A 60948-nucleotide genomic window follows, 5' to 3' on the forward strand; every position below is an offset into this window, starting at 1 on the left:
ATAAATTTAGACATTTTATAGCTAACTGAAAATTCAACAGGAATCAACATCATAATGTAATAAAAAACAAAAAAAACTAACATAATGTTTAATCACAATAATGGAAATAGTGTCCAAAACAAGGAAGGCAAAAGTCCCACTGTACTATTCTGTGCAAATTGAATATCAGGATGATTATATTCAAGTACCATATTTTAAGGAAAACCCTCAGAAACTGGAGATTATCCAGATGATGATGACCTGGACAGCAAAAGGTCTTAGAAACATGCTATGTGAAGCCCTGTAGCCATCATTCATGTCAAAGGAAAGACACTTAATGATGAGATCCTTTGAAGGCATTCTCCAAAATATCATCATTTCACATTACATTAGGATTTGGGGGCCAGTTTTTCCACTGTCTAACTTCTGCCAATCAAAGCATGCCCCTTTCCATATTGCCAATATACCACTCTAAGCTCTATTAATATTGGTTCCCCAATTCCAGTCCATCTAACCACATTAGTTAATTAGATCCATGTGTAGTTATCCTGTCTTGTCCTCCCCAAATACTCAGTTGGGTGAGGTAAAGCCAAGATGGTGGAGTGAAGCCAGCAGTTTTGCTGAGCTCTCCCAACACACCCCCTCTACTAACAACTTTTAAAAACACACACACCCCACACCAAATTCTGAGCAGGAAAACCAACAAAAAGTCATAGTGAGTCATTTTTTCCAGTCCAGAGCATCCTAAGAAGATGGAAAGAGAAGTCTACTGGCATTAGGGTGAAGACTGGCTGGGAGTATGACATGGTGGAAGTGGCACTAGCTGTGGGTTGTAGAGGAGGGGCAGCAGTGCCAAGGGATTGTAAGGGGACTAAACATTTAGTCAGAGATTCCAGGGGACTCTTGTACTAGCACCAGGTGCAGGTGCAGGCTCCATTTGGCTTCTGTGTCACTTAGTGTCCAGTTCTGGGTCATAATTCAAGGGTAAAGAGGAGAGGTCACAGTCATGAGGGGAAAAGGGCCCTAGCTGTGTAAGGACTAGAGAACAGAGCAGAAGGACAGTGATCAGACCTCTCTTCAAATCACTCCATGTTGGAAGTTCCTAAAAACTACAGGCATTCACTGGGTTGTGAAAATAGCAGAGGATATAACAGATAAAAGCTCAGGCCAGACATCTACCCAACCCCAAGAGCAAGCAGAACCCAACTCTAACACAGAATCCAAAATCAAGAAATAGGCTGGAAGAAGGAGCAAACAACAACAACAACAAAAGAACCTGACCATAAAAATCTATTATGATGACAGGGAAGCTCAAGACATAAACACAGAAGAAGACCTTGAGTTGAAAACATGAAAGCAAAGCCTCAAAGGAAAAATGCTAATTGCACACAAGCCCAACAAGCATTCCTAGAAAAGCTAAAGAAACCAATTTTTAAAAAGGAAAAAAGATTTGTAAAATCAAGTAAGAATAGCAGAGAAAAAATTGGAAAAAGAAAGGAGAGCAATTCAAAAAAAATATGAGTTAGCAGCCTTTTTTTTTTTTTTTAGAAAAAGGCACAAAAAGAAATAACTCATTAAGTTGAAGAAAATAACTCCTTAAAAATCAGAAGTGGTCAAATGGTAATAATGCAACAAAATCTAACAGAAGAAAATAACTCCTAAAAATTAAAATTGGGCAAGTGGAAGCAAATGAATCCATGAGACATCAAGAAACAATGAAACAAAATTTTAAAACTGAAAAAAAAAAAACAGAAGAAAATGTGAAACATCTCACAGGAAAAACAACTGACCTGTAAAATAGATTAAGGAGAGATAATTTAAGAATTATTGAATTACCTGAAAGCTATGATAAGAAAAAAAAGGAGCCTAGATATTATATTTTAAGAAATTATAAAGGAAAACTGCCCAGATAGCCTAGAACCAGAAAAAAGAGTAGAAAGTGAAAGAATCCACTGATCACCTCCTGAAATGCACAAATAAAAATTCTCAAGAATGTTCAAATTCCAGAGCTTCCAGATCAAGGAGGAAATACTGAAAGCAGCCAGAAAGAAATAATTCAAAAACTGTGGAGCCACAATCAGGATCAAGACTTAGTAGTTACCACTAAAGGAGAGCTTGGAATATGATATTCCAGGAGGCGAAGGAGCTAGTATTACAACCAAGAATAACCTACCCAGCAAAACTGAGTATAATCCTACAAGCAATACAAAATGGACCTTTTTTGGGAATAGAAATAGAGGACTAGCAGGCATTCCTGATGAAAAGACCAAAGCTGAATAGAAATTTTGACAAACACAAAACTCAAGAGAAGTATAAAAAGGTAAAGAAGAGTGAGATCTCATCAGGGGTCAAATTGTTTATATTCCTATAGCAGAAGATAATTCGTGTAACCCCTAAGAATTTTATCATTATTAAGGCAGTTTAGAATCTATTTAGACAGAGGGCATGAGCGTGAGTCTATTATGTTGGAATTATCTCAAAAAAAGAATGGAAGGGTGAGAAAGAGGGATGCACTGGGAGAAAGAGAAAGGGAGTAGACAAATAGGGGAAATTATCTCAAAGAGAGAGGCACACAAGGAAGAATTTTTATAATGGAGGAGGAAATGGGGGGAGGTGGAGGAGAAGACAGGCAGTCCTTGAATCTGTCTCTCATCTGAATTGCTTCAAGGAGTTTCTATGTATGGAGGAATTCATCTTACCCAACAAGGAAGTAAAAAGGGAGGGAGCTAAGAGAAAGGTGGAGGGAGGAGGGAGTGATAAGATGGATGTTAGATTAAGAGAGGCAGTAGTCAGAAGCAAAACAGACTTTTGAGGAGGGGACAGAGTGAAAAAAGAGGATACAGGAGAATGAGATGGAAGGAAATACACAGTTAGCAATCATAACTCTGAATGTGAATTGAATGAGTTCACCTATAAAATGGAAGCATTTAGAAGAATGAATTAAAAATCAGAATCCGATAATATGCTGTTTACAAGAGAGACACTTGAAGTAGAAAAACACACAGGGTTAAAATAAGGGACTGGAGAAGAATCTATTATTCTTCAACTGAATTTTTTTAAAAAGCAGAGGTATTATTACGCCTCTCAGAACCAGATAAATTTAAGCACAAAAGAAACAAGAAAAGTTAAGGAGATGAATAGAATTTTAGAAAAGTTAGATATAGCTCTGGAGTGGATAAAATAAGAATATAGGCATATACCTATTTCTCAGCTATACATGGAACCTTCACAAAAACTGACCCTATCTTAGAGCATTAAAAACCTCAGAAACAAACATGGAAAAGCAGAAATTAAAATTATATTCAATAAAGAGCCTTGAAGCATAGATTAAAAATTAATTGGAAACTAAATAATCTAATCCTTAAAAATGAGTGGTTCAAAGAACAAATCATAGAAGCGATCATCTAACTAAAGATAATGACAATAATGCGTCAACAAATCAAAATTTCTGAGATATGGCCAAAGCAGTACTTAGGGGGAAATTTGTATCTCTAAATGCTCACTTCAATAAAAAAGTAAAGATGTCCAAATGAATCATATCAATTGGGCATGTAACTTTAAAAAAAACCTAGAAAAAAATAAATTAGAAATACTCATTAAACACCAAAATAGAAATCTGAAGATCAAAGGAGAGATTAATAAAATTAAAAGTTAAAAAATTGAATTAATAAATAAAAGTAGAAGCCAATTTTATTGGGGGGGAGGAACAATATGATAAATAAACCATTGGCTAATTTGATTTTTAAAAAGAAATCTTCTTTCTTTTTAAATTAAACCAAATTACCAATATCAAACATGAAAAAGGTGAATACACAACCAATGGAGATAAAAATAAAGCAATTATTAGGAGTTATTTTGCCCAACTATATGCCAACAAAACTGACAGTCTAAATGAAAAAGGATTGCTGTTCAGTCATTTCAATCATGTCCGACTCTTTGTGACCCCATTTGGGATTTTCTTGGCAAAGATTCTGAAGTAGATTACCATTTCCTTCTCCAGCTCATCTTACAGATGAAGAAATTGAAGCAAATAGGATGAAGTGACTTGGCCCAGGGTCACACAGCTAGTAAGTGTCTGAGGCTGGATTTGGACTCATGAAGATGAGTCTTCCTGACTCCAGGCCCAGCACTCTATCCACTGCACCACCTAGCTACCCCATAAAGATATTAAAGTGTATAAAAATATAAATTGCCCAGTTTAACAGAAGAAATAGAATATTTAACTCTACCTTAGAAAAAGAAATCAACAAGTTATAAATGAACCACCTAAGATATTCTTATTTCTATTCTGATCAATATTATTTCTCTTCAGACACACTCCAAACTGGCTTGCCTCTTTCCTATGCCCTTCTGAACTTCCATTCTATTCTCAGACTGCTCTATAACCTTACATTTTTCCTCCAAAGCTCTTTTCACCTCTTAGCTTTAAGCACAAAATACTTTCCTAAGGATGCCAAAACTCTCTCCAGCTCAAAGAAACTGCCTGATTCAAAGGCCAAGAAGGGAATGTACAAAACCAGAGATTCCACTGAAAGGCATATATTCAGGATGCCAAAGACAGAAATAAATATCTAATAGTTACTAAGGTATTCATAGCCTCATTTCTGTAGTAGTAAAGAACTGGAAATAATGGAGGTACCCAGTGAATGGGGAATGGCTAAATAAGTGAATACAGTTAATCCCTTCCATATTTTTACTTTCCCCATTGAGGTTTCAATATATCATGGGTCAGCATGAGAAATTAAATAGGAATTTGGGGGGAGTTTGATGGAAACTGCAGATGATACGTGAAGGCCTGTAGACAACAGAAAGTTTGGAAACTTAGAAATGCATAAAATATATGGATAGTATTGTAAAATATCAATATATTTATATTTAATTATTAAGATTTCTTCTCTGATAAGGAGGGCCAAACATTTTACATGGATTTTCCAGATCAAGGGGGCACCACACCCCTAGCCCCCGTAATGTGAAAGGTTTAACTATATAATGGAATATTATTATACAAAAAGAAACAATAATCATGAAGAATTCAACGCAATATGGGAAGACTTATATGTTCTGATGTAGAGGGTAGTATAATTAGGCAAATGATACAAAATGACATATACAAAAGCATAAGGAATGATAAAACAAAATTAAACACTGGATAATTACAATGACAAATAAATAAGAGATTTGAAAAGCATATACACCCCCTTCCTTTCATTAAAAAGGTGAGGGACTATGGATGTGGAATGTTACATATGCTTTCAGACATCATCATTGTGCTGATTCATTTTGCCAAACTGTTTTTTGCTCAGTTTTTTATCTATTAAAAGGGAAGATTGAGTGGATAGGAGAGGGTGAAGGGATATATTTATAAATGAATGCAATATAATGTATAAATTAACAAGTCAGGGATTTTATGTTCCTTGCTCCTCCTGACCATTATATCTTCCAGACCAATATCTTACCACCATCTCTTCAATAAAGGTAACTTAGGCAAATAGAGGTTGAGTGACTTACCCAGGGTCACAATAGATAGTGTCTTCGATGCTCCCTCGGCCCCTTTCCCTCCCCTCTCCTCTGACCATTCCTCCTTCTGCCTTCACTGTCTGTAGCACCAGTGTTCACTCAGCCTCCCTTATCAAAACCTTTCTCTGATTCTCCTCTTCACTTTCATCTCTCAAATCTATTCAATTACCAAACTCTATTGATCTTGTCTCCTTTTTAATTCCCATCACAGTACAGGCCCTCATTATCACAGCCCTGGACAATGGCAGGGACTCGCTAATATTTCTCTCCACTCTCCAAGCCATCTTTCACGGTGTCCTAAGATTCATCTCTATCATGCTTACATCTGATTATGTCACTCCTCTGCTGGAAACACTTTAATGTTTCTTATAGGCAATAATTCAAACTCTTTAGCCTGGTTATCTAGATAAGATACTGTGAAAGGAAAAGAAGGATGTTTTTAGAGCCAGACAGTCTGGCAGTTTGGATCCCAGGTCAGCAGGTACCTCCATGAACATAGGAAAGTCTCCAGGCTTCAATTTTTTCATAGGTAAAATGAGGGAGGCCAACCTAGATGATCTAGGATCCCTGATTCTTCTAAATCTAGGGGCCTACATTCTATAATCCATCAAAATGCTCTCCATTGGGAAATCACTTCTAATGTCTCTGCGTGACAGGGTCAGGAGGAGTGGTTGGTATTATAACTGGCATTTATATACCACTTTTAGTTGGCAAAATACTTTACATGCACTATTTCAATAGATCTTCACAACAGCCCTGAAAAGTAGGTACCATTATTCTTATTTTCTGATAAACTCGCTCAAAAAAAGTCATTATGCCACCCTCTTCATCAATGTCCTTGTCATATGCTTATCTCTACAACATGCTGTCATCTTCCTTAATTTAGTAGTGGACACATGGGACAGCCTAACATCCTTGCCTCAAGTCTCTTCACCCCCTTCATCTTCCACTCTATTACACTCACTTCAGAACTTCCCATCATTTGAAATAGCAACATATCCAAGATCTTGAACTCAAATTCCCTCTTCTGATCCAGTTCTTGTTGTCACCTGTTACCTGACTTGTCCTGAACCTGATCTTCACATGATTCCATTTATTGATCCTTCTCTGTTCTCCCAGTCTATTACTACTGTTTCATCCCTCCTCTCCCTACCCAGTCTTGACAAGAAAGTCAAGCCTCTCAACTTTCACCTTTGTACCTGCTAATCTGAAATAATGCTAAAGGAAATCCATAAATTGCTGGGTGGGTCCTAAACATATTTATGGTTCCTAAATGCAACTGGGTGCTCAGTGCTACAGGGCATTCACTTTATACACATTTCATTGAAAACATAGCATATGCCATAATCGTTCTCGATTCTCCTTAAACCAATTCCAACCCATTGTGCTCTACAGACCCTGACTACTTTGCTTAAAAGATTAATGCCAACTGAAGCAAGTTACCTCTTATTACACCTTGGCAACTTTTTCTTCAACAATCCTTTCCTCTTTTCTAAGGAATTGGCCTTCCTTATCTTCAGAGGTAACTTTTTGCACCTTTATCCATTGCCTCTTCCCCTTGCTTCTTATTCATCCTTTCCATTTATCATCAGACTTTCTTTCCCCTTCTACAGGCTCCTTCCCTTCTTCCTACAGACATGTTCTGATCTCCCTTACATATTAAAAACACAAAAACTTCTTGTCCTCAGACTGTCAATCCTTCACCTGCCCCTCAGTGCCAAACTTTAACTTAGGGTCTCCATTTATTAACCACTTCCTTGACTTCTCTGCTGCATTTGGCCCTGTTAAGCATCCTATCTTTCCTAACATTCTTTCTTCCTTTGTATCTAATAATCAAGTACTCTCCTTTACTGGTTTATTCCATAGAAACCACTTTCTCCTGCAACCTTCAGTTTTTCTCTAACCCTCTCACTTGGCAGCCTTACCTACTACCATTGCTGCAGTTATCACTACTATCAAGATGTATTCTAAATCTACCTTCAGCCACAAAGCTCATCTTTCCAAATGCTAGCTTGATACCTTTATCAGGTTGTCATTATTTTAAACTCGGCACAAGATTAAACTAACTCTGCCCCAACCTTTGCCCAGTTGTAAAACCCAGCTCATATGTCACCCTCCAAGAAGCTTTCTTCCCCTTAGATCTCCTCCCCCATCACTTTTTTTTGGGGGGGGGAGTCCATGCCTGGTTTCATTGGTATGCATTTGGGGTAGAAATCCTTTACCAATACAAACCTATAATTGTTTCACAACTTAAGAGTCTTAAGAGAATTGCCTGGGTTAGGGAAAGGAGGGAGGGATTAAGAGGACATATATTCTTAAGGGGTCATAGAGGCAATATAAGAGATAGAACTTGATCACAGACCTTCATGACTGAGGCTGCCTCTTACACCACCCTTCCCATTAGATTTTAGGTTTCTTTGACATTAGAGAAAAAGGATATTAGTCCTATTTCTTCTTGGTGTTCCCAGAACCTAAAAGATGTGCAATGAACATAGTAGGTACTTAATAAAAGTGTTAAATTTTTACTTCCCTGCTTAGGGACAAAGAGTGATGGGGTTGGGGGGAGGAGGGGAGGAATTATACGGAATTAAGTGTGGTAAGGAAGTCCCTAATTTTCTCAATAATTACTATTAGATTGACACTGACAATAGGAGGGATATAAGGAAATATGGCAAAAAACTTCTATGAAATCATGCAGAGAAAAGCAGAATCAGAAGAGCACACTAGCTATGCCCATAGAAGAAAAATGAATGGAAATTAAAAGAATCCTGATGAAGACTTGAGTGAATGAAAAGTTGACATATTATGGGGATAAATCTCATTTATTTAAATGTAAACAGTTGCAAAATAAGTTTGATTGTATTGATGTTCAATCTTATAATAAACCATTTTAAGAGACTTAGAACAACCAAGTAAGTGTTTTAATTGAAGCAAGGTCAGAATCTACTTAGCTCTTTAACCTAACGTAATTGCCCTATGTCTCTCTCCTTGGAGCCATTAGTTCAAAACTACCCATTGAACAATTATATTTTAAAAGACTTCATAGATAAGATCAAAACACATATTCTATCAACACATGGTATTAACACAAATCAGATCCATGATATCTATTAACCAATATAAGAAATGTTATGTTTACTTTTTATACAGGATAAATCGACATTTTAGTAAAATCAGTCCCAAAATAATCTATTTTAAGTTTTTTTTTCATTGACTGACAATAGGTGCTCTTAGTCATTCATGAGCCCTAAATGTATTATTTAGAAAAACAATTGCACACTAAAAATGAATCTTTCCAACTTCATGCAGCCAAAAACTGAAAATCAAAGCACCTTCTATAGATTCTTCTTTCTAGATATAGTTGCACAGTAACAAATACTTATAGCTCAAATGCTGAAAATTATTTCTGTAGCAAAAAGATCTCTAAGGCCTGGCCAGTGACCTATTTCAAGTAATATACAACAAAATTTAGTTTAATAGTGTTTGAACTTTTGTTCTACGTGGACACCATTTAGAGTGGTTATTAGTTTTAAGACATCTGCAAAGCTTTTAAACTCATGATTCCATTAGATTTGACAGGATATTTATGAAAGCAGTGCCATCACACTCACATCTTGAGTTATGAGATTTGGCCTGTAGCTATATTGCCAGACTACTGCAGGAAGACTGATAAGCTATCAGAGCTGGGGGGACTGTAGAGATCACCTAGTACAACACTCCATGTAAAAAACCAAAGCAGCCAAGAGATCAGGGACTAGAAGCCGGAATCTCTCAGATCTCAGTTGATCACTTACTCCTTTATACAATGACTGCACACTTTGTAATGTGTATGGGCTTCAATTAAGGTCATAGGTACTTTTCTCAAAAATCTCAAATATTACACTGTATTTCACAAGGACTGAGGCTACTTACCTCACTTCATCCAATAGACATACACCTGAAAAGTTGTATTTAAATGTTTTACAATCTTTTTTTAAAAGGGGAGTTCCTCAAATTCTTTTGTAAATAAATTTCATTAGAAATAAATAATCTCCCTTTGATTTCTCAGGTAAAAATGGATATTCTTAGTGTTTACTTAAGCTGAGGCACACTTGTAATTCTTTACTCTTTTCCTGTGGTTAGAAAGGACAGCTACCTAGTCAATGAATAAAGTTACTTCTGATAAATCTCGTTAATAAAAAGCAAATAAACAAAATGAAGACAAGACAATGAATCCAGTGATTAAAAAAAAAGCAAAAAGGGTTCAGAAACAAGTTATTTCATCAAAAAAATCTTGGAAAAACATACATGGACTACTCTAAACCAAACAGATTTTGTACTAGAAATATCTGAACTACAGCTTGCTCTCAGAACAAGATTCAAGGATTCTATTTTGTGTTTCCTAAGAGAGTAAATTACTATATTTGTGGAAATCTAGGTTGTTGTTTTTCTCCCCCATCTGACACAGAACAAAGGCAGAATGACCTAGTGGATGCAGGGCCAGCCTTGAAGTCAGGAAGATCTGGTTCAAACCCTGCTATGACACCCACACCCACTACCTGAGGGACACTGGGAACATCACCCCTTCTAGTGCCCCAGACAACTCTCAAATCATTAGCTGTCAAACAGTTGCAAATGGTATGACTTTAGTTGCACTGGTAGGAGCTTCCTCCAACAGGTCCCTTACACCAATGAAATTAAGAGGTCCAAACCAAATAAACACACTTTAATCTATCTCTTTTTCATGTGACCCTGGTCCACGTAATGCTTTTCAAAAGGAGTCTGTTTCAGGAGTGTGGCCTATATTTGGTGACAACCTAAATTCAGACTAGTGTGATTTAGTGGGGTAGGAAAAAAAAAACCACCCTTTATCTTGTTAATGATCAAGAGCTAGGGAAAAATGTAGCATCTGGTTTGTGGTTCAAAAATTTCTAGTTTTTAAATATTTGCTTTGATATCTTAGTTAGTTGAAGGGTCTATAGTTTGTCAGATCTATGCACCGCAAAGGGCCCTCAAACATCAGATATCTGATGTACACAGCATTAAGATTCCTAACCACTTACCTTCCTTGAAGTACTCATGCTATCATGACAGTATAGATGCATAGGTAAAAAGAGACATGATGACAACAAAGTTTCCATTTTACTTAGGAAATAATTCACACAGCATTAAAGTCACATTTAAAGGATTTTTAAAAAATTCTGCTCCAGTGACTATTCTCCTCACAAGGTTAATAATTATTTGTGACCACAATGATACTTCTCTGAAATATACATTTCTAAATGACTGTTGACTAGTGGTTAAGCCCCAAAAACCCAGGTTCAAATAGCTTTTTCACTTCATATGAACTCAAGCTTTATATACATGGTAATGTTTTGTCTGGGATAGGGGTGGGGGGATGCCTCTCTGTGAAGAGTATTGTCCTATATGAATAGTGTTTATTTATATGTATGTATCTAATGTAAAACCAGGAGTTCCTTCTACAATGCCTATATATGGAAGAAATGTGGTTTCCCATAAGAACTTAAAATCAGACTGATTTTAACTTTCTGCATTCCTTTCCTATCTTCTCTTTCAACATTGCTGAAGTATATCTCTTTGAAACATCCTTTTAATAGAAATAGCTGTCTTTTATATAGTGCTTTAAGGTTTGCAAAATGCTTTACATACATCAGCTCATTGGACCCTCACAACAACCCTGTGAGGTAGGTGTTAAAGGCATTACTACCTTTTTATTGGACCTTCACACAAATTCATGATTGTCAGTGAACTCTCAAGGTGCTTGTGCTCCCTTAACCTAATAACAGAGGTCACAGTAGTAAAGGTTACAAATTAGCATTGATCAACCTGGTGTAGGGCTGGTGGGTGGGCTGGCAGACTTCCCCCCACTTTTTCAACACACAAACCCAACTCATCTGCCCATAGTGAAAAAACTACTGGCAAGCAAAAACAAATTGTCAAATGTCTAGAAAATGCCTCTACAGATTTCCCAAATAAATACACTTCCAACATAATAATCTCAGCATCTATTACAGTCTCTATCTGGAATCTAAAAACAAATGAGTTCACTATAAACTACGTTGAAAGAAAATCAAAGCCACAAAATTTTCACGAATCTTACCACTGCAGTTACTTTAAAGGCATAGGAATACAGCAACTCAAAAGAAAAAAAATAGTGTTTTATTAACTACCACACTGTTATAATACACTTTAAACGTACAATAAGGTAGCCTTTAAATCTGAGGTGGTCTTAAGAATAACAAATGAACAGAATTTCAAATTTTTGTAAATAGGTGAACTGCTGCAGTTATTGGTGTACATTTTAGGAAAATGGTATAGCACTTACAGACCAGCAATGTAACTTTATTTTGTACATTTTTTCTATAATTGAAAATATAAACAATAATTATAAAAAGAAAATACAGCATAATAAAAAAACATATATGTTTTTCAGTTAAGTGTATTGGATACATATAAATTTTAAGGGAAAAAGCAAAAAAAAAAAAAAAAAAAAAAAGGAAAATGATTGATATTTTAAGTGCAGACTGACTACCTAGCCAAAAAAACTTCTTAAAAAAAACTCATAAAACCTCTAGTTTTCTATGACTAATATCCATGTGGTTGGAGTATTGTCACTCTGGAAGTGATTTTTTGTTATGTTTGCATATGTTATACTTTACTGGTAACTTACATGATGGCTTTTAAGGCCCTGGCAGACAGATGGTTTTTGGAAACAAGATTTGATTTAAAAAAAAAAAAATCACTGCTAAGACGCAATACACCTTATTTTTGGTCCTCCAATGTTCAAGAAAAGGGATAATTCACAACATTGTTCTTACCACCCAAATGCCTCAACCTATACATTTTAAGCTTTTTTTAAACATTGGTTATATTGCCCAACTTCGTTATTGAAAGAATATTAACAAGACATCATTTTGGCAAATTAAATCTTAAACATGGCTTTTCAACAGGATTTAAAAGGTGACTATCCCTAGAGTTCCATGTTAAAATGTAGTTTTCAAAATCTTACAAGAGTAATGCTTAAAATATTGTACATAGTTAACCTAATTAAAATAATTAGCTTCAAAATGACAAATTGATGAGCTAAGTAAAGCCTACACTAGGTAACATTTGCTTGGAAACTTGATTTGTCAGTTATGCATAATAAAAATTCCAGTCATCAAGAAAATTACAAAATTTCTTTTATCATAACATGATTTCTTTCATCCACCAACTTCTTTATCTTACAATAGATAAATACCAACATGTTCTCATTTTTACACTAAACCACACAGGATTGATGCATTTGGTTAGACTACCATTCCCATTGTTAAATTCATTTTTCTCTTTATATAACTTGGTAAAATTTCATCTCTTCTAGATTCCAAAAGTACCTACAAAACCCATGCAATTTTACCATTTTAATATACTATGGAATATCATACAAAGTAAGGCATTTCAGTGTCATGTATAACCAAGTTACTGTCAATCCAAAAATTTTTGCACATCAATAAAAAGATATCTAAGAACTTAGGAACAATATTCTTCTCACTACTGTATAAAAATAACCACAATGAATAAGTATTTGTGTAATATTTACTCCATTGTCTCATTTCCAGAAACTGTGACAAGCTGTAAAGGTATTTCAGTGTTGGTAAGGATGTCTTGATTGCTGGTGGCAGAAGTGTTAACAGTTCCTATCCCTGAAACAGAACCTTGTTGAATATTTGCAAGGATAAGTGTCGTTCCTCCTGCAGTAATCAAAGTATCATCTCGTGAAGCTTCTACTGATGCCAGCACTGTACTACTAGAGTGAATACCTTTTTTATTCTGATGTGTTTTAATGTGTTTGGCAAGGTGGTCACTTCTCATAAAGCGTTTTGAACATTCTGGACAAACAAACTTCTTTTCACCTGCCGGAAAAAAAAAGTCATTTCTTTAAAAACATTGTCTTAATGCAAACTTAAGATGAATAAAATTAATACTATTTTCTGTTAATCATGCTGTGAAAGAAGTTAAGACTAAGGTAAATATCCCTCATCCAAATGAACAAACAGGCTATGACTAGAAATTCCTCCTGCAATATGGAAATGCATTGGCCCCAACAGAATGCTATGTCTTCCCTTAAGCAGATCTAAAGGAAAGTAATAATTTGCTTTAGGCTCCAGAGTTGTGACTCCTATTGCCAGATGACCCTTCACAATCTTGCCTTCCTGATGTTAAAATGATTGTCATTGAAGTAGGATTTGAATCCAAGTGGTTTGGTTTTTTTTTTGCTACATGTGAGATGCTTCTGAGATTGTATATTTATGAAGTTATACTGTAAAAAATATTTTATGATGTTCCATGTTCTTAAACTTTACATGTGCTTATATCTGAAGTCAAGGGGTACATTAAATGTAATTATGGGGTTTGGTCAACTTATAATAAGTGACATGACATAATAAAATTTAGTAAGTGAACTCGGTGAAAAAAGAAATCTCAGAGGGATTTTTTTAAATAAGAAATGTTTAAGGATACCAAGTTCTTGAAAGAGAAACGTGGAAAGTATTCACAATGAACTTTGAAAAGAATGACATCATAGGGTTCTGGACTGCCAAGAAACTGACAGATATTTGTTGTCGACTGCGGGGAGAAAAGGGAATAAGCATTCATATAGCAACTACTATGTGTCAGGCACTGGGCTAATCGCTTTACAAATATCCCATCTGATCCTAAAGCAAAATTGTGAGACAGGTGCTCTTAGTATTATCCCCATTTTGCAGTTAAAGGAAATTGAAGCAAAGATTAATGACTTGCCCAGAGTCACACAGCAGGTAAGTGCCTGAGGCTGGATATGAACTGAGGTCTGCCTGACTCCAGGTTGAACACTGTCCTCTGTGCCACTAGGTCCCTCTTTCTTTTCTGCCAAGCAGAAAAGATGAAGAGAACCCTAATAAGGAAGTGTCTGGCAACTCCAGAAAAGGAAAAACCACTAAGTCAAGGTTCAGGTACCTATGAAGAAAAGTGCTGAACAGGGGCCTTATGGGGCACTATAAGAAAGAAGAACAAAAGATGTGCAGGAGAGCTGACTAGCCTGAGCAGTATCCAGACTTCAACTTTTAGAACCCCAACATATGGGTCAAGGTAATAGTACCAAGACCATGAACCTGTAACTTGTCTACCAGTATGGGATTTGTATTTTCTTCACAAAGCATATTTTTGTACACAACCAGATAACTGAGCTTGTGTTATGTGAAAAATTCACTGGTTTAGTGTAGTTGAAATAAAGACAAAAGGCTTAAGAGGGCTGCAAAGAACCTAAAGAGAATCGAGTGAAGTCACCAAATCCTGTTTCTTTTTCTTTGGAAAGACATATTCTTTCTACATGTCCCTTCTAATTATTATTAATCACCTTTTCATTTAGAATTTTATCACCTTACACCCCAACTTTATTCCAACAGCTATTATTATAAAATTTAAAGTTTCCCTCTCTCATTCATTCTACAAATTAATGCTAGATGAATCTTCCTTAAATACAGCACTTTGCTAGTACCCTGCTAAAAACAAATAAACCTCAGTACGATCTTAGGTGTTTTTTTTTTTTGGGAGGGGTGGGGAGAGTGAAGAAGTAGCAGCAAAACGAGAGAAAATAACTAGCCCTACAATTTAGTTTAGGATTCTTCTACTTAACTTTCAAGTTTGCTCACAGTTTGATTGTACGATTCTGATCCTACCATTTCCCCAGAGACTCAGTGTTTTATTAAGAGACCTGTCTCTTATGGTCCCATGGGTTCATTGCCACTTCTGGTCTTGGCTCATGTATGCTCCCTTTCACATGAAACAATCTTATTTCTCTTTCCCACATATTCAAATAATTCCCATTCTTGAAGCACTCAAATGGATTACTGGCTTCCATATTTCACTATTGTTTCAGGTGTTCTATACCACTCTTAACTACTATCCAAACTTCAGAGCAAGTATTCATGTGCTTTTTCTTTGCACTACCAATAGACAAATCCCTAATCCTTAAACGAATGGTAACTGTAAGCTATGAGGGTGAGAACAGCATATTATTTTTTTCTTTTTATTACCACATTGTACCCTAGCACAAGTACACTGCAGACATTCAGTAAGTCATTGGCAAACGAAAAGATGGAAACTCTTTCCAGTAAGAAACCCTACATCAGTTTTATCATGGTTAACATAATGATAGAAATATTGCTGAGACCGAGGTACTAAAATCTTGCTACCAACCACTGAGTAAATTTTTTCTCTTCTCATCCTACCACCAATAAAATGGTTATGTTGCCCATGACTTATCTACCATGATGAAGACGTGGAAGGTGAACAAAAATGGTGAACATTACCTATTCAGTAAAGAGTGTCATGAGTGAATGAAGAAAACTAATTGTGAGAGCTAACAGAAGGAACAATCTAATAGGAAAAGAATGGAATTAAATCTTCAATGATTTTAACAGATCCTAACTATAAACTTTATTTTAAAGTATAAATAAGACTAGTAAAATTCTTTGGATTCAGTGTTCAGTGATCAATTCAATGGATGTCTTCTAAACTGGTGCCACCGAAAATAAAAATGAATATATTTTATCATCACTAGCTTACACTTAACTTCCACCAAAAACAAAAACACCCTGATTTTTTAAAATGTTTATTGCCTTTAAAAAGACCATAATCCTTAAAGGTAAGCAGAGAAGTAGGCTCATACTCTACATTTTAATTTATTAAAAACAAATGTTAATAACCTGTATGTGTTCTTCTGTGCCGCTGTAACTCATCACTTCGAGTAAATCTTTTCCCACAGAACATCCAGTTACAAACAAAAGGACGTTCCCCAGAATGCCAACGAAGGTGAGCTCGTAAGTGTGATGTCTTTCCATAAACTTTCCCACATCCCGGTATGTGACAAATATGTTGTTTCTTTTTCCCAAGATTGGCACCTCTAAAAAGAAAAAGAGAGAGAGATACAGACACACATGTACATGGTTATAGAAAAAAATTCAAACCAAAACTTGAGATTTATTCACAATATATCATGTTCAATTTTATGCAAAACTCAAGATCACAAAAGAAATCAGAAACTGGCATTTCATCAATTTCATATTTTAAAAAAAATCCAATTTCATCATATAAAATATATAAATAAAAATTATATTTAATAATAAACATGACCACTGTCCAAAAAAAACTTAAGATACCCTTCCTTCTTTGTTTTTAAAGGTCATTTAGAATTTTTAAAAAGATTATAAAATATGACTTTCTCAACATAAGTTTAATTTCAAATTAATAAGAATATTTTTAAATAGAGGTCTTTTGTTTATAGCTATTAGTATAATTAAGTTAGGAACTGTTGGAGACATTGTAACTTTTAACAATATTTTATACAGGTCATTTTCAGCCTACAAAGCTTTTATTTAATTTTTACAGACCATAAGATTGCCTAATGAGTCAAAACATGTATTGAAAAGGTGACTTAGTAATATAATCAGTTACCTGAAAACATAATCATTGAATTACATGCCCATGTTCTGAACATACTCTGAATTGGAGGTGTGCTTGGAAAGGGCAAGAAATGTGGACTGCTCTAATTTGCCAGTAAGTTTTTCCTAAATGTATGTCTGCAACTTCCATCCAAGCTACTAGTTTTGCCTTTCTAAGAGTCAGCAAAAAAAAAAAAAATCTAATCTAAACTCTCTTCCACATACTTCAAAAGTAATCATGACCAACACATACACCTTTATCTTTTTTTTTCAGTCTAAACATCCTACCCAATTCCTTCAACCAATCCTCATATATGGCATGTTCTTCAGTCCTTTTACCATACTAATTATCTTCTGGCACCCTCCCACTTGTCTATATCATTTCTATAATATGGTGCCCACCACTGACACACTATATTGCAGAGGGGGTCTGAACAGAGAAGGGTACAGAAGAACTATCACTGTTGTTGTTTGTCCTTCTTTCTCAAAGGACCATGACATCAAGGAGGTGATGCCATGATATGCAAGTGGGTTGGATTTAAGTGAGGGAGGGCTATACAAAGTCACCAGCCTCACTTTGTCTTCCAGAGCCATATGAGCCAAGTGGTAAGCTATAGATAAGGATGACGGGAGATGACCCTGGATGCAGTGGGAGGTCTTGGCTTTAATTTTTAATCTAAGGTTTTTCCCAGGTCTCAGTTTGACTGAGGCCATGCCCAATCAATGTTTAAAGCTAAGTAAAAAAATGAGGCAGAGAATGGCCTCTTTTACTTAGCCAAAAAACGATTACTCTGGGAGGGGAAGACTCTCAGGGTTTCTGGCCAAAACACAAACAACTACTATTTACATTCACTCTGAGCCAATCAAGGCCTAAACAATGACCAAATCTTAAAAAAAAAAACTTTCTCTTTGTATGTGAGCCAGTTTTTGATGTAGGACTTAACAACACCATCTACTGACACAATGTCTTTGAATTGGCTATAGTCAAAATGTTTACAAGAAACATTTTAAGTTTTTGACATAATAAATGACAGTAACACTTAAAATAATTCAGGAGGATTTAGAAAAAAAATAGTTCAAGTGTCATTAGTCATTAGTGATTAGTCATTAAAAATCATCTTCATTTCTCTTTTTAAAACAAAATGTAGATTAATATTTGAGCTTTGCAAACGTAGATGAGACATTTATAACAATTTCTTATTTATTAAAAAACATTTTCAGCATATGTTAATATGGGAATTTTTTATCTGCCTACCTCCCACCACCTTCTTTACAGTTAGGACAGGTACAGGCTACACGTCGAAGTCTTTTTCCTTCCTGATGTGGTTGGTCCCCTTCTTCATCTACCACCTGTACTCTCAAATGTGTTAAATCACTGGTATTCAATGTAGAATCACCACTGAGCTGCCACTCTTCTGGATCAGGCTCTTCTTCCTTGATCCTAATATCTAAAGAAAAGAATAGTTGGGAATCAGATTTCATTGGACAGAAAGTAGTATAGCATGCCAATTGTTGTATCTATATTAGCAAAAAAACACTATGTACAATACAATCAAAAATGAGTTTTAGAATACATAGCCAATGGCCCTCAATCTAGCTATAAAATCTACTTTATTATAACTTTCAAATGGATGGTTTAAACAGCTAATACAGATAAACCTAAGTCAAATTCTAATGCATTAACTTCTAAAACCTCCAATTTATAAGTGCTATAAGGAAATAATAAGAAAGTTTCAAATTTTAATGGCTGCTAGTCATAAGTATGAGTGTAAAAATCTATCAATTATAATACAAATAGCATTTTCACATGAGAAGCCACAAAATTTTAAGACATGGTCCCTATCATCAAGGGCCTTACAATTTAAGTGGGGTGAAAAAATATAAAACAATTGAGTTCCAAATTGTGCAGTACTTATTCTAAGTGGTAGATTCAGGAAATGGGGAAACCACTGTGGTAGGTAATGGAGCTAGAAGCAGTTAAGAAAAAGCACTGTAAAAAAAAAGAAAAAGAAAAAGATGAGACCATGAAGTAGGGGTTCTTAATCTGGGGTCTATGAATTTATTTTTTAAATTATCTTGATAAATATATTTCATATAATTGATTTCCTTTATAATTCTATTTATTTCATGCTTGGCCGCAAAGAAGAGATACAGGAAAAAAAAAAAGAAACTTTCCTGTTTCTTTGCAGGTAAGGGACCATGTTCCCCTATATATACGATTACTTTTGTATAACATCATTTTTCCTTTTTTTAGGCTTTTTTTAGGTGGAAGAGGAGATAAGAGACAAGAGAATGGAAGAAAGGATACAGTAGGAAAGATGGATGATATAAAAACAAAAATTGTGCTATTAAATTTATTTATAATTTTTTTTAAAAAAATAAACTTGTTTGGCTTTAGAGATTAACTTATATTATTTACATTATTTATTTATTTATTAGGCACTGCATTACCACAGAAGAAAATAACTACAGCACAGATGAGTGGTCAAAATAGATGAACTGATAATAGTCAAAAGAAGAAATGCAAACTATCAACAACCACATGGGAAAAAATGCCCCAAATCACTAAAAAGAAATGCAAATTAAAACTCCTAAGGTTTCACCTCACATCTATCAAATTGGGAAATGTTATTTTAAAAAACTCAATGTTAGTTGATGTTGGTCGTCGGAAGTCAAGCCCAGTAATAAATACACTGTTGCTGAAAACTGTGAATTGGTTTTTTTTTAGAAAACAACTAAAATAATATAAGTTGCTAAATTTTTCATACTCTTTGACCAAGTGTCAAAGAGTATGACACTGTCAGAACTCCAAGGAGAATGAAGAGATAAACAAAGGTCTCATATATACAGACACATTCATTACAGAACTTTTTGTGGTAGCAATAAATCTGCAAACAAAGTGAGTACCCAGGAATTTGGAAATGAGAACAGATTATGGTATATGAATGTAATGCAATATTATTTTCCCTTAAGAAATAATGAATATAAAGAATTCAGATAAACATAGTTTGTGTGAATTGATGCAGTGAAAAAAACAAAATCATAATATCATGCACAATAACTTTAATTATATAAGCAAGAATAATGCTAAGAAAGCTTTAATGATTTAATTTAATGACCAATGTTGGCCCTAAAAGACAAAATAATGAAACGTATTATCCCCTTCCCTCAGTTAGAGGGCTAAAGGAAATGTTGCCTGTCAGACCCACTGGAGTAGTGATAAATTTTGCTTAACTGTTTTCCTTAGTTACATGAAGAGGAAAGATAGCCTCTACCAGCTCAATTAGTACTAACAAATGATAGTGACATTAAAAAAAGCATTAATACAACTTACAAAGGAAAAGAAAGAATTATAGGCCTAAATCAGAAAACTTTGTTACTTCAAAATGCTTTACAGGACAAGATGTCACAAGCAACGTAACTAAAATTGACCTACATTTTAACTCAAAGATCAAGTTCCAAAGGATTCTCATAGGTTTGTCTTCATTCTTATCCTTAAATACAAAACAAGGTAAACATTTGCTTCTCTCCCTCTCACCTTCCCAAGAATTAGCATACTTAAAACAAGTTTTTTAAACATTGGGCTTTAAAAGATAAACTAATACTTTCCTGCTTCATGCAGTTATATTACCCACAAGGTGGATATGAAGTTTGAAAAATTACTTTGTGTGATGGTCAAACATAGAAGCGACTTCGACAGATGTAGCATGAAAGATTGTGTTCAGTCTTTATTCACTTTTACCTTACAGAGTACACACACTTGTTTTATTATGTATTATATCTACATTATGGTATAATGTTTTATTATACAAAAAAAAACACTAGGTAACTGCACACATTGTATACTAAATTTAAACAAAAACATAATTTACTACTATCAAAAAACTAAAAAAGCCCTACCAAAAAAGACTCTAAGATGTAGGTATATAAAGAAAGTAATTTTATTAAATGATTTTTTCAAGCATTCACTTTGTTGTTTTATATAGTTTTTATTACTTTCCTTTTCTGATTATTTTGACATTATTTATGGTAAATGAATAAAGGATAAGGGAAAAGTGAGAAAAGGAAGAAGGTCAAGAAACAATTAAGTATGGACTGGATAACATGAAGTTCAAACACAGCTTCAATTATCTATTTCTTTTAACAACACAACTTGCACACAATGTATTACTATTCATAAAGAATCTCAAAGTTTGGGTATCTGACTGAAAACAGTCTACTTATTTTTATAACCAGAGCTACATCTCTCCAATTCCCCTATGTTTAGCTTTTCCCTATGTGTTCCCAAAGTAGAAATAGATCATTATTTCACATCAGTTGTTTGGGCCTTGGAATGAATTTTCCTGACAGAAAGAAAGTAGTGAATGATTCTTGCATTTCCCATGCAACCCGTAAAAGCCAATGTAGCTGAAACATTCTGCAATCAAACACATGGTCAATGATACCATTGCTAACACCAAACAACAGAGAAAACAAAAAATAAGGATTCTATTAGTGTACTGATCCCCATGTTTGGGATGTACTCCTTCCTCATCCCTGCGTCTTCCAGAATCTCTGGTCTTCTTTCAAAGATCAGCCCAAGTGCCACCTGAGAGGTCTTCCCCGATCCTTCTAGTTGTAAATAGTGTTATCTTCTCTCAACTACCTTGTGCTTACTTATTTCTGTGTATATGGTGCATTATCCCTCCCTACCTTTAACTTCTGCAGTCCCCCTACTCCCTCCCCCACCCCACAAACACACAAAAAAAACTTCAAAACTCCTTAAAGGCAAGAACTATTTTGCTTTTTGTCTGTGTCCCTAGCACCTGGCATATAGCACAACACACGATAAGAGTAGGCAGATGGAAACTTTGGTAGATTATCTATATTTCTGGGCACTTTCACAAGTCTTCCACGTTTATATCTAATTTCATCTAAGAATTTAAGACTTTCCTTTTCCTTGATACAAGTTTCTTACTTTCGGAGCCATGATTAGGGTCAGGGGTTTACAAATGGAATGTTGAAAAGAGAAAAAATGGGAGATGAGAGGACAGAAAATAAAACCTCTCTGAAATGTAAGAGTTGGAACACAGGGAAAGGAGGGAAAGAATAAAAGAGGAATGCATATATGTAATTTTTAGCATTCACAAACTACCTACTATCAATGCTAGGAATATTATTTTTGTTGTTTTCAGATGGGTCACGTAATGAGGCAAAAAAATGTTTGAATAGGGAGGGCATGTTCTATGTATGATCCTAAGAATGAAGAAAGGAGGTGGGTTGGAAAAGCTGCCTAAGTTCTTATCCTTAGGATAAGCCTGACTGCTCTGGAGGGGCTTTATGCAATCATGCTTGTAGGCAAAAGAAGTCCACAAGTCAGTAGTAACTCAAAACATGCTTTTACTATTAAAAAGATTAGTATTCCACCAAAATAAAAGTTCTGTATCTTCTTATTACTAACATATCAAGAAATCTAATAGTATATTATAATTAACTTATTTATTAACTAAATCTGGCATTCATATTTAATTTGGATAATACTAGATAAATATGAATCAAGGTACTTTGGATAAAATGAGACATTCTCTGTTATCAATAGCATATCACTAGGATTTTGTTGTTCTTGTCAAAGTCTAATTTTCCCTGCTTTCAAATTTTTTTTTAGAATGCTGATGAATTTGCTTCATTTGAGTCAAAGTTTATTTTATTTATATTTTCCATTTAACAGGTTTCACCTGTCATGAAACAAACAGAATTAGACACAATATTTTTAAAATTTCTAATAGTCTCATTTTGTAAGTAAAATGATTTTTGTTCTAATTAGGACTTCCTATGAATATTTTTATAATACCAAAAGTTTGTCATTTCTAAACTTAAGATGATAGCTTTAAATTTCCTACTAATATTAGGTTAATTTTCTAATAGTTTGTTTTCATTGGTCCAGGAAGGAATTAAATTCCTCAGCAAATAAACTTCAGTTCTTCGCCAATTAATTTGCTACCACAGAAATCTCTAATCAAAACCAATTTAAGTAATCTCCCTTTCCCCTCAAAATTCATCTTCATTTGGGTCATTTCTATTCAATAACTTTCTTCATTTTTTTTCTTTTTTCTTTTTTTTTTGGACTTTTTTTTTTTATTTTTAGTTTGCAACACACGGTTCTACATAATTTTGAGTTCCAGATTTTCTTCCCTCCCTCTCCCTCCCTCCCCAAGAGGGCATGGAATCCCATATAACTTCCATGTATAACTTGGCATTGAATTAATTTACACTTTCTTCATTTTTCAAAAAGTTTTATTTCTGAACTGTGTACTTTAAGTCCATTTACCCCATTTGCTAAAGAAGGGGAACGTGGTAAGGAGAAACGGTTTTCCAAGATAACTTCGATTTTTTTCTTAACCTATAAAGAAGTTCATAATTTACTACCAACATCACACTTTTTCTTTTTGTCTACTCTACTTCAATTGCTCTTAAGTTATTCTGCTGTTTAAGAGAGACATAGTGAAATTTCTATATGGAAAAAAAATTATATATGACCAAATCGTAAGAAACAATCCTAAAGGTCAAATAATGTGTCCCAAAGTGCCAGTTGGCCAAAGCTTAAGTTATATATTTCTAGTATCGTTAATGTAACAGAAGTCTTCCAGATTTAACCTGCCACATAACTCACATAGGTCCTTAGTTTCACTATTCTTAATTGGAAAATGAACCAATTCATAGGGGAAATGATGGTGAACCACTCAACACTGCCAAAAACAGTGGCTGGTCTATAAACTTATAGGCATAATATTACCTCTCTTCTTGATGTGATATCTTCAGAAGCCTGTGCCTTTTACCCAAAAGTTTTAAGACACTAGATAAAAGTAAACATACTATTTCAAGCAAGTTAAAAAGAATTAAAAGTAGATTTCCCCCAAACTAGAAAAATACAATAAACTGGGAGTTCCTGGTTGCTGTCAGGACACTCTGTTAGCCAACAGTGCTATCTTGCCAGCTAGAGAACAAGGGTTATGAAGAACTCTGGCAAAACAGAATTCTTTCACAATCAAGGATCTCTTGTCCATTCAAATCTAAGCATATTATGTTTCTCCCCCAAATCACCATATTGTTTTTAACTCTCCCACATGAACGCAAGACAAATACTCTGAAAGGCAAAACTTATATAAATGAGTATGTTCTGATTTATTTGTTGACAAAATATCTCATCTTATTACTACGTATCTCTTAAGAAAATGAAAATCTAAACATCATGAATCATTTACACATTGTCTCATTTTTACTTTGTACTTCCTACCACAGTACATATATACATCTGTCACCCACATGTGCGAAATGGGGATAATGATCTGATCTACTTCATGGGGTTGGTATGAGCAAAGAGATTGGTAAAATTTAAATGTAAGCTATAACACAGTGAAGTGGTAAATACAGAAATACCCATTCATACTGAATGCTAACTTGACTTCCACTACATCTAGGTAAAGTTAGGGGATTTCATTTATTGTGTAAAGTCAGTCAGAATTAATGTTCTTTTATTCAATTTTGAGCCACAGTACAAGAGCTTTAAGCAAGACTTGTCAAAGTCACAAATTATTTATTCTCTCCATATTTTTGCACATTTGTGCACACACACAACTCATTACTGCTTAGTCATTAGATATTCTCTGAAACTTATTGGCTGGTTTTAAGTCTTGAATTTTGTAAAAAGTATACAATCAGCAGGCATACCAAAGAATCATCTAGGCCATGCTTTTGTCTCCATGCAAAACAACAACTTATTAAACAACTCAAAAGAGACCACTATTTTTGCTCTCATTAAAAATCTCTGGGGGTGGTGGTGGTGGGGATCCATTTTCTCTTAGTAGGTTAATAGACTCTAGCATGAGAAGATACTGCAGAACAGAAATAAGACCAAAAAGTATCAGAAAAAAATAAAACCTCTTTGATAGTTATATGTTGAATTTATATTTTTGAAAAGGTATATAATATTCAGTTTCATATATGATCCTTTGTTCTAGTATGTATATAAAAATGCTCATTTTATTTTGTGTTTAAGTTCAAGTGTGTATTACATTCAGAATAAAAAAGGAATGTGAGCTTCTAAGAGCCAAGAACTCTCTTGCTCTTCTATTTGTATACCCAGCTCTTAGCCCAGTTATGGATTCCTAATAAATGAGTTTCCATTAAAAAAAAAAAAGATACCCCCAAAGTCACCCAATACTATCCCTACTCAAATCCCAAATTCCATCTTGATTATTTCCTCCTTTCTTAGTTTTCAAAAACCATTCCTTTAAATAACTCATTCTAGAATTTTACCAAAAATGAAAATCAAGCTTGCTCTTCTATAGTTCAAAGTAACCATCTTTTTCCATTTTTGTGAAAATTGGGATAGCATTTGCCTATCTCCTGCTGTGCCACACTTCTGTTTACCACTGTATCTGCAAGTTCTTCAAGCATGTTCTTCCCCTTCAGAAGCTTCATAATACAAAAGTTTAACCCAAATACTTCTTCATGTGTTTTAACTCTATTCTTGTCTGACCTATTCGCATCGGAAAGAGTTACAGGTAAAAGACATCTCCACAATGTTGTGATCTCTGCTTTTACCTTTAGCTAAATGACCCAATCAGGGGAGGAGCCAAGATGGTGGAATAGAAGCAGGGACCTGATTGAGCCCTCCCCGCCAAAACCCTCCAACTACCTTTAAAAAATGACTAAAATTCTAGAGCAGCAGAAGCCACAAAATGACAGTGAAGCAGATTTTCAGTCCAAGACAATCGGGAAGGCTGACAGGAAGGGTCTATTGCACTGTGCTCAGAGCAGAGCCCTGATACTCTAGAAGAACCACTGGGTAAAATAGAAACTGAAAGAATCCACCCATCACCTCCTGAAAGAGATCCCAAAAGGAAAACTCCTAGGAATATCATAGCCAAATTCCAGAGTTTCCACGTCAAGGAGAAAATATTATAAGAGGCCAGAAAGAAACAATCCAAGTACTGTGGAAACACAATCAAGACAACACAAGATTTAGCAGCTTCTACACTAAGGGATAAGAGGGTTTTGAATATGATATTCCAAAGGTCAGAGGAGATAGGATTAAAACCAAGAATCACCTAGCCAGAAAAACTGAGGATAATATTTTGGGGGGGAAAATGGAATTTCAATGAAATAGAGGACTTCCAAGCATTCTTGTTAAAAAGACCAGAGCTGAATAGAAAATTTGACTTTCAAATACAAGAATCAAGAGAAACATGAAAAGGTAAACAAGAAAGAGAAGCCATAAGGGACTTACTAAAGTTGAACTGTTTACATTCCTACATGGAAAGATGGTATTTGTAACTCAAGAGACCTTTCTCAGTATTAAGGTAGCTGGAAAGACTATATGTGCATATGTGTGTATGTATATGCCTATATATGTATATGTATGTGTATAAGTATAAATATGTAGATACACACATATACATATACACATATACACATGTACATACGTACGTATGTATATGTGTATATATGTAGACAGAGGGCACAGGGTGAGCTGACTATGAAGGGATGATACCTAAAAAATAAAATTAAGTGTTGAGAGGAATGTACTAGGAGAAAGAGAAAGGGACAGGTAGGATGTAGTAAACCATCTCACATAAAAGAGGCAAGAAAGAGCTTTTACAATGGAGGGGAAGAAAGGGAAGTGAGAGGGAATAAATAAGCCTTACTCTCATTGGATTTGGCTTAAGGAGACAATAACATACACACTCAACTGGGTATGGAAATCTATCTTACCCTACAGGAAAGCAGCGGGGAAAGGGATAAGAGAGGGGAGATAAGAGAAGGGATAGCAGAGTGGAGGAAGGGGCAATCAGAAGCAAACACTTTTGTGGCAGGACAGGTCAAAGAAGAAAATAGAATAAATGGAGGGCAGGACAAGATAGAGGGCAATATAGTTAATTCTTTCACAACATGACTGTTATGGAAGTGTTTTGCATGACTACATATGTGTAATGGCAAGTAAAGTGGGACTTTTTGTTGTCTTTTGCTTTGGAGTGCTTCTCAGCACTAAGGTAATCAAGGGTCTTTGAGTCTTGCCTTTGTTTCAATCAAGAATCTTTGAATCCGGAGTCTCTGATGACCTGCTTAAGTCACAGGAAGCCCTAGGTTACATGGGTTTGAGTCGCATGGTTGTGACACCCTCTGACCCTGAAGAAGTTTATATATACTCTCAGGTTAGCATTTTGCTTGGGGCTCACTCACAGGAAGAGTCTCGTGTGATTTGACCAGCAAGACTCTGGGTAGCCATTAAGGAGCTTCCCAGCTTTGAAAAGCCCAGATGTTGGTGCTTCTCTCTCTCTAGTAACTATGTATGTAATGCCTTGGACAGACAGCTAGAAGCCTATCTGCTGATTTGTGTTATCTCACTCTGTTCATATTATTTCTGATTGTAATTTCTGTTTGAATTTTCTCTGAAGTTCAGGGCACTGACTTTTTCCCCTGAACTAAGTGAATGATATATGTATGTTTAAAGTGAGATTATAACACCCTTAAAGTGGCTTTCCTTAGAAAAGCAGATCAAAGAACCTGTGTTCGCAGACCTCCTGTGTGCTGGTGTTATTGGTCTTACACAGCCACAGTAGTGTCAAGTAGCATTGTTGTTACAACATGTATAACCTATATCAAATTGCCTGCTTTCCCAATTAGGATGGGTAGGGAGGGAGGGAGGGAGAGAATGTGAACCTCAAGGCTTTAAAAAGGAATGATGTTTTTTTCTTATTTTGCATCATTACCCCCCAAAAAAGGATGCAGCAATGACAAGTTTTTAATAATCCCAATTCAATCATATTATTCTTAATCTTCACATCTCTATATAAAGAATAAATAAAATGACTAAGTAATATGCAGTATTTTTACAGAGTACAGCCTAGTGACTGATATCTCTCCAAGGACCAGCCAAGGTTGCTAAATGAGAGGTTCTTGATGACAAGGCTAGCTACAAAGGTAATGAATTTTTTTGACCACGGAATCCCATAAAACAGAAATAAATAGCTAAAAATCCTATGTGGCTCCTTCAACTTCTTCAAAGTCTGAGTGGAAGAACATGCAAAATATTTTCCCTAACAAACTGACTCAAAAATGAATAAGAGTAGTAGAGATAAGAATTTACAGCTAAATGGATAGATGGCTCTCGGAGGTTCTATTCTAAAAAGCAATTAAAGGAGCCAGTAAAATTGGGTTTATATAATGCCCAATGGCAACAAGAAAAGCCATGTCATGAGAGATTTGATTGTGACACTTCACAGCACTCACAAAGAACATAAGATACCTACAGAGCACAGTGATAGTAATTGCAGTTTATACGTTAACATATGGTCAAGGGGTAAAGAGGTAAAGAAATTCTATTAAAATTCTGGCAAAATTCTCCATAATAAGAAAATATACCTTGGGTGACTTTCAGAATGGGCACAAAGAATAACAACCCTACTGAAAAACTGTTGAAGATCAAGAAGGTGAGTCACTAGCTTATAATACACCTTCCTTAAGAAGTTTAAAAAAAAAGGATAAGGAGGACCTAAAATTAATAAAAAATTAAACTGACTTGGTTTTGATACCAGGAAATATTTGGTTATTGATACATCTATAATACACTCAGATTGACTAGCTGGAACAAAATGTAAAGATGGTGATTACCTTAGGAAAGTTGAATGGATTTAAAACAATTGCTACAATGAAAAGTCCCCAAATAGCTTCACCAGCAAAAGTATCTTCAAGCAGACAAAAACAGCATTTATATCACCAGGGGAACACACTAATTTGAAAACATTTTAGAGGTAGAAAATGTAAAGCCTAGATACAATATGACCTTAAAAATAAAACAATGCAAAGCAGTGGAGGATTTTTATAAAAAACTTGATGATGATGATGGTGATAGCAGCTATCATTTATGTAGTACTTTAAGGTTTGCAGAGCACTTTACAAATATTATCTCATTTTATCCTCACCTATTTTGCAGATGAGGAAAAGGAGGAAGGCAAAGGCTATGTGACTTGCCCATGCTCACACAGCAACGAAGCATCTGAAGCTGAATTTGAAGTCAGGTATTCTTGAGGCCCAGCTCTCTACCTAAAATGTTGCCCTCAATCTTTTCATGTGGTATCTTAACAAGCCAGATCACCCCCCAAAAATTTTAGATTGGAACTGGGAGGGAAAAAAAAAACAGCTGCAGGAACTGGGAGGGAAAAAAACAGCTGCAAAATGGTACTGATCTGTGCCAGGCACTGTGCTATGCTGTGGAGATAGGACAGCAAAACAGCTCTGTCCTCAGGGAACTTATTCTAATAGATAAACAACATATAAACAGGCCCATATAAGATAACTAGAAAATACATACATAATAGATATCATACATCAGTGACAACACCACTTAGATGATGCAGAGGAACAAGTCAAGTGCCGGGTCTAGAGTCAGAAAGACCTGAGTTCAAAACTTGCCTCAGATACTTACTAGCTGTGTGACCTTGGACAAGTCACTTAACCTGTTTGCTTCAGTTTCTTCATTTGTAAAATGGGGATAGTAACAGCATGTACATCCTAAGGTAGTTGTCAGGATCAACTGAAATAATTGCAAAACGCTCTACACAGTGTTTGGTACATAGCAGGTGTTACCTACTACTATTATTATTACCAGAACCACCATATTAGAATAACACACCTAAGTAATCAACATACTTTATGAGAAAGTAGCAATAGCAATTAAGATGATGAAGTCTGAAAAAGGGTTTGTAACACCCCCTTCCTCTCAACCAAAGCTTTCACTTACTCCTAGGACTTACCTGAGAAAATATTGGCCATCCATCTTGAGCGCACTCTTCTTCCCTACATCTCGCCTCAAAAAACCTCTACCTCACTTCCCCGCTCTCTTCTCCTCTGCTCCAGCCTCAGGGGAAAAGGTTTTCTTCTTGCCAAGGGCAGCCCATCTAATTCTGCCTTTGACTCCATCTCTTCTCAACTCTTCTGTGAAATAGTGTTCTCCTTTCCTGCCTACCCTTCCACTTCAATTTCTCCTTGGCAAGACAGTCTTGGATCCTCCTCTCTCTAGATGAACCACTCCTAAATCCACACCTAGCATTTATTTTTCTCAGGAATTCCAGTTTCATTCTACTTTGCCAATTGCCTGCTGAACACCACCACGTGGATGTCCCCTTAACATCTCTAACTTGGAACATTTATAAGAAAAGAACTCACTTTCCTGCTTAACCTTGCTCCTCCCTCCTAACTTCCTGAGTCCGTTTTTGCTGCCTGGCCATGTTCCCAGCCAACTTACTTGACCCTTGAGTTTTTCAGCAGGGTATGACTGCTTTTAGAATAAAGACTACTTTGTTCCAAGTTTGAGGGGATGCACCGTTGATTTCAGAGCTATTTCTATACAGTCAGCTCTGCCACACCAGCACTCCTCCTTCCCCAAGAACTGCCAGCCTGGACCTGACACAAATCTTCAGCAGGCTCTGCACTCCTGCTCTGATCCGCCACTTAATTCCTCCCACCAGGTGGGCCTGGGGCCAGAAGCAACTGCACCTGTAGTTCTGTAGCTGCACCACCCCTTCTGCCCCTGGGGCAGTGGCCAAACGGGGACTCCCCGCAGCTTTTCCCACTAACCTTCTCTGTTGTCTTTGGTGTTTGTAGGTTGAGAGGTCTGATAACTGCCACAGCTCACTGATTTATGGCGCTAGGGCCTGTTCCGCCCTGCTCCAGTCTGGTTGGTCCTGCTGCCACCCAGGCTGGGCTCCGCTCCCCTCCTCCATGCACAAGACCTCATCCAGTAACCATCCAGGCTGTCCTGGGTTGGATCCCTGCTTTCCTCTGCTATTTTGTGGGTTCTGCAATTCTAGAATTTGTCCAGAGCCATTTTTTATAAGTTTTTGGAGGGACCTGGTGGGGAGCTCACACAAGTCCCTGCTTTCCAGCTGCCGTCTTGGCTCCGCCCCCTCAGGATCCTACTTTATAACCAGGTATAATCTTTACCAGGAAGGTAGGGCTTGTTCAATATTAGGAATAAACTAAATATAAAAGACCAAAACAGTAACAAAAACAACAAAAATCATGATTCTACCAACAGTTGCTGAAAAGGCTTTTTTAAAAAAATGTTTTTATTACTATCTTCTTATTTTTATATCAGTGATATTTCCCCAGCATTTTTTCCCATCCCAATTCCAGAGAGCCATCCCATAGAACAAATAATATAAAACTACCAAACACTTTACACATTTTCATCTTCTCTGCACAGGGGCCTATACTAATCTTCTCTGAATCATTCCAATTTCAGTGAACATACTGTTGAAAAGGCTCGATAAAATACAATACCCATTTCTGCTTTTAAAAAAAAGCACTAGAAAACATAGGAAGAACTGGTTAACATAGTACTTCCTTATAAAAGTAAGTAGTATGTACATAAAACAAGAACCAGCATCATATGGAATGAAGATAAACTAGTAGCCATCCCAACAAAGATCAAGGTAAAGCAAAGATGTCCATTGTCACCACTACTAAATATCATGCTCTAAACGAATTTTGTAATAAGCCAAAAAAAAAAATCAAAGAAATAGGCAAAGAAACAAATTTTCCATTATTGTGAAAATGTATAATGACACAGAGAAAACTCTAAAGAATCAACTAAAAATTAATAAAACAGTAACTTCAACAAAGTAGCAAGATATAAAATAAATCCACATGTATCATCAGTATTTCTATATACTACCAAAAAAGCTCAGCAGAAAAGGCAAAAAGAAACTCCATTTAAAATGGTTACCATGTATACTTGAGTCTACCTACCAACACCTACACAGGAGCTATATGAACACAACTATAAAATACTGTTTAAGGGAACCAATAACAGCAACAATAACTGTTATTAGTATAACAATAATAATGATAGCAGCTAACATTTATATAGTACTTTAAGGGTTTGCAAAGCAAACTTTTAAAAATACTATTTCATTTTATTCTCTCAACCACTCTGAGAGGTCGTGCTATTATTTTCCCGAGTCGCTACCAGTTACACTGCTTTGGGACTTCTCTGGATCTCTTCATCTTGTCTTCTTTCCCCAGGAAACTGATCATGCTACAGGACTAAATCTGACTGGTCCTCAGGGCATCTATTTAAAGAAGGAGAGCAGCAAAGTTTTTGTCCCCATTTCCCACCAGCTACACTGCTTCTGGATTTCTCTGTAACTTTTCAATATCTGCTCCCCACCTTGGCAATGGGTACCTTCCCTCCCACCTCTTTCAGCTTCCTTTGTGTGCAGTCTTCCCCCATTAGATTATAAGATCCCTGAGAGCAGGAGCTGTTTTTATATTTGTAGCCCCAGAGCTTAGTACCTTACCTGATACATAGCAGACTTAAATGTCTACTGACTCATTTCTAAATTCTCTGTAATTCAACTTCAGCTTCTAAAATCACAACTCAACTGAAACCAGATTTTCTATTACCAATGATTTCCCAATTATTAAACCAAACGACCTTTTTTTTTCTTGTTCAGACTTCGTAATAATGCCGCAACTTTTTACAGTTTGACCATATCTTCCTCCTAGACTCTGCTCCCTTGTTGTCTCACAGTTTTCCTTTTCTTTTCCCTCAAACAGCTACCACCCTTGCTTAGGCCTTGATCACCGCTCCTATGTAGTTTCTCAGCCTCTAATCTTGTTCTTCCCCCATTGTCTAAGACTCACACAGCTGCCAAACTGTGCTAAATTTAGCACAAGTTTGACCACCTCAACACCCTGCTCAAGCAACTTCTGTCACTCCCTATTGCCTTTGGATAAAAATATCTTAAGTCTGATTCACCTCAGGTTCACAGAATCCCCCAGTTTCCTTTAAACACAGCTCAGATGCCACCCCTAAAGGAGGTGTTTCCTGTTGCCACAAAAATGTTAGTGCTCTTCCTCAACTGACTAGAAATTAGTTTGTGTTTACTTTGTACATATTTTAGATATGCACACTTGTTTTAAGTCTGTTCCCTGCCCTGCCCCTCCCCTTCTGCAGCTTAAATGGAGGAGGAGGGGGCTGTCTGGATTTTGTTTTTTTGTCTTTGTCTCACCAGTGCCTTGGGCACCATACATACATAGTAGGCACTCAATAAATGTTTATTGGATTGGATCAATCTTTTGCATCTGTTCTTCTCCCCACTCATACAGGCACTATCCTAGTTCAGGGCCTCACCACTTCTCAATTAGATTACAGGGGCCTCTTAATTGCTATCATGGCAGTCTCTCTCCTTTCCAATGTCTCCAACAGTTGCCAGTCAATCAATAAGCGTTTATTAAACATCTACTTTGTGCCAGACATTGTTGCTAAGTGCTGAGGATACAAAAGGAGGTAACAATCCTGCCCTCAAGGGGCTACCAAAACAATTTTCCTAAGGCACAAGTCTTGACCATTTCTCTATCCCTCTCCTCTCACATAAAGACTTTACAATCTGGCTCCATCATATCTTTCCAGGATTATTTACACATTCTATATTCCAGCCAACCTTTAAGTGCTGATCCCCAAATTCATTATTTCATCTCTTTTTCTCTATATCTTCACTTATCTAGCATACAATTCCTACTCACCTCTACCTCTCAGAATTCCTTGATGGTCATTCAAGGCTCAACTTAAGTACTACCCTAACCATCCTCTCACCCCCAAGTTATTAATGATTTCTTGCTCATTAAGTTACTTTGTATATGCTTTTTGTATATAGATTGTATTTCATCTTTGCCCCACCTCCTCATGCCAATAGAATTAGGGATTCTTGAAGGAAGAAACCATTTCTATCTTTGTACCCCCAGAATCTAACGGAGTTCCCTGTACAGAGTAATAAATGTTAAATGGAATTGAGCTAACCAAGTAACATAGGACAGAATGGAAGAGTACAGTGGATCCCAATATTTTTTGTGAACCCTTTTAGTAACAACAATTACAACCAAAATATGTTGTGAACCCAATTATACTACTTATAATAGTCTTTTAAATTTATTCATTAAATGCTTATGGTAGCTATAACAGTTTTTGTCCCCAAAAGGTCCAGACTAAAACTTACATTCCATAATTATAATTACAAAATACAAAATGTTATTCTACCTATAACTATGAAACTCTTAATATAAAACTATAAACTATGTTATATGGATGTAATGGTAATCAGGGCAGGATTTTTTTTTTTTTGCTGTTCTCTTAATGAATCTGGCCTTTGTTTAAATGGGGCAGGTAAAGTGGGATCATTTTTGTCTTGGGAGTGTTTCTCAGCACTAGGACAATCTGGAGTCACTTAATTGTATGTGATGTGGTGCTGGTAGTTGGAGCTTTCCCATACTCTAAATGGTGAGACTTGAGCCCTCAGGGTCCTGAAAAGGGTGTATATACTGGAAGTTTAGCATTTGACTTTTGGGGGGTATATACTCATTGAAAGAGTAACAAGACTCTGGGCAAGCTGATGGAATAACACACCTCCCCCACCCCGCTCTGATAATACAGACAGATGATTGGTGCTTCTCTGGTAACTATGAATTATGATTTGATCAGACAAGGTCTGATCTGTTGAACTGCTGATGCTTGTAATTTCTGTTTGTATTTGCTCTGAAGTTCAGGGGGCTGATCTTTTCTCCCTGAACTAAGTGAATGAAACATGTAAGTTTAATTAAACTGAGATTGTTAACCTCTTAAAGTTGCTTTCCTTAGAAAAACAGATCAGAGAACCTGTGTTGGCACCCCTTCTGCATGCTGGTGTTATTGGTCTTACACAGCCACAGTAGCTGCTAGCAACATTGTTGTTACAGTGTAACATTCTATAAGAATTAAAAGAGGTGATTCAGGAAGATCTCCTAAGCATACTTCTACCTGGAAAACTTCATATTAAATTTATTTTACAAATTTTGTTGAATATAACATTTTTAATTAAGTCACAACTTGGAAGCTGTTTTATCATAAAAATCATATATCAACATAATTTCAATATTAAGATTTTTTTATTTGAGCAAAGCTTTTTAACATTTGACTCAATACCAGACAAATACAGTCTTAAAATCTAGTTCCATACTGCTTACTTGTACATTTTGATTTAAAACAAGAAAAAAGTGAAAACGTTCACTCTTACAAACAGGTGATGGAAAATGGTAGAGAAATTTTACAAGCTCTCTAGCTGAGAGATGGAATTTTTTTTTAAACAACCAACTAGCTAATTATAAAATATTTACTTTTCTACTGGCTAATGACAAATGCCACGTTAAGAGATCAGTTTTCTTGGCAAAGATATTAGAGTGATTTGCCATTTCCTTCTCCAGTTCATTTTACAGGTGGGGGAACTGAGGCCACCAGGGTTAACTGACTTGCCCAGGGTCACAGAGCTAGTAAGTGTGTCAAGCGTCTGAAGGCAAATTTGAACTCAGGAAGGTTAAGTCTTTATGAGCCCAGGGCCAGCTCTCTATCCACTGACCCACCTCGATAGCTGTCCTGTATTAAACAGATACTTACAATTCAATTGCATACATTCTTTCTTTTTTTTTAGATCAATGTTTATATATAAATTCACCATTGTAAGTAAAGAATTTCTTCAAATGCGACTTTCTTCTCTACTAACACAGGCACACAAGCTACTAACCTTTCACAGAAACTCTACTCAATGACGGATCAGTGTTGCCAACCAGTTCATTAGAAAATCCAACAGATAAAAGAACAGCAACATAAGCAAAGGACAGGTTTAAAATCAGTTAACAGTCGTAATACTACAATAAGAGGCAATATAAATAATGTTTGTGATGACCCATGATGGTTAAGACAGCTTATGCTACACATGCCCAACAAGCATGGTTTTCAAATAGCCTGACTTTTGTGTTGCAAGAATGCAAACTTTTCTCATACCTTGATCATGTGATTCATAGCTGGGATAAAGAATAACAAAAGAATACTAGGGAGCTACTCTAGTGCAGTCAATGTACAGAACACAAAGAGGGCATGCACATTTATCTAACAAGCTACTGGCAATCAGTTTGCTCTCAAATGTCAAATACATGTAGTGGTTTGGAAACAAGCTGGTAACAGGTTGAGAAAGTGCAAGAATATGCTGTACTTAGAAGCAGTCAATGTTTCATATAACTGCCGCACAAACATTGAAATCATCATGTGCGTGATCATGAGTTTCGAGTCACCACAAAAAAAGTTTAAAAATGCACATGATGCTTGTTGTCACAAGGAAAAAATATATTTGTAATATAATGGGACATATATTTATTATTTAATGTACAAAGAATCTGTGGCACAGACCCTTTGGACCATTGTTAAAACACTAAACGGAAATCAGTGGTATAATGAGTAGACATGAAGGAATCACCACTGCTGTAGGCACCTAAGGATATTTCAAGATATTTCAAAGAGAATCAAGTTGCAAAAGCATAATAAAGGTCACAGAGATGGCAGTTTTACCAAAAAAAAAAAAAGGGGGGGGGTAGTTTTAGCAATTATCAATCATGCCTGCTTCTTATTCCTTTAAAATCTTTATGAGAATATTCTTCTCTGCATGAACTGAGATTATAAAATATAAGGAAAACTGGGAGGCTTTTGTATATAGTTTTCTAGAAGACCAAAACTTTATGGTAATTCATATTATTGAGCAGAGATCCCACTGTATTTGTTGATTTTAAAAAAGCATTTGACATAACAAAGTAAGACTAAATTATAAGAAGCGTGGTTAACTTGTATGCAAACATTAAACATTAAAAGGAACTTGTAGCAAGGAAGGCTAACGGTTGTATCTAAACCCAGCTGCCTTGCATCATTTCAAAAAAAAAAAAAAGAAATATACCAAATGAAGTAACCAAAAAAAAGGAAAAAAAAATCACAAAATCTTAACAAAAAGACAGCAGAAAGAACTCAGAAGTAAGGAAACAAAAAATAAGTCCCAGTTAAAGAGAAAGGACTATAAGCTCCTCCATCCAGTTGAGAACAGCATAAAGACAACTTATCAGGAACCCGGCAGGACTCAGAGTAGAGCAATAATAATCAAAAGCATTTGGCAGTGGCTAAAAAAGTCAAGTTGATTACTGGAACTGATGGTATATAAGAACACCCAGTGCTTAATAAACCCAAAGACCCCAACTACTGGATTAAGAATGCAGTATGCTGGGAAAACAGGAAAGTTAGTGGGCAAAAATTAGGTGCAGACCATCACCTGGGCACCATGTACAAGTGTCGGACAGATTCATGACTTTACTATAAAAGGTCACATCATAAATAAAATGGAATAGCAATGAAGGAAATAACCTTTCATAATTATGGATAAGGTAAAGTTCATGTCTAAACAGAAAATAAAATGGACAACTGATTACATAAAATTTAAAACTTTTTGCAAAAATTAAAAAAAATGCAGTTAAAAATAAGAAGGGAAATAGATATCTGATGAAAAAAATCTTTACAGAAAGTTTCTCTGATAAAGGTCAAATATCCAAAACATATAGGGAATTGTTCCAAATTTATAAGAAACAGTTCTTAAAAGAAACAGTCATATAAAAAATGCTCCAAATAACTAATAATTACACAACTATAAAGTTCCACCTTATACTCATAAAATTGACAAAGATGACAAAAAAAGGAAAAAGACAACTGTGGTCATTATCCTCATCTCTACTATACCACAAACCTGGACTCCACCCCCGAGACTCTTAGCTCTGATATGTGAGCTTTCACCTCATCTTCTCTAGAACCAGGCCTCCAAGCTTTTTCTCACCCATCTCATCATGTTGCCTGCTCTCCAATCATTGGAGTCCCCCATCTGAGAGGTGAGCTTTTGTTTCATCTTTCCAGAACCTAGTTCCATCTACCAGCCCCTTGTTCCACCTCCCCTTTATGTATTGTCTTTCCCAATTAGAATATAAGCTTGTTTACTTATATTTATGTACTCAGTGTCTAATACAGTACTTGGCACATAATAAGCACTTAAGAAATGCTCTAACTGCAGAAGGAAAGGCAAACTAATGTACTGTCTGTGGAACTATGAACTGGCCCAACCTATCACTATGCTAAAAAATCAATTTGGAACTATGTCACTAAACTGTATATAACCTTTCACCCAGTGACAGATACTACTGTTAGGCCTATACCTACAGTCAAAAGAGATTAAAGAAAGAAAAGGGCTCCTAAGCAAAAAATATTTATTTACAGTAGCTTTTTTAATAGTACCAAAGAACTTGAAACCAAGGAGGGTTCATTGACTGAGAGATGGATGAACAAAGTATGGTATATAAATGTAATGGAATTACATTTAGTGAGAAATTACAAAGTTTCAAACTGATGTAGAACTTGGAAACAACCTAAACAATGACGTTAACATTATACTGAAACAACTTTGAAAGACTTTAAAAACTGAACACAATCACCAAACATGACTACAGAGGGCTGATAATGAAGCATGCTCCCCTTCTCCTGACAGAACAGGGGCAGACTCAAGGTGGGGAATGAGATAAACATTTTTAGTTAAAGTCAACAAGACTACAATTGACTACAATCAAGTATAGTCGATTTCTAATTACAGTTAATTAAAACAAGGTGTACTTTTTTTTTTTAACTTAACTTTGCCTATCTCACTTCCCCTAAGTGGGGAGAAGGTAGGAGGGAAAACGGTAGCAACTGTATTCACAGTCAACCCTCAAAAAGAAAAAGAAGGCAATGAAGCATTTTTTTAAATGTACAGAAGAGAACAGAAGGACAGTCAGAATGACAATCAGAAGGAAACACAAACAAGACATCTTTTAAAGTTACATGTTGAATTAATTATATACTTGAAAGGTAAACTATATGTAACAGAAATGCATAATTTCAAATACAACCCCCCTCTACTTTGTATATAGAACTGTTCATTTTACTGGAGGTATTTTAATCTCAAATAAAATTTTTAAAAGGAACTGAATCAACGAACAAGGTGTTTTTTTTAATCAAATAGTAAATAAGAATTAATAGCTTATAAATTTAGCAAGATGTTTTAAAAATAGCAATAACTCCCTGGACACTGAAAAAGAATGGTAGATACAAAACACAAAACTGCAAAGATGCAAAAACTGTCTGAGGAAAAAATTTCAAACAGCAAAACTGGAATATTCTATTAAGCAAAGTAACAGACCTTGAGGACAGAACTTAAGAAAAATCTGAGAATTATTAGTGTCCCAGAACAAGAATATGAAATTCATTCAGAAACCATTCCCCCTCCCCCCCCCAAAAAAAACTGCTTAAAAACATTAGAATTAAGGGCAGCTTGGTGGCACAGTGAGTAGATTGCTGGCCCTGGAGTCGGGAGGACCTAAGTTCAAATCCAGCCTCAGACACCTGACACATTTACTAGCTGTGTGACCTTGGGCAAGTAGCTTAACCCCAATTGACCTGCCCTCCCCCCTCACAAAACAGAAAGAAAATAACATTAGAATTAGAGAGCAAAATGCAGATGAAAAGAATCTACAGAAAATATTGTCAGAGAAGAACCCCAAGTTTAATGTACCCAAAAAGAGAGTAATGAGTGAAGTTTCATACCTTCATTATCAAATAAAATATCATATAAGGTGCCAAGAAGACACAGTTCATTTAAGTGAAGTAAATGTTATCAAAAGAGCCCATGGAACGATTAGCACAGTACTGGCACATAGTAGGAGCTATATAAATGGTAGCTCTTTATTGTTGTTGCTATTATTACTATATAGGTAGTTGACAGAATGTCAGATTTGGAGGCAGAAAAGAAAAGGATTAAAATTCTGCCTCCAATACTTAATAGCTGCAGTGTTATGGGCAATTTGGTTTCCTTATCAGTAAAATGTGGTTAATAATATATTTAGTACTTACCTGACATGGCTGTTGTGAGATTCAAATGAGACAGAATATGCAAAGTGCTTTGCAAAAAATTTAAAGCAAAATGTAAAAGTCAACTATTATTACTGCTACCACTACCACCCCCACCAAGGAAAACTGCTTCTAAATGGGTGGGATTAATCATTAAAAAGCAATGTTTAAAAAGGCTGTAATGTGATATGTCAAAAAGTATAATAACTAGTACTCAAGGATAACATAGTCTGAAAGGCTGAGTCTAGTCTTACTTACATTTATTAAATATGATGAATCTTCAACATGATTGCTGGCTTTCAATCATTCAAGAAAGTCAAGGATGAGCAGAGTCTTTGAAATGCAAATTTAGCAGAAAACAACCTCAATAAAGGTTCTCAAATTCACAGAACACAAAAAATCTGAGTAATGATTAAATTTTACATATTTTTTAAAAAAGAAAAGATCATGTCATCCCCTCACCTTGTCTAATGGTCTTTGAAGGAACAACAATGACGACGACAACAACAGCAACAAAAGACAGCAATGGATGGGCTAATCCCAGGAATGGTAAACTAAGAGAAATATCCCAGAAAGGGGAAAAAAAATACATACATACATACATACGTATGTATGTATGTATGTATGTATATGTATATGTATATGTATATAAAAATATAGTAATTTTTTTCTGGAAATCCAATAGCCAGAAGTAAAAAGTCATCCAAACAAAGAGGTAAACTGGAGGTGGGGAGTGGGGACTGAAGAGGAGGGAGAGAGGTGCTTCGGAAGTAAAGCGCAGTCCTGTCTGAACTGAGCAAAGCAAATTTTAAAGAGATTCTATCATTAAATGCTAGAACCAAGTGATCTGGGCACAATTAAAGATCGAGGAAGGGATCCGTGTCTGAAGGAAGGCTGAAAACTAATTCTTTCAACCAAAATAAGATAAATAACTTACCAGGACTTGATAAAGGATAAAGAAACTTAATGATTATAACCTTGAACATAAATGGGCTAAAACTGCTCAAAAAATCGAAGAGAGGCATAAAATGGATTTGAAATTGTAAGCCGACCTTTAGCAGCACTAAGGAAAAGACACATAGAAAATAAAAACAGGTGTTGCAAACTAAAAAGAAAAAGAAAAAAAAATAAAATAAAATAAAAAGAAATATTAAAACAATAAAAAAAAGAAAATAAAAACAGTCCAAAAAATACTTAGAAAATAAAAACAGCAAAAAAAAAAAAAAAAAAAAGGTGAAATAAATTATGCTTCACCTGACTCCAAAAGAGCAGGAATGGTACTCAATGGTACAATCGTGGACAGAAAAATTGATACTATTAAGAGATAAACCAGAAAATTCATAGGTAACAAAACAATATCAATATTACCTATACTGTAGCATCCAAATATTTAAAATGAAAAGCTAATTCAATTATAAAAAAGACCTAAGCAAAATGTAACCTCAAAGTGCCCCTTTCAGATCGTGTTTAACAGAATGAAACAAAAAGGAAATTATCAGACTAAAAAGAATGTTGGAATAAATAGATTTTCATCGATTTTTAGCAATTATTTAGTTGGAACCTGGAAGTACTTATTTTTCAGTCCCATTTACAAAAGCTGATCATAAGCTAAGATATAAAAAAAACTCCTTTATCAAGGCAAAAAAGGCGGGAATATTAAGTATCCTTTTAAAATCTAATAAAAAGTAATCGAAAAATGTGAACAAAAGATGCAGAGACTAAAAAATCCTAAACACAGATATAATAATTATATTAAAGAAGAATGATAACAAGAACAGCATACATAAATGTATGAGATGCATCTAAAAGGAGCTGGGAGAAGAAAACTTTCAATAACCATATTAACCAAAGGAAAGAGAAGACACATTAGCTTACAATTTTAAAAAATTAGAAAAATCATTAACTCCAAAGCAAAGAAGTAAAAATTTTGACAATCCAAATTGAAAGAAAATGACAAATAGATGAACCAATAAAAAGCTGGTCTTTTAAAAAGACTGACAAAATAAATCATTAACTAAATTGATTTTTTAAAAAAAACTAAAGTTATCTTCATCAAAAATGAAAAAGGGGGGAACTTAGCAAATAGAAAAACTAAGAAAATCATAAGAAATAACTATACTCAGTTATATAACAATAAATGAATATCAAATAAGTATTTTGTAACTTCCTACTACATGCTGGGTACTAGAGAGTCAAAACCAAAAATGAGACAGTCCTTGCGTTTGAGAAGTTTACATTCTACTAAAGAACACAATGTATTCAAAGCTGAGTCAATACTGGATATTACCTGCCCTGCCCACTCTATTCCACGCCCCCCCCCCCAAAAGTGATTTGGAAGAGGGAGGGAGGTTAGTAAATGGAAGAATCAAGAAAACCATTTGAAGGCAATGGTACTTGAGTTGAGTTTTTAAGGAAGAAGCTGGAGTTCCAAGGGGCAAAAGGGAATGGAGCCTTCCTAAGAGTAAGAAGATAGCCCTTTGAAAGGCTGTCTAAGAAACAGAATATCATGTATGGGCAATAACAAGAAAGATAGTTTGACTGAAGTGTACAGCTTTATGTAATCAATCTGGAAATGTAGGCTGGAGCTAGGTGGCAAAGGGCTCTAAATGTCAAACCAAAGAGTTCATTGTTTATCCTAAAAGCAATAGGTATCCCCTTAATCTTCTTGAGAACAACATGCATACACTTTGGACATTTGTATGTAGGATGGATTGGAGAGAGAAAAGCCTCAACTGAGGGATTTCTACTATGAAACTATTACAGTAACTGAGACTAGAGATGAGGAGGACCTGGACTAGGATAGTTGTGGTATGAATATAAAGAAAGGGACAGATACAAGAGATACTGAGGAGATGAAACTGACAAGTCTTAAATGAGTATCTATAAAAATATAAAATACTCTAACAAAATTAAGAAGAAAAACTAAAATCTCAGAAAGGGAAAATGAAAGCACTATAAATTAATTTCCCACAAAAAAAATTATCCCAAAAAAAGTGAATATCAAACATGCAGAAAATAACCAGAGTACATAAACTTCTCAAAAACAAAGAAAGACTTTACTACTCCTTCTGTAAGACAAACCCTGATACCCAAACTAAGGAAGAATAAAACAAGAAGAATAATTATATGCTAATATTACTTATGAATACAGATGCAAAAATACTAAATAAAAACGTGGCAAAGAGGATAGAGTAACAGATCATAAAATTATTCATCATGACCAAGTTTTATTTATACGAGAAATTTGGCCTATATATGAGGAAGATTAGCATTTATATTGCTAACAATAAAAATCACAGTATTATATTTACAGATACAGAAAAGACCTTCAACAAAATACAGCACTCATTTATGCTTAAAAAAAACCTTAAAAGCATGAAAGAACTCATGATTTAAAAAAAAAAGCTAGCTAGCATTATTTCTAATGGGAAAACACTTAAAAGTTTCCTCATTAAAGACAGATGTAAAGAAGCAAAGATGCCTACTGCCTTCATTACTTTTTTAACATGGTACTAGGAATATACAATAAGTACATAAAAGCCAAAAAAGAAAGGAAAAGACTGGCATTACCAGATCTTAATTGTAAAGCAGTATTTAGAAAATCTTGGTGATAGATAAAAATAACAGTACATCAGCCCACTAGATTATATTACAAGACCTAGAACCAAATCTTTTCAGCACCCTGATGATCCCAAACTTTCTGTTTTCACAAGAGTTCAACAATACTTTCCCAGTGCTGCTACATTTCAAACTATGTAATATCAAAGAACACTGTAAAGATGTATGATATGCATAGGCGGAGGCATGTTACCAAAGATCAATAGAACGCAAGAAGTCATAAGGGAAGAGACGTTATCAAAGACCAATATAAAGAAGTGATGGAAGAATCCAGGAGCAAGAATGAGAGGCAATAAGACAATCCAAGAACTATAAGAATAGCCAACATTCAAAAACAAATTCAAACAACATTTATTATTTACTGAATACAAAATACAATGCTATATGCTGAGAAGATATAAAAGTGAGATATGACAAACATTCCAAGGGCAAAGGGAACATGGTTTTTATCTAAATTTCCTATTTTCTAGAATGATTAGTGATCTGCATTACAGAGAGCGCAATGGATTTACGTTTGCTGCGTTAATTGATATATTCAAGGAGCACAACGGAAAGATCAAGTAGGCTACTAAATAGCTTAAAGAAATCAAGCTACACTAAATTTCTAACTTGGGCCACAATTGACATGATTCATGGATTCATAAATTCATGGAATGCTATAGCAGGAAGAGACCTTAGAGATCATCTGGTACCACTCTTTTTAACATTTTACAGAGAAGCATACCGAGGCCCCAAATGGTAGTATAACTTGTCTATATCATACAGCTGCTACTAAGTGGCAGAGCTCACCTACAGACCTGGGCCTCTGTGATGCTAAATAAAGTCAGTGCTCTTTCTAGTGCATACTTCACTAACAAAAATAGGCAGCAATTACAACAAAGAATATTAAGATATGATAACTTCCTATCTTTTCTGCCATTTTTATTTGCATCATCATCATCATTATTTTACTATATAAGGTGAGTTTTATTTATATTGCTCAAGTGTTTTAAGGTAATAGTCCAAATGATTCTTTTTTTTTAGGAGCCTTATTGCTTTGGCAAAATTATATGCCTTCACAACCCAGCTATAGATTTCATTTTCAGAAATTACACATTATACAATTAGCATCAGTGCTTTATTATGATTTCAGATTACTTGTGTAACTGCAATAGAACTAATGGTGATTTAGTCATTTTATTTACCAAATTTCATAGGATCACAGGACCTAGGGCTAGAAGATTTCTCAGAGGCCATCTAGTCTAACCCTTTCATTTTACAGATGAGGAAATGGAGGCCCAGGGGCATTAAATGATTTGCCAAAGGTCACATAAGTTTCAGAGGTGGTATCTGAATCCAAATCCTGATTCCAGAACCAGTACTTTTTCCATTTTACTTGCTAAGTCAGTGAGGAATAAATTCTCTCAAGTTAAACATATTTCAGATATATTTTTCCAAAATGTAATAGCAGAATAACCACTATTACTTGAAAAAAATTCAACTATTTCATTTAAATAAATGAGGAAGCTTAGGTTTTTTCGTTATTTTTTCATACACAAGTTGAGAAACTTCAGTAGAAGTTTCTTTTATAGTCCTTGCCATGACATCTGCCTTCACTAGACTGAAAATCAATGGAAATGAGGCAAAAATTAAACCTCCACTTTTTCGATATGCTCAAAAAACTTTTCATTTTTGTTAATCCTCTCTCCTTGCATTTATGTAATTTGCCCTCCTTACCCCAATAACACACAATCCTATCAGCTTATGAACTTTTTTTAAACAAAATTTAACTGGCTAATCAGGTCTGTTTTTACCCATTCTCCATGTTAGGTCAAAAAGCACGTATCGTATCATCCTATTATGCTTTAACTTAGTCTACTAGATTCAGCAGTAGCAATGGCTGAGTAGATTTTCTCAAATCTTTCTAAATAATCAATTCAGAAGGTTCCCTGCATTCCCATATCCTCCTTGTCCTTCCCAATTAGACTAAACTTCTAATAATTAATGATTTGCTATGTGCTATTTATAAAGATTTCCTAAAAAGAACATGAAGGAGTTATCAAGAAGACATTAGAAATAATCCATATTCATTGATTTCTCAACGCTTACCTAAAATTGACATCTTGCTAGTAGGGTTTCTATTTATTTTTAAATGTTGTATCAGTTCAAATGAAATCTTTTTTTTAAGAAGAGTTGATTTTTATCCACCCACAAGATAAATATTTGAGCACTAACAAAATACTAAGTACCACTTGATTTTCAATCTCTCCTCAGCCAATTTAAGACTATAGCAGGAAGCCAAGGCAGGAAAAAAGACCCCTCTATCAACCCACAGCACTCAATTCTTCTGGTAATGAGTTATACTCTTTCAAAAGTCCTAAGAATCAGTAGTCTACAGGGATTGTGTAAAAATAAAGCCATTTTAGAATAAAGTTAAGCACACAAATCTTTTTCTCTTCTCCCCTCTCCTTTCTTTTTGAAAAGGGGATAGTGGAGGAAGTAACACCAATGTCCAAGGGAACAAAAGAAATGAATTCCTTAGATAAGTATGGTTTAGTATTGCCCCATATTAAGGACAGTAGAGAAATTGGTGTGGGCTGACCCCAAATCCCTTTACATTACTTCCCATGATTTCTCAGGAGTTAAACCAATTTACAGAGGATACCAGTCAACTTTTCAATGGAACTGAAAATTCCCAAGAATGTACCATGAGAAGAACAGGACCACTCAATCAATCAACATTTAATTTACTAAGCACCTACTTAGTTCAGTCTGTTGCGTCCAACTCTTTGTGACCCCACTTGGAGTTTTCTTGGCAAGAATACTGGAGTGATCTGCCGTTTCCTTCTACAGCTCATTTTATGTAAGAGGAAACTACGGCAACTGGGTTAAGGAACTTGCCCAGGGTCACACAGCTTATAAGTGTCTGAGGCCACATTTGAACTCAGATCTTCCTGACTTGAGGCTGGGCACTCTATCCACTGTGCCACCTAGCTGTCTACTATATGCCAGGTACTGTGCTAAATGCTGGGATGAATGAAAAGGAATTTGCAGTCCTCTTATCTAAATCCTTATGATATATTGAAATATTGATATATATTGATATATATGATATATATATATAGAGAGAGAGAGAGAGAGAGAGAGATCATTTAAAATTTAATGACCTACAATTGAATGCATGAAAATGTGTTAGTTCATAATGCAAGGAAACAAAGGGTCTAAATAATAAAATCATAGCTAATTAAAATTCATCACATCTAAAATAAAGTTCCCCCAAAAAAGTTTAGATAAAGGCACCAAGGCTTTTGAGGAAACATATGATTATTCAGAAGGAAAAAAAAAACCAACACCAGGTAGCTGTGTGACTCTTAAGCTCTTAACCCTTTAGTATTATACAAGACTTTAAATTTCTGAAAATTTTCCCATTTACATTGGTATCATAGGATCACAGAGATTCAGATCTATTAAAATAGAGGTGATCAATTTCTACTTCTCATTTTACAGATAAAGAAACTGAAGCAGAGAGATTAAGTATCTTGCCCAAGGTTACCCACTACTATGTGTCAGAGGCAGGATTAAGTGTCAAACTCAGGTCATCCTGAATCCAAGTACAGTATTTACCCATTATGTCACTTAGCTTGAGTTTCATCATTCAGGAGAGTTCCCTCTTTCAGTAACAACACAGGCCCAGTCCCTATTCTTTTTTATCTGTATTTTACCAGCTTATTTTTCACTTTATTCTTTCAACATTCCTTTGGAACAGAAACAAACTCCAGCACATACTCTTTTAATGGCTTGCTAGAAGAGTCCTTTACCCTTTATTGCCATTTTTCTTCAAGCTATTGAATTACTACCCTAAAATAATTCCACCTTTCACTCAATTCATATAGTACTTGTACTCTGAAAGCACATCCAATGTATTATCTGACTTTACTAAAGGCCTTTGGTTCTTTGTATCAAGCTAATTACGAAACCAACATAAATCCATAAAGTCATAAGTAAATTCTCCTGAGATGATCACAACTGATTAGCTTCCTGTGACAGGCTTAAAGAATTTGCTTTATATGACAGGCTTAAGGAACTATGTATTTGAAGTTATTTGTTATTTCTTTAAAAAGCCCTCTTTTAACCAGGTACAGCTGAAATGAAGTACAGATGTTCTGTGTAGAATAATGAATCCTAGTCCCAGTTCTTCTACCACCATAGGGTCCCTGACTATCAAAGGAATCCTATTTCCCAAAACAAAATTAATTTAAAAGTCACTCAGCACTATAATGGTGGTATAGCACCACCATTAAATCTAATTAATGTCACCCTAATTCCAATAATGACTGAAAATCATCACTGATCTGTACAAGTAGGGTATCATATCACAATTGTTATAAAGGCTTAAAAATAAAGCGGAATAGTGGAAGCAATGAAGGCTAACATAAACACAGAACTCGACAGTAATGCTTTAGTGTTCAAAAATACTTGGCAAAAGAATTGTTTGTCCAAATGACAGAGTAACATTGCTAATATCTAACTGTGTTTTGAGACTTACTGAAAGAGAATTTCACTTCTAACATTACAACAAAGACTGAGCAACAGATGTGTGTAACAGACTTATCAAGATATAATGCCCACAATGCAAGTTTATAAGAAATTACAGATCATAAAATGTTAGAGCTAATATAATCCGGCTCCTTCATTTTACAGCCAAGAAAACTAAAGCTCAGTTTAGTACTAAGTCACAGAACTTAGTAAGGACTGTTCTCACTTCATGCAAATTTGACTTTAAGAATTCTGAAAGAGGAGCAGCTAGGTGGCACAGTGAGTAGAGGACTGGCCAAGGAGTCAGGAGGACCTGAGTTCAAATGCTACCTCAGACACTTGACACACTTACTAGCTGTGTAACCTGGGGCAAGTCACTTAACCCCAATTGCCCTGCCTTCCCCCCTCCACAAAAAAAAAAAAAGAATTCTGAAAGAAATCTGTATTGCAAAAAAACACCCATTAACTTTGCTGAACAGTACGGTGCTCTCTCCCTCTCTCCACTCCTGACCCTCAGCACACAGCTTTGAAGCTTCCCACTCCCCATCCCCACTCCCACCCCCCTCCCCCAAAAAACTAAAACCTCCAAGTGAAAGCAGAATAGAAGGATAGGGGGTTTGGCTTGAGACCCCTCTCCCCTAGCAGGCCAAGAAAGGAGACCTTTGCCCTACTCCACCCACCTGACCATCAGTGTCTGTCTTCCTTTTGTCTCAGGAACTGCCCGTCTATCCCCAGCCCCTAAATGCTGTTAGTGCTCTCCTGTCTGGATCCATGTCCAGGCCCCACATGTTCTTGAACCATGGCAGCCTCCTCCCTTCACAGGTGCATGGTTCCCTTCCTGCCCCCATCCATTCTTCCCTTCCCCACTTTCATGGGCAAATTCACTTTAAAGAAGAGTTCTGCAGAAGAGTGCAATTATGTAAAGAAAGAACTGTCTGTAATCTTAAAAGTCAGAAGGGTCCTTCTGACTCAGCCACTCCAATATCCTGCCCAACACATGAATCTCATCTACATCATCCCTGGGAAAACGATCAATATGTGCTTGAACACCTCTAGGAATGCAGAACTTGAAACCTAATAATGCAATTCATTTTATTTTCACAGTTCTAACTGTTATTTACAAATCTGCATCCCACGCAATGACCTTAGGTTTTGTCTTCTGAAGCTCCGCCCCCCCAAAAAAATAAATCAACACAGCAGAAATGGTCTTTTGCTTCTTTTTGTCTCTGCAGCATTTAGCATTGGCGCACAGCAGGCACTTAATAAATGTTTACTGAATTAAATTATTGAATTTAAAGTCTCTCTTAAACCTCTTCTTCAGGCTAGAAACATCCCATTTCTTCAGTAGTTTCTCACATGATATGATTTTGCATCTGCTTACCATCCCAACTGCTTCAGACACACTTCAATTTATCAACATCACTGTTCTTAAAATGTGATCCAGAAATGAATATACTCCTAAAAACATGATGTAACCGGCATAGAATACAATGGGTATATAAAATCCTCCCTGTTCGGGGCACTAGACTTCCATTAATATAAGATTTCATTAGCTTTTTTGAGCAGTCATGTATTTATTATTGACCTATACGGAACTTGTGGTTATTACTAAAATACTGTCTCTTTACCACATAAACTGCTCTCTAACCATGTGCCACCCAAATAATACTTCTACTACTGTCTTTTTAGCCTAAGTACATGACATTTATCCCTATTAATTTTACCTTACTGAATTTAGAAGAAAGAGGAGCATATGGGAAGTGAACAGCTTGCTATGTAGTGACTGGGATAGGGTCAGAACCCAGGTGTCTCTTGACAATCATTCCTGTGTTCTTTCCCCAATACCACACTGGTTCCACAGTTATCTCTATGAAAAACAGAGTAATTCATAAAAATACCTAACCCAATTCCAAGGTATCCAACAGAAGTACAATGGAAAACAGTGAATGCTTGTCAGTCCAGATTAAAGTATGGAGATAGATATAAAGCTGAAAACTCAAATGTCACTAGTTAACAGTATTAGAAAATTTCCGCAGGTAGAAAAAATTTTAAATTTTAAAAAGCAGAAAGCAATCTGCAAAGTATCAACTTTCCTACAAATGTACAAAAATTAAATATATCATTTTTTAAAAGTCTAGTAGTATTAAATCAAAAATAATTTTTATGTAAATTACAAATCACTTGCCTCATCTAAGGCATAACAGAGACATAAAAATCTGTTAATTCAAATACTATAGTTACACTTTTAAATTATTTTGCTAAAGTGTTAAATTATACATACCTGCAGGGCTATCAGCATTCTCTCCTGAGTGTAGCTGTATGCCAGTAGAATCTATAGAATTTACTGTAACTGTCTGTAGATTTGGCAACTGACCAGTGCTTAGACTAACCGGAGTTGAAGTCAAGGCTCCACCTGCTGCAACTTGACCAAGGGTGAGAGTCTGAACAGGTGTCAAAGTTATTTGTTGGGCAGAAGTATTCTGTATCTGTAAGTTTTGCAAGTTTTGCAAGTTCTGTACCCCCTGCACTTGAAATGTCTGCCAGGTTATCTGTCCAGAAGGGGTCACTGTCTGTGCCTGAATTAAAAAGGTTCCAGGATTCAGCTGCAACTGGAGATTTTGCAAGGCCTGCTGGGATATACTCTGGCCACCTGCTTGCACACCGTGGATTGTTTGGGGTGTGAGGCCTTGCACAATCTGAGCTTGACTAGTTGGCTGCTGAGACTCTTGGAGCTGTAGATGTTGTACAATAGGCTGTGCTGTAGAGACCTGAATATTCTGAGTCTGTGTCTCATCAGAGACAGATGACTGGATATAGTTTCCCTGAAGATCAGAAGAGTGCACCTGACTACCAGAAGTGGTCAAGCTATTGGTGTTCTGTGGTAATATACCTGAACTATCTATAGTAACAGGCAACTGTGATGAAGAGGATGTTGGCACAAATAAATCTGTATCAGTATTAGTTTCACTAATTTCAGGAGAAACTCGATCTCCAGTCCTTTCTGAATTATCTGAACTATCCATAGCTTGTCCGGTGTTTATCAAATGTCCATCAGCATTAATGCCTGCAGTCATTGTCTGAGAACTGCTGGAAAGTCCCAAAGAATCTAGATCAACACTATTGATCGGTACAAAGGTAATGTTTCCTGGCAAACCAAGAGGCACATTAGCAACTACTTGGGCTTGTCCAGGAAAAGATGAACCACCAATTGTAACTCCCTGAACCTGGACTTGTCCAGTCTGTGACAAAATATTCTGAATATTAGAAGATGGTGTTCCAGAAGCAAGTAATGTTTGATTAGAGCCAGGAATGATCTGAATTTGACCACTTTCTTGATTTATACTGCCATTATCTGACGAGCCTGTGAAACCAATTTGGACCTGTTGACCATCTGTTGTTTGAATCTGAGGTATGACTTGATACTGAACGTTGGACACTGTACCATTAGATGAATCTGATCCTGATGCAACTGAAAATATTTGCTGGTTCTGCAAACTCTGAAGGGGAAGGACATATTGCCCACTTGAAGTTACTGTAGTAGTACCTGGAATCTGTACTATATTACCAGCTTCATCCTTTATATTGGTGGATGTTGCAGGCAAAACCTCCCATCTGTTTGGAGCTTCTCCTAGTTGTACAGAAGTCAAGTCACCTGTCTGGACCCAGAAAAAAAAAAAGTTGACATATAATCAAATAACCTACACAATACTCTATAAAACATTTGTAGTAATTCTACTACTTGACATTAAAAATTATTATGCCATTATCACAATAGAACCTACAATCAATTGCTGTAGTGTGTGAACTAAATTAATTGCCATTACCAGAGGTGTTAATAAAGCCAAGGTCATGGGCTTAATTCTCACAAATAGAACATGGAAAAAAAACTGTCCCACAAACTGATCTCCCACCCCCAATCTATGTTATCACATGCCACTGATCAAGAGAGGGGCTGTAAAGATAATTCAACACAAACCTATCATCACTATTAGGAAAAAAAAGTTCATAGTACAAATCTCACTAATAACATCAGTAGTGTTACCTTTCCTCTGTTGATTATTTCCCATTTATCCTGTATATAGCTTGTCTAAATACAGTTTATATGTTGTCTCCCCTATTGGATTGAGCTCCTGAAGGGCAGGGACTGTCTTTTGCCTTTCTATGCCCAAATTTAGCACAATGCCTAGAACACAGGAAGCGTTTAATAAATGCTCATCAACTGACTTTTTCTTTGACGATGTAATACATTAAAAGCACTCTTGCAATTTTCCCTTCATCAGCTGCTTAAATTATAAAAATAAAATTTCTACACTAATGTTATTCATTTCAAATTCAAAGATGAAAGTTCATTTTACATTACCACACTTCTAGAGTAGCGTTTCCCAAACTAACTGGCCAGACATCTTAGGTTTTGAAATACACTGAACAAGTCCATAAATCATGCGGGGAGGACCTCAAATACACCCAGGATAGAACAGTTGGGGAAATTTTGGAGGAAAATAAATCTAAACCTTTTCATGCCACAAAACACACACACCCACCCCTGCAACGTACAGTATAAAATTTCATACTGAATGAGGGAATAGTATCAATGGCATCAAAATTCTCTCACAGGTCCCCCAATCATACCGTGTGAGTCAAGATGTTCTATAAGACAATTTGTGCTATGTTGTTCTAGAGTAAATTCGTACTTAACTCCTCTAGTAGTACTACTCTATCCACTGAGCTTTCAAATAAAGAAGTATAGCTACTACAACTACTCCTTCTCATTAAAGACAAAGGTTACTGCGTAGCAGTCACTCATCTCCCCCAAAGGGTTTCCCAAAGAAGCTGAGGGAATACGGGGAACATGGCTACTGCTTTATAAATAACCTGTTCTTCAAAGTAAAAGGCAGGCTATAGCAGATTACCAAGTACACATAATAAAACTAGTGCTGCAACAATATTACAAAAATTTGAGCTCTTGCCCCCATATTTCTTCCCAGAAGATGTCAGAGTTTAGGAAGCAGGAACAGGGACATAAAAAGCAAACAAGGCCTAAACACCACAAAGGAAGACACCTCCTTGCCCTGAAAACTAGGTAGTCAAGTCCTTAAGGAAGAGTACTGCTTAAAAGAACATATATACAGATTGATACTTAGCTAAACTGCTCCCCATCCACGATGATGTGTCCTCATTCCCCATATCCCAATTGTCAGGAACAGCCACATGTGCTCTACAGCTTCCCATAAAATTAAAATAAGGGAACAAAATTTGCATCCATTCAGTTTTCCCAACACAAACTACCTGGTGACTTTTAGCAAAAAAGGTCACAGAAACCATGCTTGGCACATTAATTAAAATCAATCTTTATATCTTTACAGTTGACATAAGGGGGTCCAAAATCTTCTATTTCATCATACATATTTTTCAATGATCTTTTAAGTTCAATTTAAACAAACATCAAACACTACTCAAAACATTATGTTAAGTACTGGAATACCACCAAGTTTAGATTAAGATATGGCATCCTTGCTTGCATAGCTTTCATAGTCTAGTGATGGTTATGAGCATGAATATTATGTAAAAAATGTAAAATGATACAAAAGTCTAACAAATATTTAAACGAGATGTAAGCAAAGAATAGAAACCTTTAGACAACTAAAACAAGAGCCAGGGACTATACCTTCTATCTGGTATCTAACTGACAAACCTTACCTTTCCACTTTTCCAAATGCTACAGTAGCAATCCAGGTTTACATTTCATTATCTTTATGTTTATTACTAAAAGATATTAAAATCTTTAACGAAACATCCTGAGAACATTAAATTTCAATCCAAAGGTTCAAAGTTTACCCTAGTTTACTACTGCAAGAATTTCATTTACAATTTTAAGAATTTCTTATGGATATCGATATTCCTATTAAAAACAAAGTGATTTTAAATAATGATTATGAAATCCCTTTTCTTTTTCTGTGGGGGAAGATAGAGACATCCTTTTTGGAGGTGTTTCTTTTTACAGATTTATCACCTTCTTGTAAATACAGATAATTCAATCCTATCCCATGCCAACTCACACAACTAACAACCTACAAGCTTCTGATGAAAAAGGTTTCTTGAAAACAAAATCAATTGTCACATTTGAAAATTTGATCAAAGCAGATCACATATCCCTCATCTTCACATTATGCATCTCCTAGTGAAACTTTCTCAGCTTCCATATTGTAACTTACTCATACTGAACTTAGCACTTCGCTAAAAGCCTCAGATTTTTTAAAGTGGAAATACTGTCTAACCATGCCTTCTCAATCTAACAAAAGTTGATTTTTCTGAACCCAAATGTACAATTTTGTATTTATCCCTATTAAATTCTAAATCAAATTCGGTGTAGTGAATAGAAGAATAGACTTGGAGTCAATAATACCTGGGTTCAAATGTTCCTCAAACACTTACTAGCCTATGCAACCCTGGGCAAGTAGCTTACATTTCTAAGCCTCTATTTTCTTACCTATAAAATGGGGTTAAACAATAGTACTCATCTCACAGAGTTGTAAAAATGAAATACTATTAGTTTCCTTTCAGGATACTTCACAATGAATTCTCTTAGCATTTCAAAGCAACTGTATAGTTTTGTAATTCAAAGCATTTTAAGAAGGAATCTTATTAGAAGCATACCTCTAAAATGTAATAATACACTGCTAGCACCTTAACCATGTACAGATCACTTAACCTCTACATACCTCAAGCCTTAGGAATTCACTTAAGTCATAGCCTAGGTAAAGGGAGTGTTACTGCTCCAAGAATTCCTTTCTCTTGTGGATACTCAAGACAACCCAATTGTATTTGAATAGCAAAAGAAATGAGTTACAAAAATCCTTGCGTGTGTAATGCTTTATAAACCGACACAAATACCATAAGAACTAAGCAAAATAAAAAGGAATGGAGGCAGGTTCCAAAATGTACAGGCAAAGGAAGGGATAGTAGTTTTGCAGTTTGCTTTTAAAGGAAGCATTTTGTGTTCCACAAGCACAAGATGTACTTGCTGGTCAACCAAACCACCAAATTTAAGGCCTGAAAGGGAAAGCTGTTATGTGTTTCCCCAACTAGTTTTGTGTTAAGGAATTAAGAAATTTTAAATGAAGTCTATATGTCATTTCTCAAAAGTAGTATTTCTGGAATACCATCATTCTAATACTCTAAATGAGAAATCCATCCTTCCACAATACATAAATACTCAGCCAGCCAGCCAGCCAGCCACCCATTGCTTAGGATAGCCCAGAGGTGGCACCAACGTTAGGTTGGTTGCTATGGCAATTCATTGCAGCTGCATTCTCCAGAGCAACCAGGCATTAAAATATGGGATGGGGGATGGATTTTCTCCCTGCAGACAAGTGAATTCATAGACTACCTGTAAATAAGTAAGCATTCAGCAGTAACATATCTATTAGGGAATCACTGTTTTAACGTCTATGTCCATTCAAACTGCTTAAGTTGCTAAGAGGAAAAAAAGGAATTGAATTGGATATGAAAAATCTATGTTAGGTCAGCAGTATGTGATGGAGGAGATACTTTTTCACATATTCCACTCAACTACAAATCTTAGAAATTCTTTCAAAATTCTCTGGCCTCTCTCAAGACAAATGCCACTTTGTACAGGAAACCTTCCCTGTTCTACCAGAAAGATTAACTTCCTTACTCTGCATATAACTCATATGTGATAATTTAAATACTGTCTCCATCAGTATGTAAACTCCTTGGGGTAAATGGGTATTTCGGTGTTTTTGCTTCTTTGCAGCCATACCCTTAGCACAGTGCCTGCCACAGAATAAGCACTTAATAAATGTTTGTTGATTTACTGGATTCTGAGTGACTGGATTATTAATGATTAGAGTATGGGAATGCTTAGTTTAATATAATTTGTAACAATCAGATAATAAAACCATCACCCTTTAAAAGGATAGTGCTGAGTTCTCCTCTCATAAGAGCTATTCTAAAAATGTACTTTTAGAGTAAGCTTTCACTCAAAGAACCACTCATTAAGAACTAAATTGTGCTAACAATGCAACATTAAATTAGAAACCTTTACTTAGATATGAAGCAATCTTTCATAAAGTTTGCTTGTCCATAGTACTACATGTATACGGAGTGCAGGTAATGTTAAACAAACTAATAACCCCAAATTTCATATTTACTGCGTGAATTAATGCTGCTATGAACAGGTTATCTTTTTAACTTTCAGATTTATGCCCTTTAATAAAGGCTTCAAATGAAGTACCAAAGTAAAGGCAAAAGTGCACCAGACTCTTGCTATAAGTGTCTTTCAGATTTGTCCATCCCATGGATGGTCTAGGTCACTTTTATAAGGAGCAATGGATTCTGAGTGAGACAACCTGAGTTGTAATCCCAGCTCTGCCACTTACCACCTTGTGACAGTGGGCAAGTACTTAGCCTCCTCCCTGGGTCTCTTGTTTCATCATCTTCTACAAAATGAGGGAAAAGACTAGAAGATTTCCAAGGTCCTTTCTATTTCTACATCTATGATCCTACCAATACTTTCCTGTACAGAATTTATGAGTAATTAAGCTCTTAAGGAGGTGATCCAAAAACCCAAGTTATACTAAACTTCACAAAACTGCAGAAGCTCCACTTTAGCCATCTGGCTTTTCAACTGCCTGTTTTTCCTTCAAAATGTTAAATACTAAACCTAGCATAAAACTGAATTATGCACATGGGCATATAAAGTATATTAATAAGCTATGAACCTTTCATACTAACAGAAATTAATTTTTAAATTTCTTAGACAATAAAAGTGTTCAATGAAAAATTTATTTGTCCATGGGACTAAAGCCTCTCATTTTCTATGACAAAAAAGTCTGAAACCCATTTCTGAATTAGAAAAGTATTTTTCCTAAGGCCAATATTCAAACCAGTCTTAAATTTTACTCAAAATAAAAACTTTTATGCACATGTGCCAAAAACTACTCTTACTTCTTTCTTTCTGTCTTAAGTTCACCTGGCGGGAAGTTTGGTTTAGTGCTATCCAGGAGCCCAAGGGAGGAGCTAAAAGCAGAGAGGTAGCAACTCAGCTTCTTTCCTGCCACAACTGGCTAGCAGGCACTCTTCTACTGGTATGGCTGACATACATCTATGTTTACACATACTTCCTCCTATTCCTCCCAACCTCCCATTTATGAACTGAATACTAAACTTTCCAAGTTTCAGCCAAAAAAGAGATTTGTGTTCTACTTTAAACAGATAAAAATTTAAGTGAACAGTCTTCTGTTAGTCATTGGACCTATTTTTGTGCCATTTGGAGAGTTATGGCAAAATAAGACAAAGTTATTGATACTTAGAAAACCATCAAGTCTATCAATCTTTAACTTACCATAAAACAGCTATGTCTTTCATATCATTTTTAGCTAGAATTTATCTAATATTGCTTTTGTCACCAAAAAAAAAACCCATAAATCACACTTTCAGTGCATTACAATTAAGTTGTTTTTTTTTTTAAAGAACAACAAAATCCTTTGTTTCACTTTGGCAAACTATTTCAAAACTCTCTAGTGTATACCTTTGTACATTTATAACATAAAAAAATTTAACAATCAGAAGTCTTTTAAGCTCAACTTGAAAATCTACAGAGGCCACATGGAAGAAAATAGTAAGTATTTACTGGCAAACTGGATAATCAAAATATCTTAAAAATAGGAATAAGCTCACTGCCACACTCACTATAACCAAAGAATTGGTTGATACAGGCATTTTAATAAGTGAAATATGCTAAAAAGTTATTAAAGTAGCAGCATTGATCCTAAGGTTGTAACTCAAATACTACATGCCTGAAGTTCAAAACTAAAGTGCTTCAAAAATTGTTCCCAGGTCACTTGCCATGGACCTTCATTTTAAACTTACCAGTTTACACATTTCCCCCCCAAACACTCCCAAAATACTATAAAACCATTGCAATAGTGCAACCAAGTCTGTCAAACTGGCAGTCCTAATTATCCTAAACAGTGATCACTGCAAGGCCAGGTTTGGACATGTGATTTGTTTTGGCAGCCAAAATCATAGGCATACATTAACATGGACAGAAGTAAAAATTCTCAAATACTTGGTTTTTATTGTTGGTGTTTACATTAGATCTCTAAAGACAATAAATCCCCTTAGTAAGTAGATGTTTAAATTTCATCATTCCTTCACACGTAAATACTCATTTACGTTGCAGTTATGCAAATGGTAGAATAGAACAATGTGCTTGATCTCCAAATAGCAATCTGCATTATTTCTACACGTCTAACCGTTCACAAAGAGGAACCTTAACTTTCTCTACGATTGATCAATTAAGGCCGTGGAATCGGCCAAACCTCGGGCAGGAAAAGCCCTGAACGCCAAAGCACCAGTGCACAACAAAGCCCGGGCTCTGGGGGGGCCGCTCCGCCGATAAATGCATCGGAAAGCGGCGCTGGGCGATGGAGTTTGCAGCACTGCCAGGAACTGCTCCAACATCCATTTTGGAGCGAGAGCTCTTCCCCACCCGCCTTTCCAGGCTTCATTTTGTGGAGCACTCTCAGCGAGCCGCTGCAGTGACAATGGAGGGGGAAGCCTAGGCTGGTTGCTGATCTAAGCGGGGACGGGGAGGGAAGGAAACAAAACGGCTCCCTCCCCTACCTTCCCCTGCTCCCTATTTCTGGACGGAAGCGCGGGGACGGCGGGCAGGCCAGGGCGGGGGGCGGGGGGGGTCCCCGGGCAGGCCGGGGCGGGGAGGGGGGGGGCGGGCTGCGGGAGGGGGAGGGGCAGGGCCGAGCGCGCCCGACTTACCGCCCCGGCGGGGTGATTCCCGGCGGCGGCCGGCTCCTCCTCGTCGTCGGGCAATGGCGGCCCTATCTTGCTGCAGGTAGCGGCCAGCAGAGCGAGCGGTGACGGCTGAGTGTCCTACCCCCAATGGGCGGGTTCAGAAAGGAGAAAGGAGGGGAGGGGGTGGCGGTTACAGCCGAGCGCGGCTCACACAGGAAGTGCGACTCCTTCCCTCCAGCGGCCGCCCGCCCTCTCGCTCTCGCTCTCGCTCTCGGCGCGCACACACACCCCACCAGCTGCGAGCAGCGCGCCCGGGCCTCTACCTTCCGCCCGCCCGGAACCCCCCGGGAGGGCACCGCGGGGAGGGGGAGGGGGAGAGGGAGAGCGAGGGGGGGGGAGGGGGGCCTGGGCGCGTCGGCGCCTCGGGCGGGCCAGCTCCTCAGGGGCGGGGGCGGGGGCACGGGAGGGGAGGGGAGGGAGGAGGAGAAGAAAGGAGGGAGGGAGAGGAGGGGAGGGGAGAGGCAAGGGGAGGAGAAAGAGGCGAGGGGGAGTTTGGGTATGGGCCGGAGAAGCTCCTTCCTTACCTGGGCCGCCGCCGCTGCCGCCGCCGCCGCCGCCGCCGCCGCCGCGCCGTTTCCGTGCTGCAGATACTCGCCGTGGCCGCCGCCGCCGCCGCCGCTGTCCACGTCTAAGGCAGCCATTTCCTCTTGTTTCACAGGCTTTTCGGGAGCTGTAGGCGCCGCGGGGGGGCCGAGGGGGAGGGGAAGGGGGGGGGGGGCCGGGCAGTGAGAGCTAGAAATTACTATAGAAAGCCCAGGCTGCAAATCTCTCCCCTCCCCCCCTCCCCTCTCTCCCTCTCCCCCCACCCCCCGGGCTGGTGGCTCGCTCGCTCGCTCCCTCCCTCCTCTTTCCCCCGCCCGCCACGGCTGCCTGTAACCCTCCTCCTCCTCCTCCTCTTTTCCTCCTCCTCCTCCCCGCGCTGCCCCTGCCCCCTCTCCTCTCCTCTCCTCCCCTTTCCCTCCTCGCCGCTCTCACTCGCGCTGTCTCCTCTCGCACGGTCGGTCACCCACACGCACACCGGAGGGATGCGCTCCCAGCGGGACTCGGGGCCCAGGCTTAGGACGGCGTTTCGGGGGTTGGGGGGGCACGGGATTCCTAAGAGCGAACGGTGGCCGGGGAAAGGAGAAAGCAAGGAGGGAGGCTGTGCCCCCTCCCCGCCCCGCACACATTCACACTTCCCAGCCTCACACACACACTCGGAGGCGGCGGCGGCGGCCCCGGGGTGGTTGGGACTGGCTGCGGGGAGTGCTCTCTCACTCTGCTTTACGTACCGGTCATAGTGTGTTTAGGGCACCTCAGGCGGGACTCCCCGCCGCCTTACACATGGTGTGGAGCGGAGGCGGCGGCGGCGGGAGAGGATGCGGGAAGCGGCGGCGGACACGGCCGGAGCGGTCCGGGGGATTTTTTTTCCTATTTTGATTGACTGTGCGGGAAACACAAAAGGTGGAGCCTCTAGCCCGAAAGGGGGGAAGAGGGTGACAGCCCGCCCGGAAGTCCCGCCCCTCTTCTCCCCGTTCATTCGCCGCTACACTCCCCGCCGGACGCTCTCATTGGTTAGGAAGCCCGTCGCTCGCTCGCCCGGGCGCCTCGCTTCCTGTTTGCCCCCCGGGTGGAAGGGGAGAGACAATGAGCGGCCGCGGCGGCGTCGGTTCCCGGGCACGGCTTCTGCTCGCCCGTTACCCCGCTGTGCCCGCCTCGCTTGCCGGCTGCCGCTCCCCAGTCCGAGGTCCAGGCCTTTCCCGCCTCGCTGGCGCTCGGGAGCCAGCCGTGCAGGCCCCGCCAGGCTCCAGCGTAAGGGAGGAGGGGTGGGCTGAAGAGGAAATCCGTCCTCTGTGGCTTGGGCTCCCGCTCGGCGATTCCTCCATCCTGGCGGCGGCTGGATCTCCCCTGGGCCTCGCTCAGCCCGAGACTCCGCTGCTCCTCTGCCAAGAGGCCGTGGCTGAGCCCCGGGGCTGCTGCTGCCGCCTTCGTCGCCGCCGCTGCTGCTGAGCAAACCAGACCCGCCCCACGAGCCCGGGGGGAGGGCGCTGGTATTGGGGGAGACACCCCCTCCGAGGCTGGAGGAGGATTTCCTCGCTCTCCTCGCCCTCGCTCGCTCTTGCTCTCCTTTTCTATTAAAGCCACTGGGTTTCGCATCCTTTTCAGGCTTTGCTGCCTCTTGCCAGGCAGGGATGGAAACAAAAAGAGTTCCCAATCTTCACACACAACAAAGGG

General features: G+C 37.1%; 1 protein-coding gene across 1 annotated transcript; it reads right to left on the minus strand.

The window, feature by feature from the left end:
• Positions 1-11633: 11633 nt before the first annotated feature.
• SP3 (Sp3 transcription factor) lies at positions 11634-60449 on the minus strand. The gene is made up of 7 exons (XM_036744492.1): positions 60006-60449; positions 59259-59404; positions 58699-58812; positions 50183-51557; positions 18211-18403; positions 16221-16417; positions 11634-13388 (listed from the first exon to the last, which is right to left on the minus strand). The coding sequence occupies exons 1-7, from the start codon at positions 60010-60012 to the stop codon at positions 13072-13074; spliced, it is 2349 nt and encodes a 782-aa protein (XP_036600387.1). The 5' UTR covers positions 60013-60449; the 3' UTR covers positions 11634-13071.
• Between the last annotated feature and the right edge of the window lie 499 nt (positions 60450-60948).

This window comes from Trichosurus vulpecula, chromosome 2 (assembly GCF_011100635.1).
Source record: "Trichosurus vulpecula isolate mTriVul1 chromosome 2, mTriVul1.pri, whole genome shotgun sequence".
NCBI classification, from domain to species: Eukaryota; Metazoa; Chordata; class Mammalia; order Diprotodontia; family Phalangeridae; genus Trichosurus; species Trichosurus vulpecula.

Bases quoted from the DNA above. Each gene is read 5' to 3' on its own strand.
- SP3 (XM_036744492.1), bottom strand. The intron at 51,558-58,698 runs GTAAGTCGGGCG...TTCTGGGTCCAG, and splicing joins GGAATCACCCCGCCGGGGCG to ACAGGTGACTTGACTTCTGT. The intron at 13,389-16,220 runs GTTATTAACATT...TTTTTCCGGCAG, and splicing joins GCACAGAAGAACACATACAG to GTGAAAAGAAGTTTGTTTGT.